The 55,203-nt window shown below is 47.5% G+C and overlaps 1 protein-coding gene across 1 annotated transcript; it reads left to right on the top strand.

Moving 5' to 3' along the window:
- Positions 1-5,495: 5,495 nt before the first annotated feature.
- On the top strand, positions 5,496-47,447 carry LOC123378026 (protein eva-1 homolog C-like). Its single transcript, XM_045031478.1, has 8 exons — positions 5,496-5,624; positions 24,144-24,343; positions 35,556-35,679; positions 36,347-36,499; positions 37,338-37,481; positions 40,640-40,711; positions 43,769-43,858; positions 46,686-47,447. The coding sequence occupies exons 1-8, from the start codon at positions 5,516-5,518 to the stop codon at positions 47,072-47,074; spliced, it is 1,281 nt and encodes a 426-aa protein (XP_044887413.1). The 5' UTR covers positions 5,496-5,515; the 3' UTR covers positions 47,075-47,447.
- Positions 47,448-55,203: the final 7,756 nt, after the last annotated feature.

Genomic DNA, 55,203 nt, shown 5'->3' with positions numbered 1-55,203 from the left:
TGCCTGTTGTTTACCCAGATGGTGGATTCATCCATTCTGATACTGACACTGAATGTGATCTTGGGCTAGTCCCTTCACCTCTCCATGCCTCAGTTTCCCTATCTGTAAGATGGGTGCAAAAATCCCTTTCTAAAGTGCTCTGAGATAATAAGTGTCACGAAAGTGTTAAGCATACTGAGGATTAGCACACAGCCCCTGCTTCCTATCTTGAATGAGTCACCCCAGAGTCGCAGAGAGAGTTCAGAGATTTCTGAAAATGAGCATGCCCCTGGTCAGAAAATAGCTATTGCAAGGACATTTTGGTGACCAATGTTGTCTGCTGCAGCAGAGCACATGGGAAGCATTTCTGCTGGGAGCTCCTGCTTTTATAGCATGGAGCCATAAGACACAGCCACTGGTGAGGAGCATATCATCACCTGCTTGGTGATACCCTGCAGCTCTGAAGTTGTCCTCTGCTGTTCACCTCCTGCCCAAGGACAGGAAGAAAGAGACACTCTTTGAGGTATCTCACCAACCCACCTCCTGGGGCTGGTCTTGCAATAGTCTAGACACAGGAGATGCTCTTATTGTATATCAGGAGTATTACTTAAACCAACTGTAATGCTGCCCACTCCGAAAGGGAGCCTGTGCGTAGGGCACTGAGTTTGTTTCCTTTAGAGCTGACAGCCTAAAGGAAACAAACTCAGCCTGCCTGCAGTGGAGCTGGGGTAGCAATGAACTCAGGTAAAACAGATGCAGGACAGCATCTGTATCCTGAGGTATGATGGCTATGGGAGACATGAGTTCCCTGGTGTGTAATTTTAACAAGTACACTGATAGGCCCCAAGCAACATTTCACTGGGCCCAGGGCAAACTCCTAACACAGGCCCCCATCCCATCCCACACAGACACATTAGTTAATGAAAGAAAAAATACTCTTTTATTTCTGAAATGGCAGAGATAGGCCTCGTCACGTTACAACTTGCCTTTTCTGGCCTTTTTTGTGGCAAAATCACAAACAACCTCACTAAGGTCAAGTTTTCTTGCAAGTTCACACTCAATAGACAAAACAGCAAGGTGACCTAAGCCTTCCTCCGTCCTAGTAGATCGGCTGCAGTTTCTGATGTGTGCTGGCTTGCTGAAACGTCTTTCAGCTTCTGCCACAGTCACTGGCAATGTGCAAAAAATTCATAGGGCTATGCACACCTCACTGAAAATTAGTTGTTGTTTTGTGCTGTCAATCTCATTAAGTAAGATATGTGGTGGCAGCTCAAGTTCTTTTCCAAAAATAGACTTGAAACCAGTCTTTTCTCTGTTGTAGGAAGTCCTGCATTTGAGAAGAAATTCAGGGAAAACTATGGCCGTCAGTATCTTTTGGTATTCTCTGAAATTAGGTGCACGAAACAGAATAGGCTTTTGAATAACAGAATCTGTAATGTATTTAGGCCACAATCCTGGAGCTTTTAAAAAACATGAATCAGTATGGACTGCGACCCTATTCTCTCCTGTTTCTTGAAAACCTTTCTCTGAGACTGGTGGTGCTGGTGGCAATATTACTTGACTATCTTCAGAAGTCATTAGATTGGAATCACATGATTCATCTGGCTGCTTGTCTTCATCACTTTCCACAGTCTCTATATTGAAATCCATTTCACCTTGCTAGTTCTTTCATCCTGTTCCCCAGTTTGTGCAATGCTCAAGCTAGACTGTTCACAGGTCTTGTTTGTCTGGAAAAACTGGCAGCTTGATTGGAGACCTTTCGCTTCTCCTCCCCCCCACCCCCCTTTCTTTATGCTCCTGACATTCCTGGCTTTCTGATTTGTATTGATAGCCAGACATGGCAGTATGGCACATATATTAATGATATGCCAATGACAAATGCTCTCTAGGCACCCTGGAGGTACTGTTCCCTGTCCCTGGGATCTTGTCTCAGCCCTTCTAGGCACCCTGGAGGACCAGCTCCCTGTTTGGAATATTGCTTCTGTTAAGTAGCTCTGGTAAATCTCAGCAGATCTTGCTAGATCTGGACACCGCATGGATACAAACAGACTCACCGGGATGATATAAATAACATATAAATAACATTTAGTCATTTCGTAACATATAAACATATTTACTAACATACAAATAACATTTAGTCAAATGCAATTTAGCCCGAATTTTTTTTCTCATGGAGACAGGTTTGTGGCCCTCTAGCCAGGCCCCTTGTTGGACCAGGCCCTGGTAGAGTACCCATTTTCCTGCCTTTACTTGGGCCTGCCCACAGAGGTATAACAAAGAGGGGAGCACAGTACATTTGGGGTGAACTAGGAATCAGTACATTGAAAGACAGCCTGGACAGGAACTCGCATAAACTGACACAGAATAGCAGCAGGGTCTCACAATGTGATGGAGCAATGGGTGTGCTGTGGGCAACAGTACACAGTGGTCTGAAGTAGGAGTGGTGAGGACTAGCTGTCTAGTAGAAAAGGGAAGTGCACTAATCCTGGGCTGTTTATCTGGAACTTGAGTCATGGGAAGGGTGACCACCCATCCAGAATTGGGTGTGACAGTTCTGAAATGCAGAGTTCAAGTCCCGGTCCCGGGCTGAATGACTCTGGGACAACATTTGTGCTGGATTCCCTGTGGCACTGCTCCGTGCCTGCCTGAGGCACAGGGGTGGCACCAGCCTCTTCCCATTGTGGGGAGGGGCTGAAGTGGGCCTTAGTCCCCCTTCACCATGAGGCCCCACTCCTCCTCTTTCCCCTGATGTCCTGCTCCCTGGCCAGGCCAGAAGCCAGAGCCAGGCTGTGGTAAAAGCTGCCCAGGGAGCATGGGCTGCTGTGTGGAGCCACAGACCCTCCACATACTCGTAGGGTTCAGGGCTTCCCATGGAGGCCAGTTCTTACCATGGCCTACTTCTGGCCTGGCCAAGGGGTGGGATGTCAGGGAAAGAGGAGGGGCAGATGGTGGGGCCGCAGAGGGGGGCAGAGCTCCGGCATGTGTCCAGCTTTTGCCTTTTGAAAAGGTGGTCACTCGAGCCACAGGGGTGGAAATAACCAATTAATATTTGTAAAGTGCTATAGAAGGGGTCGGCAACCTTTCAGAAGTGGTGTGCCAAGTCTTCATTTATTCACTCTAATTTAAGGGTTCGCATGCCAGTCATACATTTTAACGTTTTTAGAAGGTCTCTTTCTATAAGTCTATAATATATAACCAAACTATTGTTGTATGTAAAGTAAATAACGTTTTTAAAATGTTTAAGAAGCTTCGTTTAAAATTAAATTAAAATGCAGAGCCCCCCAGACCCGTGGCCAGGACCCGGGCAGTGTGAGTGCCATAGGTTGCCTACCCCTTTGCTATAGCTTCCAAGGTGAAATGCATTAGAGAAGGCAAAGCGTTATTATTCAATGACATTGATGTTCACAGGACAGGGCAAGAGATGGGAAAGAGCAGTCAGGGACTATTGATCTTAAGGCTGTTAAATTAATACTGGTGGATTTTCAAAGAGCAATATTAAAACATAAACCAACCTTTAATTAATGTGAGTTAGGAAGAAACTTTCCCTATGGGCAGGCTATAAATAAATGCCTTTTGCAGGGATGTTTTCACCTTCCTCTGAAGCATCTGGGACAGAAACAGGATTCTGGGCTAGATGGACCAATGGCCTGAGCTAGTCTGGCAATTCTTTAAAAAAAGGCAAAGAACTGTCTCCTTCAACCAAGACCACTGGAGGAAGGGAAGGGGAAACATTTAGCATGAAGGGCAACTTCTTGTACAGCTGTTAAATAAATACCATAGCTAGAGATAGGGCAGTGCTGCAGATATTTGTTTGAATTTGGAAACAAAAATTCACCTTGTGCTTGTGCCCCTTTTGTGGGTGCATTTTGCAAATATTCCAGCCAACAAATTCACTGGCAGGAACACAAACACTGCAGAATGTTCCCATTTGGTATCTGTAATCAGGGTATCCACAAGGGGAAAACCCAATTTTAAGAGTTATGCTTGTCCAGTAGGGGAACAGAAACAAAACAATGTGACCAATCAAAAGAGCACAGCTATTGAATACTCCAACAAACTGCTCCAAAGGAGGTGCTGACCCAAATTATTTGACAAACAATTTAGAGTCATAAATAAATCTAAGGACATTGCAGTCAGTTCTTGAGTAGTCCATGAACAAGAAAAGGCAATTTTATGTAATGTATACTGGGCAATAACATGAGAAGGCTCCTGATTTCTAAAACTAACCTGGCTCTTTCTTAAGAGACCTATTTACAGAGATGCTGCAGCTGCAGTTAGCATGCCAACCATGTGCACACAAACTGACTTGCTTCTCCAGACTCTTCCCTCCTGCCCCTGTGCTCCCCTCTTCAAGTTCCTTCCAGGTTGCTGCAAGTGACGTTTTCCAGGTAAATTGTTTGATACCATGGAGTCACAGATTTTTAACAACCCTTTGAGAGCTCTTTAAAGAGTTGTGCCAGTGCCCGTGTCCTTGGCACTGTTGTCTTGTCTTTCTGGTGCTGACCTCAGATTCTAAGCAGCTGGGTCTCTGGACTTTGGAGGAGGGAATCATTTGCTTTGGGCTTATCAAAGTTCTGAAGTAACAGCCCATGTTGTAACCCTTTCAGACTGCCAGGCACAACAACGTGTTGAAGATTTTCCCCAACTTGTGAAAGTGCTGTGTGTCCTGATTGCCCCCAAAAAGTAAATTCAATGCCTCAACCAAATTACTGATTTCTCAGCAGGGGAGGATGAGGAGAGTAGCTGTGGATGGATAGAGGCAGCTTGAATTGCATATGGAGTGGTAGAAGCTATGGGGCTTTACCGCTGTCAGGGAGAACCAGCCCACTCGCTCTCCCTGAGTGAATTTTCATGCAAGGGATCATTTCATGAGCATTTGTGAGGTTGGTGCAGGGTGCACATTTCCTCTGGAAAATGCCTCTTTGTGTGGCAGGCAGCTGCCTGGCACCATTCCATTCAATGCAAAATCAAGACTAACCAAACATTTGCTGAGATGGAGATTATATATATTTAATATCTTTATTCATTGTTTAAACAGGGAAAATGGCTTTTTTTTTTTAGAAACTAGAGGTGTAAGCTAGAAATCTGGCAAATACATGAAACCTTGATTTGTGGAGAGATGTTGTCTGTGTTTGGTTTGTTTTTGCCAGTTTCACTGGCAGTGAAAACTCTGTGCACCCTGCTCCATGGTACAATTCCCCACCAGGTCTTGCTGCAGAATTCCAGTGAACCTTTGTTGTGGATTATTCCTCCTTTTAAAGTGTGTGTGGTGGGGGGGAAGATATCCCAGCTCTGGGAATGAGACTTTACTGGTTAATTAATGAGTAATTTTCTCAGTGAAGGGAGAGAGAGAGAGACACACACACACACACACACACACGAGTTCCTAGTAATTCTGGCAATGCAAAGAACCAACCCATTGTTAATGGACAATAGGAGCCTCTGAGCTACAGCACCAACGAAAGATGAGATCCCACCCAGACTGTAGTCACGGTGGCTCTGGGACCCAGGCAACAGGGAATCTGGGACAAGCTATATGATGACTGTGTCTCAGTGGCTGCTTGGGGCTCGGGTCTCATGTTTGGGGGCAGTGTTGGGCTTCCTTTGCTTCTCAACGGTGCTGAAGGCAGCCCCTGAGTTCTCAGGTGAGTTTGTGAGATGGCATAGTGGAGGGTGAGGGTTGGTTGGAGGAAGGAGAATCTTCTTAAGTCTTAGCCCTGTTATCGCTACCACTTCTTAGCAGACAGTGAATGAGGATGGGGTGGGGTGGAGATGGGAGGATAATTTCCTCTAACTGTATACCCAAGAGATCAGATTCTCAGAACTATCCAGGGAGAGGTTCCCACCAGTGAAGATGCAGGGGTAGAGCAGGGTTATATTTGTCAGAGGTGTGGGGGTGGCACAGTCTGTATTTAGTTCTGTGAGTCAGGGAATGAGTGACAAAACAAATACACCCTGTTTGAGTTCAAGCCGGCTGTGATTCACCAGCAAGACTATTCTCCATTTGGCCCAGATCAGACCCCGAAGCAAACAATGCCTTCCTTGACCTGTGGCCATTCTGTGTTTGCTACGAATGGTCTAGGAGCAGGGTCCTGCCTGCCACTGATGCTGCAGGCCAAGTTAGAAGGATGAAGTCACAAAGCAGAAAATGAATTCTAGGAAGATCCCTTATGTGAGATGAGAATCAATGAGGCTTTAACCCCGGTGACATTTCCTCCCTGCCCCGTGGAGGTTTGGGCATAGAATGAGTGAGCTGTGAGGCACAGAGACAAAGCCCAGCAGCCTTTAGAACCCATGTGTCATAGTGTGACAGGGACCTTGAAAAGGGAGTTGGGTCCAATGCACCTGTGACTGGCCAGTTGCTTCCCAGTTGGGCTTAAGGGAAGGGACCTGGGGCTGTGGGGGAGGAAGACAGGAAGGGGCAGGAGAGAGCTTCCTCAGAACACAGACAGAAGGAGCAGAGACTAGCCCCTGAGAGAGAGTTATAGGAAGCCTGGATGAGGGCAGTAACTATGGCTGCTGGGGTGAGTTCTGTGGAAAGCCATGGGCAGGACTTGCTAGAGCTGGAGAACCCTGCCAAGTTGTGGGAAAGTTAGTGCAGAGGCCCCTGAGAATGAGGGGAAGAATCAGCTTGGTCAGTGTGTGTTGGGCATAGGGGTTCTGGAGGGAGGTTCCCCTGAGCGAAGTGGGGCACACAGGTGAGGAGCCCTGGGGCAGTGGAACCCTGAGGGGGGCCCTCTCACAGGAGACATGACTTGGGGCTACAGGAGAAGGCTGAGCCCCAAGTCTTCAAGGGAGAGAGCAAGGCTTCATGGCTTCAAGGCTCATGAGAGAGCAGCAGGTCTGGGAACTCTCAGGTGGAGGAGCGTGAGGCCCTGGGGCAAGGGAATGGAACTGGGACTGAGTGGTTAATGTCTCGGGTGGGCGATCTGGGAACAGAGACCTTTGTATGGGATTGAAAAGCTGGTGCATTGTGAGTGGATTTTACTTTGGGGTTTTGTTTTACCATGAAGGATCCACAGACTGTTGCCCTATCTATGACTAAAAGAGTTTGCATTTGCCACAGAGGGAGAGAATATTCCTTTGTGTGGGTGACACTCTGGGGAAACTGAGGCAGGCACAGCCTGACCCTGGAGGGCACCCCAGTGGGGGCAACCCAGTGATGCCATATGTATTTAGGACCCTCATCTGAGCAGTGTTTTGCTTCTGTGAAATGAACAGGATGAAATGAGGGGTCAGGTAGAGCATAGCCACAAATGGAGTCTCTGGCTGGGATGAGAGAGCTGGAATTTTTCATTGTGCAGGGGTTCAGATGGGCGGTGATTTGGAGTCTAATGCCTGGATCTGAACCAGCACCCTTGCATTGCAGGTAGTCCTTGGGGGCTGTTTACACCTGCTTCAAGGTCCTTTCATGGTGCTGGAGTAGCAGATAGGGGTTTCTTAGAGCAATTAAATGTCTGGCCCTAGAATTTATGAGCCCAGCTAAATGTACCATCTCTGGGCCCAATAGTGCTGAGCACCCAAACTCCTGTGACTTCAGTGGATCCACATCTGTTTATGCAAGTAGAGAAACTGGCCCTACTATGTGACCATTACAGCATGTGACATTTCTCCAACTAAGCTCAATCAAACCCCAACTCAGCCTCTAGAGATTTGTGCCTAGCCAGAAAGAGCAAAATGTTTTCCCCCACCTTTGTCTGAAGACTCCTGGACCAAAAAGGGTTTGAGCGAAACTCAGCCACTTCCCATTTTGTGGTAAACTGAAACCTGCTGTGTCTTTTTGGGTTTCACAATAAACAGCCCTGAGCTAGTAGGATAATAAACTGAACCCCCGCCTTTCATTAAACCTAAGCATGTTGTAGAAGCACTAATGCATATCAAGATGTTACTTAGAATAACAGATGGGGCTGCAGTAAGATCAAAGGAAATGACTTCATGAGGCAGGGTTATGTTAAATTCATAACCACGAGAAGAGGGACTGAGTCACTGGAACCTCGAGGCAGGAACAATTCCCTGCAAGCCCTGTTCCTTAAAACAAATGTATGGACTGAAGTCTGTTTAATTCTAACACTCCTAAAACAATGTACCCCAATCCGCCCGCATTTCTGGAAGCAGAGGCTGGATTCTGGTATTATGCAACATATCATGTACCCACGTTCCACCAGTGCCCTCACCAGCTTTGGCCTCGTTTCAGATTTCATTTTAAAATAAAAGTTTTTAGTCATAATGGTTGTAAAGAAAATTGCTGAACTGTCAGGACAATCATTGCTGGGAGGTGCCAGCTACAAGAGAGAGTGGGAGTCGGGAGCACACTGCTGTATTGGATTATTTTTGAATGCTTGGTGTCAGGCACCTGAAACTCCTAAAACCAGCTTAAAAATCATGAGACTAAAGAAAAGCCCAATACATTTTTATATATATTTGGATTATTAGATGCCTATTGAGTTTTCAGCATTTAGGATGCCCTCAGGTCATATTTTCAAGCTTTTCTCCATGACCATCAGGGATAGAAACTTACTTTAAAAAAAAAAAGCTGAGAGTTTCATATAGTCACTTGACTCCAGGAATTGGAGCTTTAAGAAAGCCATCAAAATTCATGAAGCTCATGATAAAATCATGAGAGTCGGCAACAATTAAGTTGTCATTGTAAGCTCAGTTGGCCATTCAATATACATAGGAGTTTAAAGAACAGGTCAGCACTATGTATGGCAGGCTATCAAGGAATGAAATCTCTCTTGTTTGGGCCACATTTGGAAGTGGTGTGGGCTGCCAAAAGTATGACAAGCCCCCCCGCCCTGGACCTGTGAGACCATTTGAACTACAGTTCCCAGAATGCTCCTGTTCTAAGGAACCTAGGAATTCCAGACTGGATCAAATATGTAGTTCATCTAGTCCAGTGTCCTCTCCAACAATGGCTGATGCCAAATGCTTCGGAGCAGAATAGATAAAAATCAATGATTTAAAAATTTTTTTTAAAAATGGATTTTTTTGATAAAATGCTTTTTGAGGAAAAAAACCTATCTAAAGATAGTTTTAATTAAGATAGATATCTCATCATGGAATAGGGATTATAAATTCTAATTCTATAGTATGAGAGAATATATTCATGTAATATTTAAGAAAAGTTTGTAAATGAGTTCCAATAGTTCATGGATTAGGGACCCAATTTTATGGGGTTCCAGGGGCTTCTGTATAGATTATTTAGGTTAATCTTTCTGTCTAACCAATAGGACTCAGTGCTCAGTCTAGAAGATACCATCTAGAGATGCTTAGTTTTGCAGTTCTCAAACTGTGGATTTGTGTCTCCAGAGATAACATGCTTGTTAACAGCAAAAATGTTTTAAAATAAATAAATAATATATAGAGATGAGAAATAACAGACCTCAACCCTATTGTCCCTCTGCAAATTTGTGTACACAGAGACAATCTCTTACCTCTCTCTAAAAGTGAAAAGTTTCAAAAAGTTCAATGAATAGAAGATTGTTGGGGGCGGAATAGATCTGGACAAGGAGAAGAAGTCTGGAGATAAATGTGAGAAGGAAGGGACAGGCAGTAAAAACAAAAGTGAAACTGTTTGAGCAGCATATTCCAGAAGTCTTGAGGTCTTTGAGTGTAGCCTTCATTGATTTGAGATCTACCATACCATTCTCTCACTAGAAGGGAAAACCTATCATGGCAGCAGGCAGTAAAAGTTTGGGAATAAGAACCTGTGACGGAGTAGGGAGTGGGGCAGATTGACCTGGGAATGTTGTGTGGGAATTTTATTGGGACTGTCTGCATTTGTGATGGGATACCAGGGTGTGAACTCACTTGAGGGATGATACCTGAGCATGTAACCTGAGCCCAGGAGGGGATTGGAGCCAGGTGACACCTTTTGCCCAGGAAACTGGACAAAGGCTGGAGGAGGAGCTGGAGGGAGGCGGGGGGAGACTGCTGGAGGGGGTTTTTCAGTCCGGAGCTGGCTGGGAAAATGGAGGGAGCCCCAAAGCTGGGGTCTAAGCTCCCTGCCCCCCACCCTTGGGACTTGATTGTGGGGTCCTGGTTGTACCTATAAGCTCTGTTTGGGACTGTGTTCCTGTCGTCCAATAAACCTTCTGTTTAACTGGCTGGCTGAGCGTCACGGTGAATCACAGGAATTGGGGGTGCAGGGCCCTGACTCCCCCGACACTCCATGACAGAACCATTCAAGAAATATATGTTTGCTGATGTTTTAAAGAAAGTCACACCAGTGAACTGGTGGAAGTCACTTAAGCACTTGGATTCAGAGACCATTGAAGTGATAATCTCACTTTTAACAGCAGTAGCTTCTTCTCCCGGTGTAGAAAGAATATTTTCTTCCTTTGGACTAATTCATGCCATATCGAGAAATCATTTGGGACCTGGAAAAGCAGGAAAGCTTGTTTTTCTTTTCCAGATTATAAACAAACAGGAAAATGAAGGTGAAGATGACGGAGTTAGCTGCAGAAGCCAATATTTTAAGTTTCTCGTATTTCCTGGCTGTCATCGTTGATTTAATTTTTGTTTTTTTTTTTAAATATTTCATTTAAGTATTTTAGTTAAAAACAATTTAAACAAAAACAAACCTGAATGTTAAGCTAAATTCAAAAATTCATATTCTTGTTTTGTTAAAATATTATATGTTTGCTGTTGAAGAAAAAAATCCAGAATACATAATGTCATTGTTTTAGTTAAATAAAACAATTTAAATGTCTGTCTGGTGATGTTCTCCTCCTAATACAGCATAGCAAGAAAATCCTCCAAATATTAATGATTAACCTGCTGAATTGGGGATAGTTCACCTCACAGTGACTTCATAAATATCTGCTTCAATTACCTTTGGTAAATGAAATAACCAAACAATCATTCATTTTCTGATATAGCTGTAAAACTAATCTGAAAAGTTTTCAAAATAAATCACTTAAAAATGTATAGTGTACCTTCTAAAAATGAAACCTTTATCTATTCTGAGTTGTGAAGAATATGTATTAAGGTTATAACAACCAACAAGAATGCACTTTTATGTAGAAATCCATGATTAAATCGAGTCTTCCTGACTAGTGATTTAAATCATGATTTAAATCAAATCCACCCTGCTTCAGAGGATGGTGCAAGAAACTCTGCAGTAGGTGGTTGGGTGATAATCTGTCCCCCACGGAGATCTCTTCCTGATCCCTAATAGTTAGTTAGAGATTGTCTTAAGTCCTGAAGCAGGAAGTTTTATACCCCTTACAATACTCTAGTTCTTATAATTAATTCTGATGTTTGCATAGACTTTTTATATGTATAAATGTCCAATCCCTCTTTGAATCTTGCCGTTTAAGGGTTTTTTAAAAATAACTTATGGTTCTAGTTCCTGAATAACTTATTACAGCAAATATAATCATAATATGTGCTCACTGGGCCAATCTTGCTAATGTAGGTACTCCAACAGCTGGAGATGGGACACTAGATGGGGAGGACTCTGAGTTACTAGAGATAAATTTTTCCCAGGTGTCTGGTTGGTGGGTCTTGTTGGCAGAAGTCCACCTCCCTCCTCCCTCTCAGTTCCCAGATGCAGTTTGCTGGAAAATAACAGTCCAGAGTCCAGTCTGCAGGCAATTCGATGGGTTTATTGGGGCTAAGCAAGCAAGCATACTCTGAAGCCCTTCACACCAGTTGGGCTATCTCTATACGCCAATAGTTTTTTCCTCTTCCTCTCCCCCAACTACAGTTCTATATGCTGAGAGAACCCCCTTCTTCTCCTAACTCCTAGCTTTGCACGCCAACAGAGCTCCCTCTCCCGCCCCCACCTTCTTAGCAAAATTAATTACATTTGTAGTGCCCCTCCCTTGGTACCACTCCTTCCAATATATGGTTGAGTCTAGGGGTGTTGAGACTACCTCTTTTGTATCTGATGGGAGGGTGTCATAAATATAAAGGGAAGGATAACAACCTTTATGTACACAGTAATATAAAATACCTCTTGGCCAAAGGTGCAGAATCACTTACCTGTAAGGGGTTAATCAGTTCAATTAACCTAGTTGGCACCTAATCAGAAGGACCAATGGGGAAAGAAGATACTTTCAAATGTGGGGGGAAGGCTTTGTTTGTTCTCTTGTGTGTGTGTTCGCTCTTGAGACAGAGAGAGGGACCAGGGCAGAAAAAAAAATCTCCTAAAAAGATCCTGAAATGATACATCTAAAATCACAAAAATTGTAAGTAATAGCAAGGAAATGCATTAGATTATCTTTTGGTTTAGCTTGTGAATTTTCCCTATACTAAAGGGTAATTTTATTCCTGTTTTGTAATTGGGAAGCAGAATCAGAAGGGAATCCTCTGGGTTTTAAATCTTTTTATTTACTCTGTAAAGTTATCTTCCATACTGAGTTTGCAGGTGTGATTCTTTTACTTTTTTTAAAATAAAATTCTTTTTTTAAAAACCTGATTGATTTTCAGTGTCCTAAAAACCAGGGATTTGCTATGTGCTCACTTTGTTAATCTATTGGTTGGCATATTATTCTCAAGCCTCCCCAGGAAAGGGAGTGAAGGGGCTTGGGGGGATATTTTGGGGGATATGGGGCTCCAAATGGCCCCTCTCTGAATGTTTGTTTAAATCACTTGATGATGGCAGCAATACCATCCAAGGACAAGGAAAGGATTTTGTGCCTTGTGAAAGTTTTTAACCTAAGCTGGTGGAATATAAGATTAGGGTGTCTTTTATGCAGGTCCCCACATCTGTACCCCAGAGTTCAGAATGGGGAGGGAACCCTGACAGAGGGGTAAGAAGCAGGGTTTTTTCTGGCCACGGTCACTTTCTTGCAGACTTTGTGTCTCCTCCTTATACCCTCCCGCTGCTCGATTAGCCTCTTATCATCTCTTGTTATTGAAAGGCAAGGCTACCCGCTTGGGGTGGGGGTGGGGGTGCAGCCTTGTGCTTTCACTTACAGTCTCTTGCTTGCTTATTCAGCCTGTTTAAACTAAAAGCAAGGCCAGAAGCAAGATTATTCTTGTTTAGTCTCTACCCTATTTATTTCACATTCTCCGAACAGGTCTCACCTATATGCCCAGGGTCTAACAGGTTGCTGTATTTAGGGTCAGGAAGGAATTTTCCCCCGGGTCAAATTGGGAGAAACCATGGTGGGTTTTTGCTTCCTCTGCAGCATGGGGTCCAGGTCATTTGCTGGTTTGAACCAAAGTAAATGGTGGATTCTCTGTAAATTGAAGTCTTTAAACCAAGATTTGGCCATCACAAAGCTGCATTTTTTTTGGTGAATTTACTATTCGACCAAAACATTTCTCCCAGTTCTAGTGCAGCCACACTGAAGTTGATGGTCCCAAAGGGCCAAATTCTGTGTTCAGTTACACCAGTGTAAATCCCTTGTAACCTGTTGGCTTCAGGATTTGGCTCATAGGCCAAGTACATTGGTGCATTCTTACACCTGGGCTGAATTTGGCCTGGTATGTTTAAAGTGCCCCAAAATTATTGAGCTTGATAGAGTTGACTTACATAGTTGGGAAAAATAAGTCCATCCACTACAGGAATCAGTGGATGAATGTCTATGACCAGGATTATGCAGGAGGCCAGGTTCACTGGTTCCAAGGTCCAAAGGACCATTATGATTATCTAGTCTAACCTCCTGTATAACACAGGTCAGAGACCTGCCCCAAAATAATTCCTAGAGCAGATCTCTTAGAAAAAACATCCAACCTTGATTTTAAAAGGGTCAGCGATGCAGAATCCACAATGACATTTGATAAATTACTCCAAGGATTAATTACTCTCACTGTTAAAATTTACACCTTATTTCCAGTCTGAATTTGTCTAGCTTAAATTTCTAGCCATTGAATTGTGTTAGACCAGGGATCGGCAACCTTTGGCATGTGGCTTACCAGGGTAAGCACCCTGGCGGGCCAGGACGATTTGTTTACCTGCCATGTCCACAGGTTCAGACAATCGCAGCTCCCACTGGCCGCGGTTCACCGCTCCAGGCTAATCGGGGCTGCAGGAAGCGGCGCGGGCCGAGGGATGTGCTGGCTGCCGCTTCCCACCGCCCCCATTGGCCTGGAGCGGCGAACTGCGGCCAGTAGGAGCTGCGATTGCCTGAACCTGTGGACGTGGCAGGTAAACAAATTGTCCTGGCCCACCAGGGTGCTTACCCTGCCGGGCCACGTGCCAAAGGCTGACGATCCCTGTGTTAGACCTTTCTCTGCTAGACTGAAGAGCCCATTATTAAATATCTCTATCCCAGATAGATACTTGTAGACTGTGGTCCAGTCACCCTTTCACCTTTTCTTTGTCAAACTAAAAAGATTGAGCTCTTTGAGTCTATCACTATGAGGCAGGTTTTTTGATCCTTTAATTGTTCTCGTGGCTCTTCTCTGAACCCTCTGCATTTTATCAACATCCTTCTTTAATTGTGGGCTCCAGAACTGGACACAGGATTCCAGCAGTGGTTGTACCAATGCCAAAAAGAGAGGTAAAATAACCTCTCTAATCCTACTCTAGATTCCCCTGTTTAATGCATTCCAGGATTACATTAGCTCTTTTGGCCACAGCATCACATTGAGTGCTCCTGTTCAGCTGATTATCCACCACAGTCCCCAAGTCTTTTTCAGAGTCACTGATTCCCAGGATAGAGTCCCCGAGCCTGTAAGTGTGGCCTGCATTCTTTGTTCCTAGATGTATACATCTACATTTAGCTGTGTTAAAATGCACATTGTTTGCTCGCATCTAGTTTACTTAGTGATCCCACTCTCTCTGAAGCAGTGACCTGTCCTTGTTGTTGTTTATTGCTCTCCCAATTTTTGTCTCATCTGCAAACTTTATCAGTGATGATTTTGTTTTCTTCCAAGTAGGGCTATCGTGTGATTTAAAAAAAATTAATTGCGCGTTAAAAACATTAATTGCGTGATTAATCGTGCTGTTAAACAATAATAGAATACCACTTACATATTTTTGATGTTTTCTACATTTTCAAATATATTGATTTCAATTACAACACAGGATACAAAGGGTACAGTGCTCACTTTTTATTTTATTTTTTTTACAAACATTTCCAATGTAAAAATGATAAAATAAATAGTATTTTTTTCAATTCTCCCATTAGAAGTACTGTAGTGTAACCTCTATATCATGAAAGTTGAACTTACAAATGAAGAATTGTGTATAAAAAATAATGACTTTGTTTTTTAATGCAATGTAAAACTGTAGAGCCTACAAGTCCACTCAGTCCTACTTCTTGTTCAGCCAATCACTCAGACAAACAAGTTTGTTCACATTTGTGGGAGATAATGCTGCCCGCTTCTTTTTTACAATGTCATCTGAAAGTCAGAACAGGCATTCACATGGCACTGTTGTAGCCGGCATCGCAAGATATTTATGTACCAGATATGCAGCATTATCTCCCACAAATGTAAACAAACTTGTTTGTCTTAGCGATTGGCTGACCAAGAACTAGGACTGAGTGGGCTTGTATATGCTAAAGTTTTATATTGTTTTGGTTTTGAGTGCAGTTATGTAACAAAAAAAAATCTACATTTGTAAGTTGTACTTTCATGATAAAGAGAATGCACTACAGTACTTGTATGAGGTAAATTGAAAAATACTATTTCTTTTATCATTTTTACAATGCAAGTATTTTTAATAAAAATAATATAAAATGAGCACTGTACACTTTGTATTCTATGTTGTAATTGAAATCAAAATAATTGAAAATGTAGAAGAACATTCAAAATATTTAATAAATTTCAATTGGTATTCTATTGTTTATCAGTGTGATTAAAGCTGCGATTAATTCTGATTAAATAGTGATTATATTTTTGTAGTTAATTGCGTTAGTTAACTGCGATTAATCAACAGCCCTACTTCCAAGTCATTGATAAAAATGTATCTTCTGATTTTAAAATCTATTAATGTAATGGTAGTTCTAATCCTAGTACTTTTTAGCATCGGCAATGCTGTTTGGACTATACTACCTAGAATCTGCAACAAGAAGTAATAATTATTAACGTTATCATTTATAACCTATAGAATCATAGATGTGCTTGACACTTTACAATATAGATAAAGATTGAGTCTCTGTCCCAAAGACCTTACAATCTAAGCTGGTCATCCTGCAAAATCATAAGCTCATAAGTAGTCCCAATGGCTTCAATGGACTGCTCATGTGCATTAAGTTAAGCAGATGCATACATTTTTGTACAATTGGACCTTTGTGCAGATGAGACAACAGTGAGAAAGTGAATTAAGAGGAAGGAAGCATGTGGGTGAAGACCATGTGATTATGAGTATATGTGCTTATCTAGAAGGGAATATGACATGCTTACAACTGTGACTACGCATCAAGATGATGAATTTTTCTAAAAATAAGTGATATTTTGGGTTTGTCACTGTGCTCAGTGGATTTTTAGCTGTGCAGCCATGGTTAGTGTGTTTCCTTACAAAAATTAAACCCCATGGAGTGTGGTGTATTGTACATATCTTTCTTGTTATAGAATTCCAAGCACCCTGCATGTTACAGAGAAATGCCAACACTTCTTTGGATGCTGAATCCTGAGGTTTTGGCAGCTTCAGGCTTTTAGATTCACCTATCACAGTGCATTTTCCCCCTTGGTGTATCAATGACACCCTCTGCTAGGAATTATTACTGTTGCTGGTTAAGTACCTTAGCAGTAAGTTCTAACTTGGGTGGGCTATTGTTTTGTATCTCACATCAGAACCCTCCTCCACCAATCAACTTGAGCCCTTGATTCTGTCATTTGCTTGCCACCTGCACTTAAGGTGTATTTGCTGTAGTGCCCTGGAGGCACACTCTGACCTGTGATTCACTGGTCGATGGACACCTGTATTCTACTGGCTATTGATTCATTGCTTGTGACATGAACTCGTGCACTGTGTCTAGCTTTTGATGGAGAGGTGCCCACATTAATTTACAGTAATTGGGCTTTTGCAGGCAGTGGCACAGGGAGACCAACTGACTGAATGGGCTACAAAGAGTGGCCCCAATGGGGGAAATTGGCACTGCCATTGTCTGAGCCAGCCCTGTCCTTTGGCTCAGTGGAACACTTCGATCTTTGGGGCTGTCAGTCTGTCTTGTTTCACAGCACTAAATTAAATGTTAAAGCATAAGGCACCAGGCTGGGAATTAGGAACCCTGGGTTCATTTTCTGGCTTTGCCACCACCACCTTGCATGGCTTTTGGCAAGTCACTCTATCTCTCTTTGCCTCAATTTCCCCATCTGTACAATGGGAATAACTACACTTGGTTTCCCCCACCCTTTGTTTGTCTCATCTCTTCAGATCATAAGTTCTTTGGAGCAGGGGTTGTCTCTTAGCAGGTATGTGCAGTGCCTAGAACAAATCAGACCTGATCCTAACTGGGCCCTCTAGGCAACCATATTCTACACTTGAACCACTGTACTCTGTGGGGACCCTTGAAGAGCAGTACTTTTCCAGGGTATGAATGTTGCTCTGTGGCCTTGTTGATCCTGTCCACCTCTCTCTGTGGACACCAGTGCCCCAAGAGCTTCCCTCTTTTGCCCTTGTTGGGTCAGCACTGTTCTTTCCTGGAACCAGCACCCATTCCAAGGAATGCCATTTCTTCCCCTCGAGGGGAGGTGGGCTTTGCAGGGACCCCACCAAAGCTGTTGATCTGCTGCCCTCTTGGCTGCATTTCCATCCTCCTCCCTTCCATTCTTGTTTTCTTCTTTGTAGTTACATTAAGATGAATGAACCAGTTGTGAAACCCTGAGGCCCTCCAGGGACAGATTTCAGATGTTTATTCTTCTCTCACCAATGAAAAGAGAAGGAAAGAAAATGATCTGCTGCTGTGTCCAAGTGTATGATTAACCCTGTGGGGCCTGGAATGAGTCTGCATACAGGAAACCCTGCACTATCAGGAGCTCTGACTCCAGACATCAAAGGGTTAGTGTCAGCGCTGAGTACTGGGAAGGTAAAAGAGGCCATTGTACAGCAGAGCCTGGTACCAGGGTTTCTGGATGGATTCAGAGAGCAGGTGTGGATACACTCGATGTGGATGACAGCTCCTTCCCCAGATAGCCCAGCTGGAGGGATGGGGGATAGCTGGATGTACACAGCCCTGCCACCCGGCTCTCCAGATTCTTCACCAGCTGTGAATTCAGAGCTTCTCAGACCAGTGATTGAAAAATAATCTGGTCAATTGACTCCTTTACTCAGAGTCATAAACTAGGCCAAGGGTTTCTGAGATTTTGACTCTTTCTTGTAAATAGAGCCAGCTCCAGGAACCAGCTAAGGAAGCAGGTGCTTGGGGCGGCCAATACAAAGGGGCGGCACGTCCAGGTTTTCAGTGGGAATTCGGCGGCAGGTCGCTCAGTCACTCTCTTCCTCTTTGAGCTGCCGCTGAAGTGCTGCTGAAGAGGAAGAGAGGGAGTGACGGACCCGTTGCCGAACTGCCACCAAAGAATGGAGTGGCCCGATTGAGCTGCCGCCTATTGGCTTTATTTTTCCCCCCGCTTGGAGTGGCAGAAAACCTGGAGCCAGCCCTGCCTGTAAAACTGCAGTGCTGCGGGTTTGTGGCTCTCTAAGGCCTTGTCTACAAATGCCTAGTGTAGCCAGTCTGGTGAGATCTGCACTGGTGTAAATAGTGCAGACTCCTGTAGACACAGATGCAGCTACATCAGGGGTTGAAATTCCAGTGTAGACAAGGCCTAAAACCTAGAAGGGATGCTGGCATTAGGTTGACCAATTCACTACCCACCCTGGCTATTAAATCCCCAAGCTCAGGCATGTGCTGTAAGTATGTAAAGGATCTCTCAGGGATGAAGCATAATCCTCCACCATCCTTCCCTGGGGCAGCACAGTACTGTCAGGGGAGGATTTCGGGGAGCTGGTGTGAGATCAGTCTTCAAAGAAGGAGATAAGGGTGTGGTGGGGTCTGATACGTCAGGAGTTTCATACAACCTCAGCAATTAATGGCCAGTCCTGGTATTGGAGGGCATGGTTCCTTCTCTCAGCAAGCATCAGAGATGGGGAAGCTCCCTGCTAATCACAAGCAACGGGGGAAGGCAACTCACAGCCAGATTTCCTCCCCCTCAACCTGGCTATGAATTTTGATGGGGGCAATATGATCAAATCTAGTCAAAAGCCCAGTACGATGTACCTTGGGCGGGTAGAGGGTAAGTCACTCATGGTCAGGGCGCTATGTATTCCATGATTCTTCAGCTGCAGCACTGGTCAGTGTCCATGCCTTGCCAGAGAAATGCACTAGAGATTGTAACTTTCATTATAAATAACCAACCCCACCCCAAATGGTTGCAAAGAAAACCTGCCAGAATAAAACTGAGTGTAAGCGGATGCAGTCTTGCCTTAGACAGTCTGACAGTTTTAAACAAGAGAGCTGAGCTGCAGTGTTAACTCTGAAACCCACTGAAGACTACTTAAATAGGTTGCTATTTCACTGCTGACCCTTTTAGCACGGACATCCAGCTAATGTGCTCATCTCACAATCCCACTCTGCCTCTATCATCTTCCATGCAGCCAAAAGCCCCAACTGCCTCCTCCTCAGCTGCCACACCTCCCTCTTCTCCACTGCTGAGGTCTACATGGCAGTATCTACCACACACTGAGAACTGATCTTCAGGGGCTGAGTGAAATTAACGGCATGAAATAACCTGGTGCCCAGACTGGATTATATTCATTGTCATATTTAATGACATAAGGAGCTCCTGTTTTTGTAATTCACCTCCAGCTGTTGTGGAGTTTTCAGTCTGACACCCCAGGTTGTCATAGAAACCAAGAGACTTTTATACTGGATGTAGACCCAATGCCTGCACAGTATACCAGGCCTTGCCCACGATGGCTGCAAAAAGCACAGTGTTGAGGAGCATTGGCGCGCCATTGAACGTGGAACAGTGCTGACCCTTGGAATGGAGCATATAGGTGTCTGTCTAAATACGTAAAAGCAGCAGACAGTCCTGTGGCACCTTATAGACTAACAGACGTATTGGAGCACAAGCTTTCGTGGGTGAATACCCACTTCGTCGGATGCATGTAGTGGAAATTTCCAGGGGTGAGTATATATATATATGCAAGCATGAAGCAGGCTAGAGATAACGAGGTTAGTTCAATCAGGGAAGATGAGGCCCTCTTCTAGCAGTTGAGGTGTGAAAACCAAGGGAGGAGAAACTGCTTTTTTAGTTGGCTAGCCATTCACAGTCTTTGTTTAATCTTGAGCTGATGGTGTCGAATTTGCAGATGAACTGAAGCTCAGCAGTTTCTCTTTGAAGTCTGGTCCTGAAGTTTTTTTGCTGCAGGATGCCTACCTTTAAATCTGCTATTGTGTGCCCAGGGAGATTGAAGTGTTCTCCTACAGGTTTTTGTATATTGCCATTCCTAATATCTGATTTGTGTCCATTTATCCTTTTCCGTAGGGACTGTCCAGTTTGGCCTATGTACATAGCAGAGGGGCATTGCTGGCATATGATGGCATATATTACATTGGTGGACATGCAGGTGAATGAATCGGTGATCATGTGGCTGATCTGGTTAGGTCCTGTGATGGTGTCGCTGGTGTAGATATGTGGGCAGAGTTGGCATCGAGGTTTGTTGCATGGATTGGTTCCTGAGTTAGTTACTATGGTGCAGTGTGCAGTTACTGGTGAGAATATGCTTCAGGTTGGCAGGTTGTCTGTGGGTGAGGACTGGCCTGCCACCCAAGGCCTGTAAAAGTGAGGGATCATTGTCCAGGATGGGTTGTAGATTCCTGATGATGCATTGGAGGGGTTTTAGCTGGGGACTGTATACGATGGCCAGTGGAGTTCTGTTGGTTTCTTTCTTGGGTTTGTCTTGCAGTAGGAGGCTTCTGGGTACACGTCTGGCTCTGTTGTTCTGTTTCCTTATTTCCTCATGCGGGTATTGTAGTTTTGAGAATGCTTGGTGAAGATTTTGTAGGTGTTGGTCTCTGTCTGAGGGGTTGGAGCAGATGTGGTTGTACCTCAGTGCTTGGCTGTAGACAATGGATCGTGTGGTGTGCCCGGGATGGGAGCTGGAGGCATGAAGGTAGGCATAGCGGTCGGTAGGTTTTCGGTATAGGGTGGTGTTAACGTGACCATCACTTATTTTCACTATGGTGTCTAGGAAGTGGACCTCCCGTGTAGATTGGTCCAGGCTGAGGTTGATTGTGGGGTGGAAGCTGTTGAAATCGTGGTGGAATTTTTCCAGAGTCTCCTTCCCATGGGTCCAGATGATGAAGAGGTCATCAATGTAGTGTAGGTAGAGAAGGGGCGTGAGTGGACGAGAGCTGAGGAAGCGTTGTTCCAGGTCAGCCATAAAAATGTTGGCATATTGTGGGGCCATGCGGGTGCCCATAGCGGTGCCACTGATCTGGAGGTATATATTGTCATAAAATTTGAAATAGTTGTGTGTGTGAGGATAAAGGCACAGAGCTCAGCAACCAGTTGTGCTGTGGCATCATCACGGATACTGTTCCTGACAGCTTGTATTCCATCTGTGTGTGGGATGTTTGTGTAGAGAGCCTCTACATCCATGGTGGCTAGGGTGGTGTTTTCTGGAAGGTCACCAATGCATAGTAGTTTTCTCAGGAAATCAGTGGTGTCACAGAGATAGCTGGGAGTGATGGTGGCATAGGGTCTGAGTAGAGAGTCCACATATCCAGACAGTCCTTCAGTGAGAGTGCCAATGCCCGAGATGATGGGGCGTCCAGGATTTCCGGGTTTGTGGATCTTGGGTAGTAGATAGAATAACCCTGGTCGGGGCTCTAAGGGTATGTTGATTTGTTCCTGTGTTAGTGTAGGGAGTGTCCTGAGTAGATGGTGCAGTTTCTTAGTGTAGTCCTCAGTGGGATCTGAGGGAAGTGGCCTGTAGAATTGGGTATTGGAGAGTTGTCTAAATATGGGGTCATGAGACATGAAGTAGGGAGGTTCCCTAGGGGCCTTTTCTTCAGCCTGAGTCTGGCTGCACTTGTGAGTGTTAGGATATACTAAGGCTGAAGTGTGCATGGTAAGGGGAACTGAAAGTGGCCCTCAATGCTGTGCTGTGGCCTTGGCTGGCTTTAAGCCCTGTAGCTCTTGCTGCTTTGGTGCCCTCTGAAGGTCAGATCCTGTTCCTGTACAGCTCACTGCCAATGATCCCCTTGACTTCAGTGGCACAGGATCACATTAACGAGGTCAGGGATCTACATGGGGAGAGCTACATGGGGGAACCTCTCCACATGGTCCTTCACTTGGTAGATCTATGTCATTAAATTAATCATTGCAAATGGCACAGAGAACTGGGAGGGAGGTAATTGTAACTTACTCTGGTTTTATTTCCCTGTGTAGCTGAGGGGGGCCCAATGAGGGAGATATAATATGAGTAGTGGAACTGAAGAGAGAAGATCAGGGTGAGGAACGACCCGTGTGAGACTTGAAAATCTCAATAACTAAAACCGAGCTTTCATGGTTTCTGAACTTTGCCTCCTTGCTGCTTCTCTTGTTCCCAATGAAACCACCGCTGCTCCGTTGGCTGATAAGGAAAAGCTCCCTGACACAAGCCAGGTACTTCAGACACAGGGCTGGAGCTTCAGTCATAGGGAAATGCTTCTGTAGAAGCTTTCATGTCAGACTGAGCTCATGTCATTCCCTGCTATAAAGAGCTGAATAACAGGATGAGGGAAAGGGGGAGAACTTAAAAAGTGAAGGGCTTAATTCTCCCCTTACACTACTGTATAATTCTGTCAACTTTGGTGGAGTTTTTCCTGATTTACTCCTGTGTAAATGAGGCCAGAACCAGGCCCAAAGTTTTCATGGACAGAGTCACTTTCCTGTGATAGTCTCCTCAGGATAAGGCCTGGCTTACATTTTTTTAATGTAGAAGTGACCTTGGAGCGGTCTTAATGCAGATCCTTCCAGAGCAAACTTGATGTCTCCTCAGTGCCCCAAGCCCTCTGCTCAGCTGGGGAGCCTGAGAACAATGTGAGGAACTGGCTGTGGAAGAGCTGGTGATCTGAACTCTGATTCCCCGAGTGCCAGTGCATTGTGTCTCTAGAGGCAACTAAATATTGGTCTATAAGTACTTGCACATAATATATCTGATACTACAGGGCACTTTAATCTGGCAGGCAAAGGTATAACAAGATCCAATGGCTGGAAGTTCAAGTTAGAAAAATTGAAGGGAAATAAGGTGTAACTTTTGAACAGTGAAAATAATTAACCATCACAACAGCTCACCAAGGGATGTGGGGCATTTTCCTTCACTTGGCATCGTTAAATCAAGACTGGATGTTTTTCTTAAAGATAAGCACTAGTTTAACCACACGTGATTGGGCTTCAGGCAGGTGCTACTGGTGAATTTCTGTGGTCTGTTATGAAAAATATTGGATTATGGCCTTAGAAGCAATGAATCTATGAACCATCTTGGTCTGTTTCTACAGTAAGTTTGTTATGTCACCAAAAACCTAGAAACCCCCCAATTGGTTCTTTTAGCTTAAAGACGGGTTAAAAAAAAACAGATTTTGTCTCCAACTCTTGCTTATTCTTTCCAAGTGGCTGAGCTGGTTTTTGTTACTTTTATCCCACTTTGGACAACCCTTAGTGTAGACTAGGGGCTCTCAAACTTCACTGCACTGCGACCCCCTTCTGACAACAAAAATTACTACACAACCCCAGGAGTGGGGACCGAAGCTTGAGCCTGCCCAAGGTGGGGAGAATCAAAGCCGAAGCCCAAGGCTCACTGGCCCAGGTGGGGGAGCCAAAGCCCAAGGGCTTCAGCCCTAGGCCCCTGCCACCCAGGGTGGAAGCCCTCAGGCTTTGGCCCTGGGTGGTGGGGCTCAGACTTTGGCCCTGGGCCCCAGCAAGTTTAATGCCAGCCCTGGCAACCCCACTATGGGGTCCTGACCCATAGTTTGAGAACTGCTGGTGTAGACCTTGGTACAATATTCCCCTTCCCCTGCCTGGCAGAAAAGTGCATTCCCCTCCCTGCCACAGCATCTCCCTCCCTCCTTGAGTTTGCATTTGCCTGGGATACTGCTCCAGTTCAGGGCCATCCCCTTCCTCCCCCTCCGCCCTCCTCCCCGCATGCTGTGTTCTCATTCCCTGAGGCTCCAGCACTTCCCAGCTCTAATGACTCTCTATGTTTTATAGAGACAAGGTGGGACTAGCATGGCTACAACAACACTGCATACAACATCTGTGTGTTTTACTCCTCTCAGGTTACCTTCAAAAGGTGCTGAAGAACCACACAGCCCACGCCTGTGATGGGGAGCAACTGGGAGTCATTTGTCCCCACAAGACCTCCATTAGCATCCTATCTGCATTTTATGGGCGTCGAGTGCCCAGCCTGAACCTCTGCCCGAGCACTGGCAATATCTCTGGTGAGAGCACCATGTGTGTGTCTGCCACAGCCCACCAGGTAAAAGCAAAAACATCCTTGAAATTCACAAGTAACAACATTCTAAGGGACTGCAGGAAACCAGGGCAGTACCATGCATGGGGGTGTTCAGGGTGACATGGGATACTTTTGGGTTCAGGCAAGGGAGATTAGATTGTCTGATTGGGGGCCCCCAAAGTGCCCCCACATCTGCCAACTGGCCCTCAAACATTGTAGCCTCAGGTCTCATCTCAAAAAATGGTGGGTGGTTTGGGACCTTGTAGTGAACTCCCACCCCTTACCTATACATGTAGAAGGAATCCAGGATGCTATTTTACCAGTGAAGTGATGAAAGGTACTGATGCAATGGGACCTTCTGTGATGGATTGGGTGGGATTCACCTCCTGGAACTGCATTTGAGGATATAAACCTAGAAAGAGGTGTTACTGATTCATTTTAACCAAGATGAATTTTGGAATAGGCATACAAAAAATTAATTGTGAGAAATTTGTCCATGTTAGGGCTTAACCCAGAGATGAAGGATGGTCCAGTTGCGATTTTGAGATTTTGGGATGCCGCTATAATACTCTACCCCCATTAAACTGTCCTTCCTGAGATATAAGTTTCCAGGATTGTTAAGGAAACGCTAAAGGACACGGATATAACCTTCAGATAAAGAAATTGGCAAAGACAGTATTGTTTTCCAAAACAAAGTCACTAATAATCCCTAATACACTGTATCCTAAAAATTCTAAACAAAACACAAAATCCCCAAGACACAAGTCCCTTGTTGCAAGTTTAAAGAGCATTTAAACCACAATAGTATATAGTTTATGATTCTAAGCAAAGTGGCTAGTTTGTAACAAATCGCTGATAGTAGTTCTTTAAATCAGTGATTCTCAACCTTTCTAGACTACTGTACCCTTTTTAGGTGTCTGATTTGTCTTCTGTACCCCAAGTTTCACCTCACTTAAAAACTACTTGCTTACAAAATCAGACATAAAAATACTAAAGTGTCACAGCACACTTACTGAAAAATTGCTGACTCTCATTTTTACCATATCATTATAAAATAAATCAATTGGAATATAAATATTGTACTTACATTTCAGTGTGATACTGGAGCCTGTTTTTCACTTGTGAGCCTTGTCTGAAGCCCAAGCCCTGCTGCCCAGGGCTGAAGCCCTGCTTGCCACCTGCTGATTTCGGCTCTGCACTTGCAAGCCCATCCCATGACCCCCCTGGAGGCTTCAAACCCCAGGTTGAGAAACATTGATCTAGATGAGTTGAGTACCCCCTGGAAGACCTTTGAGTACCCCCAGGGGTACATGGACCCCTGGTTGAGAACCACTGCTTTAAATTTCACATAAGTAAAATACAATTAAAAGACACACACTTTTAGCATATACAGGTTAAACACTACACTAAAAATTATATTAAAACTGGCAAGCTTACTTTATAAATCCATTGGTATCCCTTTATATCACTACTGCTGCTGTGATAAATCTTTTAATATTCTTCTTTAATCGCTGTTCAGCTCTTGGTCAGTCAGCTCTGCTCTGCTCATTTTCTTTTCTCTGTCTCTCTGTCTCTCTCTGCAGCAGCTTTTCTGACTTCTTTCCTTTGGCATCTCTTGCTGGTTTCCAGTTCCTCCGTCTGCTCCCGACTGAATTCCCCTCTCTCTGAGTCGGACTCCAAAACTACCTGCTGGCAGCTGGCCTTTTATGGTGCACTGTGGCTCTCTCCTAATATGTCTTTCTATTCTTAGAAGCAATTACCTCACTTGCACATGCCCAGTATCAACCATTAGTTTAGGAAATGTAAATTTCAGAGATTTAAATACAGAAAGATCATGATTTTTAATTTACTGGGGCTAATATAGAACCAAAGGAAATCATTGTTTTCCTTTGACTCCGGGTACTCAAGCCATGTGTGGTGGAGGTGAATGCCAAAGTCATTATTCTTTTCACCCAAGAGATTCTTTGAGAGGTGCTTTTATTGTGTAGAGTCCAATGGCAAAAGAATTTTTAAACCTGGTTAAATACTTCCTTAACATTGCACTTTGCTGGGAAGAGATCTGCCTTCATGTGGGCTTATGAAGGAAAGAGATTGTGTGCCGAAGAGTCAGAAAGCCAGATAGAGGCACAGGGTCTTTGACATTAGCAGCAGCTAACTTTTCATTCTGGGTGTCGCCATTTTAAGGAGGGGTGTCTGGATAAGAAACTAGGAGATATGTTGAGTTTTTAAAGCAACTGAACCTCCCTCACCCCACTAGGTTCTGACAACTACTGAGAAAATTATTTGAGGTGGGTGGCATCTCTGACAGTCTGGAACAGGCAGTGACTTTTCTGACACCAGTTAGATCCTCATCACAATCACAGTGGAACATTATTATTTAGTGACAGGCCATTTATCACCATTTAGTGCAAGCTGATCTTCATCCTCTTCATTTAGTAGAAAGATTCTTGGCTGTCCCAGCTGACATATCAGGGAGTCAAAATGAGGCGATGAGCCTAGACTGATCCTGGGTCTCTGATCTCATGAGCCAGGGGACTTGTGAAATTTTATTGCCTCCTGTTGGCTTATCTTGGGGATAGGATGCAGCTGGATTTTGCTATTGAATTGAGAGCTATGACTTGTTTTGTAGCTGAGCCTACAGTAACACCACTAAACTCCTTTTTACTCACCAACATCTCCTTGTTCTAGATTCACCAGGACAGTGGAAATCCTTGTCTGTGTGCCTTTGGCTGCCAAAGGCAGCTGGACTTAAGGAGAATATTAGATCAAGAGGTGTGCAGAGCAGCGCAGGAGAACTAAGAGCTGATCGGAACCTTCCTTATAACCTCAGACTGAACCTTTCATAGTACACGTCTCACTAATAAGAGCAACCCTCCATAGGCAGTTAGGAGTGCCCTGGATGTCATGTTCCCTGAGTCATGAATAGAATAAAGAATGAGGCAGACTGGAGATAGAAGTGTTACCATCTCCCCATAGCTCAGAGTTATCATAGTTATCCATCCAGAGTTATTCATCACCACTCTTAACATGGGTGACCGTTGGAGCAATCCCCTCACCCCTCAGAATCAACTAACTTTCCTGACTGTCTGGAAACCAACCTGATTTCAATGAAAATAATGGTGCTGATAATGAGCATAAATTACACAACTCTTTCAAAGATTCCCCAGCCCAGCAGCTCTAGTTCTTTCTCTGCCATTTCACTTTTGACTTAATAAACACACCGAAGGCTTTTCACCCACGGGTTGGGTTTTCCATTTGCAACTTTTGTTCCCCATCAAACGTCTCACATCAGCCTGAGCTGCCCTTGTGTTGTGCCTCTCTTTAGTTACAACACTCTGGCCCATCAACCCAGCTAGAGAAGGGTATGGGTAACTCCCTGGTTCCCCCCAGGGACTGAATCTCCCTGACCAGTCCAAGTATGTAAACTAGGAAATATCATCTGGTCCAGCCACTGATCATTTTAATCATGGATAAGCCTGTGATTCTGTCACAGAGGTCATGGAAGTCACGGATTCCATGACTTTCTGTGACCTCTGGGACTTCCAGAACAGCTGGTACGGCCGACTCCAGGGCCACCCGAACAGATGGCCCCAGGACCAGCTGCTCCAGTGCCCCATGGCCAGCCGCACCGCGGCTGCTGGAACGGCCCTGAGGCCAGCTGCTCAGGCTGTCCCCAGGGCCAGCCACATCAGCCACTGCTTGGGCGTCCCCAGGCAGCTGGCTCGAGGGAGCGCCCATGCACCGGCCACTGTAGCTGAATCCGGGGAGCACCTGAGCATCGATCCCAGGGGCAGGGCCCCCCTGAAGCAGAGCTTCAGTCATGGGTATTTATAGTAAAAGTCATGGACAGGTCATAGGCTGTGAATTTTTATTTCTTGCCCGTGACCTGTCCATGACTTTTACCAAAAATACCTGTGATTAAATTGTAGCTTTAATCATGGATCGAGAGGCATAGTATTCACCAACTGACTCCTGCATGGGAACTGAAATGGCTCAGTTGTTTGATCAGCAAATTTTACTGGCTTATTTTAGTTGGTCCTTCTGAAGCCCCACCCCCATACTCTGCATAGCCAATGGGGACAGGTAGGGTGACCAGATGTCCTGATTTTATAGGAACAGTCCCGATATTTGGGGCTTTGTCTTATATAGGTGCCTATTACCCTCCACTCCCTGTCCCAATTTTTCACACTTGCTGTCTGGTCACCCTAGGAACAGGATCCCTGTGCTTATCCACTCCTGGGTATTTTTTTTCTATGAACACTGAGGACGAGCTGTGACATATTGTATGTATTATGTTTATTGATTGCAGGGCCCATTGACTTAAGGTACTGAGGCTTAGGAGTGGAGTGGGTCAAAGTTGTTTTCCATTTGAGTCATTACAGATACAGTGTAGAGGAAACCAGTCACCAGGTTTGGAGGCTTATTGAGTTATTTGTCTTTAAGTAGCCATCAGTCCCCTATTCCTGCCACTTGTGGGGCCCACTGACTTTCCCTTACTCACCACAACCAGCATGCAGGGCATTTCTTAGGAGGCTTTCTAAAACAAGTGCTCTGGGGTATGGGCCCTTTCCCCCCAACTGCCTCTCACGAGGTCAGAAGGCTGCCGGCCCTTTAAGGGAAGTCCTATGCTGGACCCATGAAGTCATTCAAGCCTCCAGTGATCTCATTGTACCCAAAGTTGCTAGGATTAGAACCAAAGAAATGGTATGTAAATAAGAGGTCTGGTGTGACACTCCACCAAGGGTCACCCTAGGGCTAAGTACAATGAATAAGAGACACCTCACAATTTTAGAGAGCACTTTCTCACCCCCCCTAGAGGCCTCAGAGCTACAACTCTGTGGATTTCAGCTCAGCCCAGCACACATATACATTCCAGGTTCCTATCTGGTCCCACCATGGGAATCAGTAATGCACTTATCCCAGCAGCCCTCTGTGAGACAGGGCAGGGCAATGTATCTCATTTTACAAGGTGGGGAATTAAGGCTCAGAGAGATTAAGGAGTTTGTCCACAGTAACATGTGGCAGAGGAGGGAATCAAACCCAGGTTTCCCCTAGCCCAGACAAATGCTCTAATCACCAAACCATCCTTCCTCTCTGCAGTGTGCCTGGCTTGTCTACTGGGGTCTAGCCCTGAACTGATCCAGGATAGTCTCCAGGGCTAAAGTCCGATTTAAAGGCCTGATGCCTAGTGGCTGCAGTAAAAGAAACAGGTCGGGAGAGCCCTGAGCCACAGAGTGTGGAATGGTGCAGGATCTCTTCTTATCTTAGGGCTTGGCTACACTGCAGAGTTGCAGCGCTGGTGGTGGCTTTACAGTGCTGCAACTCACTCACCGTCCACACTTGCAAGGCACATACAGCGCTGTATCTCCCTGGCTACAGCGCTGCATGTACTCTACCTTGGCCTGGGGAATAATGACTGCAGCACTGGTGATGCAGCGCTGCTCCACCAGTGTGGCCACCAAAAGCGCTGTTATTGGCCTCCAGAGGTATTCAGAGGTATCCCAGAATGCCTGTTCAGCCACTCTGCTCATCAGTTCGAACTCTACTGCCCTGGCCTCAGGTGACCCACCCTTTAAATGCCCCAGGAATTTTAAAAATCCCCTTCCTGTTTGCTCAGCCAGGTGTGGAGTGCAATCAGTGAATCTTTCCAGGTGACCATGCCTCCACGCACCAAACGAGCCCCAGCATGGAGCAATGGTGAGTTGCTGGACCTCATCGGTGTTTGGGGGGAGGAAGCTGTGCAGTCCCAGCTGCACTTCAGCTGTAGGGGCCATGACCGGGATGCGCTGCAGTGCATGGTTGAAGTGAAGGAGCTGCGGAGTGCCTATTGCAAAGCCCGCGAGGGAAACCGCCGCTCCGGCGCTGCCCCCATGACCTGCCATTTTTACAAAGAGCTGGACGCGATACTTGGGGGTGACCCCACCGCCAATCCGAGGACCACGATGGACACTTCAGAGTGAGGGGGAGGAGGAGGAAACCGAGAGTGAGGGGACTGGGGTGGCGGGAGACAACCCGGAGTCCCTGGAGGCATGCAGCCAGGAGCTCTTCTCAAGCCAGGAGGAAGGTAGCCAGCCGCAGCAGCCGGTACTTGGTGGAGGACAAACAGAGGAGCGGGTTCCCAGTAAGTGGCTTTTTATTTTCAGGATGGAAATTTTTCGGGAGAGGAGGGAGGGTTCTGCATGCATGCATGCATGCCTAGATGTGGAATAGTGCACTGATGTGGTCTATCACGTCACGGTAATCGGCCTCGGTAATCTCTTCAAAAGTTTCAGTCAGAGCGTGGGCAATGCGCTTGCGCAAATTTACTGGGAGAGCCACCGTGGTCCTTGTCCCAGTCAGGCTAACGCATCCGCGCCACTGTGGCGTGAGGGGTGGGGGGACCATTGCTGCACACAGGCAAGCTGCATAGGGGCCAGGGCGGAATCTGCATTGCTGTAGAAGACCCTCCCGCTCTTCCCAGGTGACCCGCAGCAGCGAGATATCTTCCAGGATCAACTCCTGTGGAAAATGTTGGGAGAGTGTTCAGTGTAGGTGCCCCCTGCAGCTGTTTGCTTCCCCCAATGCACAGAAACCCCAGTACAGCCCTGAAGCAATCAGTCCCCCTTACTCACCATTTTGGGGCTCCTGTGGGTTATGTGTGCTCTGTTTGGTATGGGAAAATTATGCTATTGTGAAGAATGTTACTCCTTCACTGTGTGGGAATAACTGTCTGAGATATAAACAATGCTGCCTCTGTTAAGTGTTGCCTTTTTTGTCTTTCCACAAGCAACCTTGAGTTCTGGGCTGCCCGTGTTATCAACAGCTCAAAGACTCCAAAACCTCCGGAAGAAGCCGCGAAAAAGCAAAGAAGACCTGCTGCAAGCAGTTATGGATCACTCTGCCAGATAAAATCAAAAAGTGCAGGACTGGAGGGAAAGGGAAAGCAGGATCCGCTAGAAAAACACAGCGGCCAGGAAGAAAAGCACAAAGCAGCTGATAAGCATCCTGGCGTGCCAAGCGGACTCTATCCAGGCACTCATAGCCATGCAGGCAGAGCACTACCGCGCCAGCCCCCCCATCCCAAAGCTCTGTCCCTTGTGCCCCAATGTCAGCTCAAAACCCCCTTCCCCAGCATCCAGGTTCTTACCACCACCAGCTGCCTCCAACACCTGTACGTTCACCAACCAGCCCTGAGAACTACGACCCTTACCCTCTGCACTCAACCCCCATCACCATGCAGTATAGGCACCCTGAAGTGCAGCAGTCATTGCTCAGCACTCCAGACAGGACATATTCAAACCTGTGACTGCACAGTTCCCCACCCCACCCCTCTGCCCTTTTAGGTTCCCAAAATGATGTGTGCCTGTAGTTGAACTGGTCCTTGCTCCTGTCAAGCTTCCCTGTATATGGTTTCATGAGCCACGGCATTAACGGGCAAGCGGGGTCTCCAAGGATCACAATGGGCATATTTCTGAGTACGTTAATCGGAAGGGGTATTTCTCTATGGTTCTCCAGGCGCTTGTGGATCACCGTGGGCATTTCATTGACATTAACACAGGCTGGCCTGGAAAGGTGTATGATGCATGCATCTTTCGGAACCCTGGCCTGTTCAGGAAGCTGCAGACAGGGACTTTTTTCCCAGACCAGAAGATCACGATGAAATGCCCATTGTGATCCTTGGAGACCCCGCTTGCCCGTTAATGCCGTCAGGGCAGCTCTCAATCTCGTGTCCTTGCGCCGCAGGGTGGGGGCAAGCTCAGCACACAGTCCCATGAAAGTGGCTTTTCTCATCCGAAAGTTCTGCAGCCACTGCTCGTCATCCCAGACTTCCATGACGATGTGATCCCACCACTCAGTGCTTGTTTCCCAAGCCCAAAAGTGGCTTTCCACGGTGCTGAGCATTTCCGTGAATGCCAGAAGCAATTTAGTGTCATACGCGTCAGGCGGCTCGCTATCATCGTCGGACTCCTCATCACTTTGGATCTTAAGGAATAGCTCAACTGCTAAACGTGATGTGCTGGCGAGATTCGTCAGCATACTCCTCAGCAGTTCGGGCTCCATTTCCCACAGAAATCGCAATGCACAGAAACCATTGAGAGAGTCAAGATGGCACCAAATGTGGACGGAAAAACAGGGATTGCTGGGATGTGAAGCGATGCATCACGGGGCGTTGGGACAGGAAGCAGAATGACCCGCATCCTCCGCCCCCTTCCCACAACCCACGGTGCCAAAATGGGACGAGGTGCTCTGTGGGATAGCTGCCCATAATGCACCACTCCCAACACCGCTGCAAATGCTGCAAATGTGGCCACACTGGAGCGCTGGTAGCTGTCAGTGTGGCCACACTCCAGCGCTTTCCCTACACAGCTGTACGAAGACAGCTTTAACTCCCAGTGCTGCACACCTGCAAGTGTAGCCAAACCCTTAGTCCCTTTGGTCTGTCTGCTGATGAGTTAAGTTTCCAACAGTGTTCAGTATGTCTGAATGCCTTTACCTGGGAAGCTAAGGAGATTAATATACAACTATAATGTCCAGCAACACTGTGGTCCTGTTTTCCTAATTCTCCATCTTTTGCAATATGAAGCACTTGAATTGTTTGAAGAAATCTATCCTTGGTTGGGACTTGAACTAGCCATCTTATTATACAAAGTGGTAGCTCTGTCCACCTCTTGAAACACACACAAATTGATTCTATAGGCATAACATTGCTATCATTTTTTATTCTTACTTTTATTGTAAATGGTATTTACGGTATAGTAAAAATGTTTGACTTTGAAGAAGGCATCGCCAACCTGAAAAGTGTTGAGAAAACTGGCCTAGAAGTTGGAATAAATGCCATGGTTAATGGAACCGGCAGATGGTTTTAACTTGAGATGAGCTATTGTAGGGATATTAAAGAAGGTACTAACAGTGATTCCCCCAAGTGACAGTGCCCCCCCATAATTTGTCCCCCACACTTTAGAAATCCAACAGTTTCACCAAGTACAAAAATCTTTTCGTTCTTCTGTTAAAACTTGTAAGCTACTGTCTGTAGAAACCATTGATTGTATCTGTCCTGTGAAAGATACTCTATTACTATGTAAAACTTACAAACAAGTTAATTGACTTTGTTCTTGAAGTGAACACTATGCTACCACCCATGCTGTGAGCCTTAAGCTGTAATTGATACAATGTAAACAAATGCTATAAGCCCTTAAGTGACTTTCACTTCATTGGAACAGCAACGGCTCCTAGGAACAGACCCCCACCCTCTGTGATTAAAGGGCAGGGAGTCTCAAATGAATTAGCACACACTCCGAAAGTGGTGGAGACAGTAAATTAAAATATGGTTAAGATATGGAATGTATGTTGATGAATGCTTGATGTACATGAATGGTTGGGGAGGTGCCAGCCTAGAAAGGGAGTATCCATCGTCCGAAGAATGTGTCAAGTGGACCACCAGACAACCCCCGGAAGGTAAACTGGGATCCACCCCAACACCTGGAAGGATGAGAAACACAAACTTTAGACAGTGTGGAGCCACCAGGAATGTGCCATCTGCTGATTGAGTCAGCAACAGCAGGATGAAACAGCTCCCATAGGCTAACATAGGAATTAATTCCTATAGGAATGGACTCTAAAGACTGAGGACTTTGAGTCTCTGGTTCTGCTGCCAACTTCCAGGAGCATCAGGTGCATCTGACACAGACTCGGCTCCATCCTCATGACCAAGATACCTGGCCAGTAACTTGGCATGAGCAACTTCTAGGCTGGTAACTATAACATCTATACAGAACTTAAATGAATGATTGTGTGAATTAATATATATGTGTGTGTATAAGGAATAAGTAATAATAGGAATAAGTAGTCAAACAACATTGTTTACTTTTATCTTTTGCTTTATTATTATATTTACAATAAATGTGGCATCTTTGCCTTATCCCTCTTAAAAAGATCCTGCTGGTTTTTATTCTATTGGTATAACATTTTGGTGGAGAATTGCAAAAGGGGGAATATTGGTAAAGAAGCCTCAGGTATTGTAAACATTGGTGTGCACACAGCCGGCTCTATAGAGAGCAGTTCTATTTTTGGTTAACCAAAGCCTACTGACCTCCGGAGGGTAGAGGATATTGGTATAACACTGTGAATGTGAGGGCAGAGAAATAGTCCGAAAGGGCTGGATCAATGAAGCAGGACTGGAAGGGAGCTCCTGGGTCACCACACCCTGTCCCTTGCTGTTGCTGGTAACCCCAACCATATAATCCAGCCATAAATTTATCAAAATCCTTCTTAATCCCAGTTTGGTTGTTGCCCTCACTGCTCCTGTTGGGAGGCTCTTCCAGAACCTCCTTCCTGTGATGGTTAGAAGCCTTCTTCCAATTTCCAACCTAGATTTATTCATGGCTAGTTTATCCCCATTTGTCCTTGGCCCACCATTGTCCTTTCGCTTCTATAGCTCTCCTCCCTTGCTGGTGTTTTGCTTGTGATGGGTTTCATAGAGCACAGCCAGCTCCCCATGTTGGTTTAGTACAGCTCTTCCAGCCTCCTTGCATGAAATCGGCCCTTCCTTCCCCTGATCATCCTTGTAGTTCTTCTCGGCACTGGTTCCAGTTTGAAGGCATCTTTCCTGAATCATAGAATATCAGGATTAGAAGGGACCTCAGGTAGCCATCTAGTCCAACCCCCTGACAGACTTTTATCCCCAATCCTTAAATGGCCCCCTCAAGGATTGAGCTCACAACCTTGGGTTTAGCAAGCCAATGCTCAAACCACTGAGCTATCCCTCTAGGGGTGATTAGAAGTGTATGCAGTATTCCAGGTGAGACCTTGTGCAATGATATGGCTGTACATCCTGAGATGAAGTGAAGACAGAGAAAAGTCAGGCTGGCCTATTTCAAATGTGGCAGCCACCAGGACAATATATTTAACAGCCCAAAAATGGAGGGGAATCAGTGGGAGCAATTGAACTAGAGTGATATTTCATTGTAAGGTTTTCCCTTAATAGATTCAAGCTTGGCAGTTTTTAAAATGGTTTGAAAGGTTCTTATGGAGAAAATGGTCAGCTACAGAAGTCAGCACTTGCATGGTTGTTGCAGTCTGATGCTTTGCTAGCAACCTAGAGCTTGGGGGTAGCAGCAGCAGGTCACTGTTAACAGGGCTACCTGCACTTTGCCTGGCTCTGTTATTATAGAGGTGTTTGAGGGGATGCCAATGTGACCTCAGGATTTCTAATGTTAAATTCATATCTGTTTCCCCTTCTGCCCCCACCCCTCCACAGAAACTTCTGGATGAGTGCCAGGACCAGCGCTGGTGCCAGTTCTCTGTGCATAGCCCAGTGTTTGGGTCGGACCCATGTCCCGGGACACACAAGTACCTGATAGTTTCATACAAGTGCAGACCAGGTGAGCTCTGCAAATGGCTTTAAAGTGCAAAGGAGGGTGTTGCTTAGCATCCTCTCTGTTTTTTTCCATAGACTATTGGTGCAGTCAGCACTATAAGTGTACCAGAGGCAAAAAGGCAATTCATTGTCTTTGTCAATCCATTGTCAATTAACCCCACCTGTGTCCTGGACAGATCATCCTTCTCCTGGAGAGACAGGGAGATCATAATTTTTTTGCTTGTCTTGCAGTAGCATTCCAAGGCCTCAGTCCAGATCAGGCCCTATTGGACAATGTGCTGTGCAATCACACAGGAAGACAATGGTCTCTATTAAGGAGCCTAAACTATGCCATGTGATTTAGGTGACACAGATAAATAGTCAAAGCAAACAGTTTCCAAAATCCCATAGGATGAAAAATATCTGCCAAATCATTTAAGCAAATGCTAACAAATAGCTAGTGCATTCACCAGCTGGTTGCAGAGAGAACAGTGAAGGGAATTGCTCAGTCTCTTGGTTTCTTCTTGCTAGGTGTTTTATGAACTTATTGGGAAGGGATGCTTTTAGGCCAAATGGGAGGAGCTCAGAGCTGCCACTTCGGAGAGGGCTGCATCAAATTTGCTTTCTGACTTTCGGAATGGTAAAGGCCTAGCTGTTAATGATGCAACAGAATACTGTGTAATGTTTCCCAGCTAACCACCGCATTAAGACCGTGTGTGAGAATGACAACCTGAGGCTGCAGTGCAGGGCTAAATCCGTCCTAGCAATTTACTCCGCAAGCTATGGCAGATCCATGCGGGGCAAACCAGAGTGTGACTCTGCGAACAGGACTGGACTCAATGTAGGTATGTTGGCAAGGTGTGAACTAGAAATCTGACGGGGCCCCTTTCACATTGAAGAATCTGGAACTCATTGCCAGGGGATGTTGTGGAGGCTAAAAGTGTAATTGGGTTAAAAGAAGAACTAGATAAGTTCCTGGAGGATAGGTCCATCAATAGCTATTAGCCAAGATGGTCAGGGATGCAACCCCATGTTTTGGGTATCCCCAGGCTTTGATTGGAAGCTGGGCATGGACAGGGGATGGATCACTCGCTAACTGCCCTGTTCTGTTAATTCCCTATGAAGCACGTGGCATTGTCCACTGTTGGAAGACAGGATACTGGACCATTGGTCTGACCTAGTATGGCCGTTCATATGTTCTTAATAAGTCATTACGCTGTCAGAGACTTTACATTGGGCACAGCCATATCACTGCTGTGTGGGCATCAAGACATACACGCTCCCAGTCAAGACCCCAGATTGCTGGGGATAGGTGACTGCCACCCAGGCACAGCACTGTACTCACACACAGCCAGCTCACTGCTGCATGGGCGCTGGCGTATGCAGTCTCTCAGCCAGCTCACTGCCATATGGGCTGAGGGAGTGTGCATATAATCAGCCACATGGACACAATATATATAAACCCTTCCTTCACAGCCAGCTCCCGGCTCAGTGGGCAGGGAGACATGTGATCCTGATAAGGTCACTGCTATGGGCTCATTCATATACACTCCTATGTGTGCATTTGAATGGGATATTACAGACCAAGTATGGCTTTGGGCTACATGGTTTCCAGAAGCTTTTCTCCCTGCTACTGAGAATGCAGGGGCCACAGCCTGGTGACCACCTGGTCTATATTTCCAGAGTGCTTAGCTCCTGATGCCTTGAGGAGAGTCTCTCGGAAGTGTCACAGGAAGAAGAACTGCACCATCTTGGCTAACAAGGCCACCTTTGGTGACCCCTGCTTCCCTGGCGTGAAGAAACAGCTGAGGGTCTCCTATACATGTGGTAAGAGTCCCCAGTCACCCTGACACTGCACTGGGGAGGGGCTGGAAGAACTCCAGCAAGTGCTTTATGATGTACAACATGGATCCTGGAGAGCGGGGGCATTTTGAGGACTAAGGGCACCTGTTGGCCTAGCAAGCCAATAGCATAGCTGTTGAGGCTGCCGGGTCAGTTTAGATGAGAGTGGTGCCATGTGTCTCCCTGAGAGATGCTTGTACATTCCGTCAGCAGCAGGCTGAGAACTATAGAAACGGCTACAAAGCTGAGGCCCCGAGAAACAGGACAGATGCTGAGCAGCTGTTGCTCTGTGTCCTCCTCTTGTGGCATGGATCTTTAACCACGTGCATGCGAGTGGGGAGTGGGGAGATGGGAAGCTTCAGGGTGCACAGATACAGACAGAAGGTGAATCCGCAAAGCTCCCCATTAGATGAAATATTTTGTCTTTCTCTTTAATTAGCAAATTGTAAGGATCTGAGGGTCCATGAAAGCAAGATTAACATCCAGCCAGCCAGGGCATGGGTAGGTTCTATGCAAGCTGCCTCTCCCCCCATGGCTCCAGGGCTAGTGCAACCACTAGGCGAACTAGGCAGTTGCCTAGGGTACCAAGATTTGGGGGCACCAAAAAGCAGTGCCCCCCAATATTTTTTACAGCATTTCAGCCTTCTGCCCCTCCACCCCCGGTGTTTCCCCTGAGTGTCCTCTGGCACCCTGAAGTATCCCTGCCTCTCTCCCGCAGCTCCACACTGCCTCGGTTCTGCTCTGCTCCCAGCATCAACTGCTGCCGCAGGGTCCTAGTGACCCTCAACCACTAGTGGCAGCCCTTCCCCCTCAGACACTTCCCTTTTCTGGTGGGACCCTCCACCAGCACAGCCCCGCCACCTCTCCACCTGCAGTCACCGCTCCTGCCCCACACTGGGCAAGGGTCACCCTCAGTAAGGCTACAGTGAGGGGCAGCAGCAGGGGAGGAGGTGCACATGTGATGGCAGCCCCCCTCCCCCCCCCGCGGCACCCACCACCGGGGAGGTGAGGGGGCTTCCTGGACCTGAGAGGGGTGCAAGGAACATGTGCAGTGACAGTGGTGCAAGGTGAGTGTGCTACCGGGGTTGGGGGGAAAGTGAGGGGCCCCTCCCCCAGAACTCACTGCTGCTAGCAGAGAGAGGGCTGGGGGAGTCCTCATCCCCCCACACCCTAATCCTCTGCCCAGCCCTGAGCCTCCTCCCACACCTGAAACCCTTCATCCTCAGCCCCACCCCACAGTCCTCACCCCTCCACCCCCTTCCCACACACCTTCTCTGCCCCCAACCTTCCTCCCAGAGCCTGAATCCCTCACCCCCTCCTGCACCCCCACCCATTGTCCCAGCCCAGAGCCTACACCCAAACTGCCTCCCAGAGCCTGCACCCCCAGACCCCCTCCCCCACCCAAACTCCCTCCCAGAGCCTGCACCCCAATCTCCTGCCCCAACCCAGAGCCTGCATGCCAGACCTCCTCCCCACATCCAAACTCCCTCCCAGAGCCTTAGGCAGGTCGGGGGCAGAGTTTGGGGGGGGCAGGTTCTAGGCACCACCAACATTTCTACAAACCTGCCACCCCTGCCAGTATCTGGGTTTTAAGCCCTGTTATGCCTGCAACAGGCCTGAGAGCCTGTGAGTGACCCCCATAGCAGCTGCTTGAAGTGCTTGGGGGAATCAAACATGAAAGACAAGTGTTGGTTTTGTAAAAACTTTCGTCCGAGAATGCAGGAGAGTGATATTCATTTGAGGGCTCTCCTCATGGAGGCTGCGCTCCGCCCGGCGCAGGACTGCAGTCTCAGCAGGACTCTAGGTCCAGCACCTTGGTCTCGGTTTGTAGTGCACCCCTGGCACCGGGCTCAGTCTGGCACCACTACCCCTCACCAGTGCCCAAGAAGCAGTCAAAAAAGTGGGACTCCCTGGCACCAAGCAAAAAGGGTCAAGGGACATCGGACAAACGACCTAGTTCAGGCCACCTGCCCACCCCAGAGCCACATGGGGGTTTCTCTCCGATTGGATCCACTAGTCTCCCCAGGAATCCACCGCTGACTCCTGGGAGTGGCATGGGATCCAAACTCACTATTGTGCGAATATGCATGTGTAGGTTGTTGAAATTTGTCATATGGATATTGTCAGTTGTTGCTGTATGACGGAGTAGCCACCATTCTAATTTTATACATTTTATTAATAACAATAATTGGATATTCTAAAGGTGGAATAAAATGTAGTCGATTTTGATTGAAAGAATGAAGGAAGGAAATATACGTGACTAAAAAGGGTGTATATTTTAAAGTATTTTGAACTTTTATAATAAGCGATGGCCTGGGGGGAGGGGAGGGAGAAGGGAGGAGCAAGGTGGAAGTTTCTCCTAGGGCGCTAAATATCCTTGTACCGGCCCTGCATGGCTCTACCACATACTGGCCTCCTGACTTGCAGCACCCTCTGGGACCTTTGTACAACTCTACCAATGCACCTCCATCCTGCCAGTAGCCCCCCTGCTATTCCAGCCTGGGGTTTGCTCTCTGCCCACTACAGACAAGGATGACACATTGCTCACTGAACTCATGTCTTTGGTGGCAGGGGCGGCTCTAGCAATTTCGCTGCCCCAAGCACGGCGGCACGCCGCGGGGGGCGCTCTGGCTGTCGCCGGTCCCGCGGCTCCAGTGGACCTCCTGCAGATGTGCCTGCGGAGGGTCCGCTGGTCCCACGGCTCTGGTGGAGCATCTGCAGGCACGCCTGCGGGAGGTCCACCAGAGCCGCCTGCCGCCCTCCCGGCGACAGGCAGAGCGCCCCCCTCAGCATGCCGCCCCAAACGCGTGCTTGGTGCACTGGGGTCTGGAGCCGGGCCTGTTTGGTGGTCAAGGCCAAGGACATTATTTACCCAACCTGGCCCCTCCCTCCTTGACCCACAGAATTCCCCTGGACAGATTGAGGCTGGCGCCTGTGCCGTCTCCTCACCCACTGCTTTGACATAGGGAAATATTTTGTGTGTAAATTTCTGGCAGTAATGGGTTGGTCCTGCTCTGTCCATACACCCCTCACCTGAGGTACCTGTGCAGCCTTCATGTCTCCTCTCCATCCCTGGCTGCTACCCCCATCCCAGGGGTTCTTCATGAGCTGCCCTTTCAGTGCAGTCTCCTTTCTCATTTCAGTGCCAAGGCAGCTGTTTGAGGAGGTGGGCCAGGATTCCCCAGACCCCTTCTCGCTCTCCGACTACACACATGGTAAACACTTGCTGTTCCCTTGGGGTTGTGCTGTGTGGGCTAAGGAAGGCTCTGGTTTGAGTGTCAGGTTGGGGTTTCCTGGCTGGCTAGGGACCTCATGTGTGTGATGTGCCAGGCCGCTCCTCTCACACAGGCTGTGCGCTGGAAGGTTTGCCCAAAATCTGGCTCCTGCATCGCAGTGAAGAGGGGAAGTCCCTGAGCCAGGCACTTCTACCCTCCATGAGGAATGCAGTCCGAGTCCAGAGAAAGGGAAGCAGAAATCTAAATCAGGGCCTTTTACCTCCATGGACCAGGCTGATGGTCACAGGGCTCACAGTTCATGTGCCTATTCTAGATGTGCTGACAGAAGGAGGGCTCTATTCCCTTATTTACACACACAGCCTCTGTGTCTCCTGTGTGTGGGAAATTACTTTGAGCTCCCCAGCCTGGTTATGCAGGTAGTTCAGTGCAGTGCTGTTCACTAGTATGGCTCATTCAGTCTTTGATTTCTTAATGCTGCTCCATCAATGCTCTCACTAGACCCCAGCTCTGCCCTGTAGCGGCTCCTCTCCACTGGAAATTCATTCACCATGTTTGATCTCTCCTGGGTGTCACACACTCTCCCAATGGACCCCAGCTCTTCCTGGGGACTCCACCTTCTCCTTTACTAAGTGCAGGTTTCAGTCTCCATAGTTATCTGGGTGTGGGCTAGGATCCCAGCCCAATGCTGCAGGGTACATTTTGCCAGTGGTGAAAGGGAAGTGGAGTTGCTCTGTGATCAGGGCTGGCTCTAGTTTTTTGCCGCCCCAAGCAAAAAAAATGTTGGCTGCCCCCACCCCAGCCCTGGGCTCCCCGCCCCGTACCCCGCTGCTGCCCATGCCCTGGGCTCTCCCCCCCACCTGCACCCCCTGCAACCCCAGCTCTGGGCCTCCCCACAACCCGCACCCCCCCTGCCGTCCCAGCCCTGGGCTCTCCCCCCACACCCCCCCCGTGCTGCCGCAGGTCTGGGCATCCCCTTCCCCTCTCCAGTGCCCCCCCCCACACACACACACCCTGCCGCCCCAGCCCTGGGCTCTGCCCCCTCCAACCGCCCCCCCTGCCGCCCCAGCCCTGGGCTCTCCCCCTCCCCCCCCGTGCACCCTCCTTCTGCCCCAGCCCTGGGTCACTGGTAACTTGCTCCCAGGGTGGGTCATTCAGCAGGAATTTTGGATGTGCACAAAACACAGACAGGATTGGTTCCCATATGGTTACAGGACTGCAGTAAAGTGGAACAATTTTCAGCTTGTGTGATTGGAGGATATCTGGATGCATATTATAAGACTGTCCTACATAAATGAAGAAAAGTTGAGGTGCCTTTATTATTCTTTTGTTCTACTCTTTGTTTCTATGGGGAATTTGCCAATGCAATATCACTGTCTTCCTTTTAAACAAATAAAACTAAAAAAAAAAAAAAAGACAATGGCTGTTGAAAATAGCAATTCCAGTCCTAAAAACTACTGGGAAGCATTTCTTGCTCAATTTTATCCTACTTTTTCTACAGCAAATTACAGTGGATCAGTATATTTGATTTGGGAGAAATGAAGTAACAGCTGCCCAAGTTGAGCTTGAGCACTCCTGAATTTTGAGGTGTTCAAATCTGGAAGGCAGGTGCTAGATTCCCTTTCTGAATATTAGCTAAATCTGGAAAGGAAACATCAATTTCTACTTCTATGGCTCAGAAGTGGAAATCCTCCTACCTGCCTGGTACTGTATCTAAAGCTGCCCAGGTCCAGAGCCTCCCTTCTCTTACTTTTCATTTTAAATCCTAGTGGGATCCACATACCTCCCTTGCTAGGCTTCAGATAGAGAGGGGCACTGTCCATTTAGTCCACCCAATTCCTTCTTTCGGGGCTGCAAGGTGAGGTCACACCGGTATCCCTAATCCAGTCTGGGGATGTCTTCTGAAGGGGATATCTGAGCCAAAGCCTTCTACTCCTTGGGCACACTTGTTCCCCATTCATAGTGCCACCCCGCTCTAGCAGTGAGCTCTCCATTCACAGAAAGCTGCAGCATGAGGTTTCAGCTACCATACTCCCTCCCCCTCCTTTTCCTGTTGATAGTGGCCAAGGGAATGCTGGGAAATGTAGTTCTTTCCCTGCTCCGGGCTGGCTCTATAGGCAGGGAGCTAAGCAAGGAACTACAGCTCCCAGGTCCCCCTGTTGGTTCTCAGCTCCCAGGCTGGATCCCTGCCGGCTGCCGCCCCTGCAGATGGGCTGCCCCAAGCACCAGCTTGCTTTGCTGGTGCCTAGAACGGCCCCTCTTTGTGAGGCCTGTCTCTTCGGAGGATTTGTAGCACCCTGCGTGGTAGCAGTGGTAGTGAGGTTGCACTTGGAGTTCATGCCATGGCAGATGAATTAGAGAAAAGGCAGCAGGTAGAAGGCTAGCAAGAACTGGGAAGAGACCTCCTCCCCACCACCGCCTCCACACACACTTAGCTTTGTAACATTTTTTCATGAGGAAAACCAAGGTTGCAAAACCAGGAGTGAGATCTAGAGGATGTGGCCAAATGGTCTGGCAATAACATGGGGATCTCTAGAGGGGAGATGACAGATGGGCACAGACCAGCCAGGGAAGTGAGCAGAGTGACAGATAGGAGAAGCACTGATGTCCGCAGAGGAGGGGGTGCCTCAGAACATAGCAAAGGGGAGTGGACTATGGAAGAGTTAGGGAAGAACAGATCCGAGGAGGAGAGAAGTGGCCAGGAGCAACAGAAGACTAGGAGAAGCTAGAGGAGAAGATTTGGAACATGGCATGGAGGAGAGAGAGATGGTAGGGGGAGAGCAAAGAGTGGGAGCGCAGACAATGGGAGGAGCTGAGAGTGGATGGGAAGAACTTAGGGATGGGATGGCGAGGATCATGGAAGAGAGACATGCTGAGTGCCTGGGAGGAGCAGAGCCGAGGAGGGAGGGGTGGGAGTGAAAGTTGGCAGATGTGTTGGTGGTAGGTGAAGATTCTAGTCCACAGAGTGGATGAGGGCATTGAGAAGCACCTCATCCCTGTACCCTAGCCAGTAAGACCATGTCCCCTTGTTCACTGCAGGTGGCTGGTACCATGGGCCGACGCTGTCCAGGCTCCGTGAAGATCTGATGATTTTTACTAGCTCTCTGAAAATGTTTGCCCACCTCTGGGGTACGTGAACACAGTGCTGAGCACGTGCACAGTGCTCTGTGGAGAGGGTGCAGGCAGAGAGTCACATTCCACTCTGTCTCTCTTGCTTTAGCGTGCTGGGAGACACGGGCATGTTAGGGGGCACTTGGCGAAGAGCCTGCAGCACCGTGCACTCCCTTTATGCCCATCAATCCCCCTCTGGTGTAGACTGGTCATTGAAGGCATATCCAAGATACATCCGCAGGGGTGGAGCAATGTCATGGAGACTCAAGGACTGAATGACCCCAGGACTGAATTCTCTCTCCCTCAGGCAAGAGACAGTACTAAGTCTAGCTGAGAGAGGACATTAATGAATGTGATGCCTGCTGAATTCCTCACTCACTCTAGGGAGAAGCAAAGATGCCAGTCTGGTTGGCCACTTGTTGGAACTCTGGGGCGACGCCTTTCCTGGCCCCCTTCTCTTAGCGTGTGTGAACACTGCAATCAGGGACGCAGCTGCAGCATATGTAGACAGACCCAAGCTGATTCTGATCCAGCACAGGGGTAGGCAACCTATGGCACACATGCCAAAGGCAGCATGCGAGCTGATTTTCAGTGGCACTCACACTGCCCGGGTCCTGGCCACCAGTCTGGGGGGCTCTGCATTTTAATTTAATTTTAAATGAAGCTTCTTAAACATTTTTAAAACCTTATTTACTTTACATACAACAATAGTTTAGTTATATATTATAGACTTATAGAAAGAGACCTTCTAAAAATGTTAACATGTATTACTGGCATGCAAAACCTTAAATTAGAGTGAATAAATGAAGACTCGGCACATCGCTTCTGAAAGGTTGCCTACCCCTGATCTAGCGAGTTCTAACAGCAATAGCAGTGAAGGTGCATCACTGCAGGTTATCCATTTAAGTAACATACCCAGGGTCCTGGGTGGAGTTGTACAGCCCATGCTGCTGCCCATGCCACTGTGGATTCCTTGCTATTGTTACTGGAGCTAGCTAGATCAGGGCTTGCTTGGGTCTGTCTACACGTGCTGCAGTCACACCTCTGATTGCAGTGTAGCCAGACCCTCAGCCTTTTGCAGGATATTGTTTTGCATCCGTTTCTGTAGAGAGAGAAGACAGTACCTCACAGTATTTATAGCTCAGACCCCCGAACTCAGTGTGAGCTGTACCATTTGGCGAACTAGCCCTCCATTCTGGAAAGTTACTAGTGTAAATGAGTTAAAAAATAACTCCTGGAGTTACCAGTCCACTCGCTGTGAGCCTTGCCCCCACCCTACCAGGAGTCAACCCATCTTTGATTGTGCTAGTCAGAGAAACACAAAATTTATCCTGCTGGAATAAAGCAGTATCTCCCAGCCCAGCACCCTGTCTCCTACTGGGACCAGTGACAGATGCTTCTGAGGAAGGTGTAACACCCTATACTGTCTGTGACGGGATCCTTGGGGTGCAGCCTGGGACCATGGGACTGCTGTGCCCCCTTAACTCTCTCCCAGCCTGGGCTGTCTCTCACAATGCCTTGCTAGTGACAAGCAGCAAACCCCTCTAGGTGCTATCATCACTCGGAACAACTGCATATGGAGCCCCACACCCAGCTATATTACATGAATGCTCCCAGAGCTACTCATGAATCACACAGGGAAAGCATCAGCCCAATCGCCCCAGCTCCCAGACTTGCACTTCAGGAAATATACCATCTTGCTCTGCTCAAGACGAGCAATGCAGATTTAATAATTGATTCACCACTTCATCAATGGAAAGTGGATATACACCAGTCTTTGCAAAACCTGAGCAGATTTGCCATACAAACTAACTGGCAAAGATAAACAGTAAAACAAATTTGTTGATTACAAAAGATAGATTTTAAGTGATATTAAGTGATAGGCAAAAAGTCAGAGTTAGTTACCAAAATAAAATAAAATAAAATATAACCATGCAATCTAAACTCTCAACCCTATTAGACTGGGCAACATCTAGATTAAGCAGTTTTTCTCACCCCACTGGATATTGCAGTCCTTAATATACAGATTTGTCCCTTAAATTTGGGCCAGTCTCTTCTGTTGGAGTCTTCAGTCTTCTTGTCAGTGTCTTTGTTGCTTGCAGCATAGGTCGGGGCAGAGAGAGGCCCAGCAGCATGGGCCTGCTATGTTTTGTTTTATACCCTTAGTCCCATGTGCTTAAGGAACACACAAGTCCAGGCATGTCTGGGGGCATTGCTGAGTCTCTAGGCAAGGTTGAGCAATTCCCCTGGTGTGGACTCATGCAGGTAAGTCACTGAATTGTAGTTCCCTTGCTGTACAATGGCCGTTGATGAGTTGTTTTACACTCTACCTGGGCGTTGGTTACTTTCCTTGCTGTTGCCTCTGGGGAGCCAATATCTGTCTGATTCCCCAACTCACAGCATGATTTAGTGACAACCATACCACACAATTCTCATAACTTCATATGTATTAATGATATACATATATGGATAGAGAAATGACTTTCAGCAAATCATACCCTTTCCCCTGATACCTTACAAGGCATGCTTTATATGTAAGATTATGATTATATAAAAATGAGGAATATGGGGGTTACAAGACACTTCCCCAAGGTATAGAATGTCACACTGTCCTAATTCCATGATATGTTATCATGGGGGACCAGGGCAGTTCCTTCATGACCCCTATACTGTGAAGAATGAGGATTGAGGGCCCTTATTCTTTTACATCCCTTCTTCCCCCTTGCTCTCGTGCTTGTTCAATAGGGCTATGATACTGGACGCTCACTGCAAGGGGAAATGACTCCTGTTGCTCTTTAGGAGTAATTCATATTCTCTTCTGAAGTGTTTCCACTTCTCTCCTTAGGTGTCCCCGAGAAGGTAGGCCTCTATTTTCTGTGTGGGGTCTCTGGAGGCCTGGTGTTCCTGCTTTGTATCTTCAGCCCCAAAATGGCTTTCATACAGGACATGAAGGAGGTCTTAAAAGACTCGAAACTGGGGCACAGCTCAGAGCTGAGCCGGGCCAAGTTACGGGATGACCATGACGAGGACAACCACAACGACGACAGCTCCTCAGACTCCTCATTCCGCCGCCTCACCCGCACCTACCGTGCATCCAACAACATCTTCAGCCCAGAGCTGACCGCAGCCCTGGAGGGTGCTGCTGAGCACAGGGCCCAAGAGGGAGAGGAGATCTGGATGCTCAAAGATTCCAGCCCCTATGCTATTCACAAACTCAAATCTGCTACCAAATGAGAATGAGGCGCAGGGGCCACGGGCAGGGCAATGAGCCATCTCCATAATTCCACATCAGCAAGCAGCTCTTCCTAGTTACAGATCCAAATAATGGAGTGGGGTCACGGTGGGAAGGGAGACAATTTTAATCTCTGGGGACCCAAACTCATAACAGGCTTAGGTCACTTGCAATGAGTATGTTGATAACAGTCTGATCCCTGATAGAGATTTGTCATGACTCAAACAAAGCTAGGCAAACTAATATACATTCTGTGAACGCCATGTAATAACTTTCCTGCTATAGAAACCATAGATTCCATAATCGGTATTGATATCACACACAACAAAAGCACATTTGTTACAATTGGCAGTCTCTGTTCAAGAGACGATCTGGTTGGAGAAATGTAGACATAACCATATTCCATCAGAATATACAGTTCTGTTGAAAGCAAAATGTTTAGCAAACTTGGGTTAAATTCTGCCTGAACTTTGTTTAGGAAGAAATGCATGGGGGAAAGGGGATTCCAACAATGTTGAAATGACCCGTACCAACATGTTCAGAATTAAACTTTTTTGATTTTTTGTTTTTGTTTTGAAACAACTATTAGTTTCAATTTTTTTGCATTTTGTAGTAAAATATATTTATAATACAAAATGAAAAAAGTCAAAATTGAAACAATACGTTTCAGATGACCCCAAACAAAATATTTTTTGGAACATTCCTTTGCAGAAAACTTTGAGATCTTCAGTTTAGGAAAAAAACAAATTTTGAAATCTCAAAATCCTTCTGTCCTCCCTGAGATCCTGGTCTAAAACAGCAGGGAGTGCTGCAGGGCAGGATTGAATGGGATTGTCTGTCATTTCAGCTGAAAGTTCTGACTGGGAGTTACCCTGGTTTGGTTACCAAGAAGAATTCAGAAGTTTAAACCTTGCATTGTCATTACAGTTGGGTGTTTGTAGGGACAGTGAACCAACCAGTTATGAAATGTTATCTCAACAATATCAAGCAAGGAATCAGACTGGTACATTACGTGGCGTTTTGTCTGATTTCTTCGGGTATGTCTATATGGCAGGTAGTGTTTGATATATCGGGGATCGATTTATCGTGTCTCATCTAGACGCGATAAATCAATCCCTAAATCGACGCCTGTACTCCACCTCGGCAGGAGGAGTAAGCGGAGTTGACGGGGGAGCCACAGTGGTCGACTCACTGCCGTGAGGACGGCCAGGTAAGTCGAACTAAGATACTTTGACTTCAGCTACGCGAATAGCGTAGCTGAAGTCGAAGTATCTTAGTTCGAACCGCCCCCACCCCCCAAGTGTAGCCCAGGCCTTAGTGACGTGACTAATTTTAGCCAATTAATGATGCAGTTCATACTGAATGCTTTGCTTAATCATGGTTGTGTTGCACTAAATTGCTAACACTCAATTACTGTTATTTCTTGTCTATAGGCCTATTTATAAGGCCCCTTTATCCTCCTTTTCACTGATTCCTAACTGTCTTCTGTTTTTTATTCCAGTTATGTCAATTTACATTACAATTCATGATCAATGTTCCTTAATGATATGTGATAACATTGTGTGGATAGAGAGCCAAGGAGATCAGAGTCTGGGTTTTGATGTGTATGGGAAAATCATTACAGATGCACAGGGGCAGCTCTAGGAATTGCGCCACCCCAAGCAGGGCAGCACGCCGCGGGGGGCACTCGGGCGGTCGCCGGTCCCGCGGCTCCGGTGGACCTCCTGCAGACGTGCCTGCGGAGGGTCCGCTGGTCCCGCGGCTCCGGTGGACCTCCCGCAGGCATGCCTGCGGATGCTCCACCGAAGCTGCGGGACCAGCGGACCCTCCGCAGGCATGCCTGCGGGAGGTCCACCGGAGCTGCCTGCCGCCCTCCCGCGGCACGCCGCCCCAAGCGCGCGCTTGGCGCGCTGGGGTCTAGAGCCGGCCCTGCAGATGCATATGCCAAGTAAAAATGAGGGGAGGGGGGAGGAATGAGTAAGACAGACGGAGTTGTGTGAGACACTGGACTAGAACGGAGATGGGTGCAGGAGGTCAGAGCTGTGCAAGATCCAGTGCTTGAATTAGCAATGCTCCAGGCAAGGTTGAGCTCATTAGGAACAAACAGGGGTCAGCACAACCATGTTGCACGACAGACATTTGACAAAATTACCGGACATAGTGACTGACATTGGTGGGGGGGTTATGTCATTCAGTCATTCAACCTGTAAAATAGCACACATAATTTTCCACACTGAAAAATACCAGTAACCTAGTATGGGAATGGGTTTTGAAGCAGCAGTGTAACGTTACTGGCCTTTGTTCTAATCTTCGGGGGGTTGATCCAGAGCCGCCTGCAAGGCCTGGGAATGGGAACTAGGCAGTGCAATGGGGGCTCCCCTTGGTTTGGGGGATGTGAGTACCTAAAGGGACAATGCCCCCAGTTGATTGCCTTAATTCACAGCAATTCACATGCAGATAAACTGGAGCAGCCCAGTTCTCATTTCAAAGTGCTTCTTCAAAGGGGCAGCCAGCCCCTCGCTACTCCCCAGGGAAGTGGAGATTGACACAGTCTCAACACCTCTGAGAACTGCCTGAAATATTTAGCTGGTGCTATTTAATGCAGAGGGGGATGTTAATGAAAACAGGGCCTGGCCCGGTATAAGAAGAGACCTCTCTGTGAGATCAGCTCCGGGCACTGCCGTGAGATCTCAGGCCAGCCCGCAGGAGTGTGGCCCCCAAGGGAGAGCATTGGAGAAGGCTATCTCTAGGCACAGCCAAGAGGCTCCCTCCCCTCCCCATGTTCCCAACCCCCTGGTCCGCCAGGAAAGGGCAGGGCTCTGCAGGGCGGCGTTAGGCACAGGCACTGCTGCTGCCCCCTGTTCTCGCTGACTCTGGGTAGCTACAGGGCATGCACCTAAAACCCCTGCAACCCACCTGGGCAATTTAAAAGGGCCTGGGGCTCACAGCTGCCACCAGTGCCACTACTGTCAATAGGCTGGGAGCCACAGAGTCAGCACTCAGGGAGTGAGGACAGAGGCAGCCTGCAGACCCACCTGGTCATGCCTCCGCCAGCAACAGCATGGATGGAGAGCCACTTGTGGGGAGCCTCCCAAGGTGAGTGCCCCCACGGATCTCAACATTTTTACCATGGACACTTGTGTACAGCCACATTACCAACCCCTGGGAACAAACTAGCAGCTCAAGTTTTGCCTTCTTCTGTCTGCAGTTGTTGTTTTCTGTCCCTCAGTTTCAGGAAGATCAGCTATTGCCCTGAAAGAAAAATCATGCCCCAAAATACCAATAATGTGCTATGCATTTGTAACGTATCAAACAGGTTTTCTTTCCATAGCTCGAGGTAAATGAATTATTCCTTCATGGTGCTTGCATAACTGCTCCAAAGGTAAGGAGGCACATAACTCTCACTAAAAGCTTTGTGAAATTCTTTTGCTACATTTCAGCTTTAATACCTCCGTGAGTCCTTTATCACTGTTTTTATTATTCTAGTTTGGCTAGCGCCACTCAGTTTCTAGGTAACAGGCTAACTGGCGTGGTCCTTTTTCAGCAAATAAACAAATACTAAAAATTTCATTAAACTTGGGCTGCTGCCAATCACACGGGCATGTGGAGAGCCTTTTTTCACTGAAAAATGCAGCTTCAGATTGTTTGAAACATCAGGCAAATTTAGGTCTAATTTGCTGAATTGTTTTGATGAGAAAAAATATTCTGAAAACAGCTAAACTTTTCAATATTTCAATTCAAAATGACTTTTTCTTTCAAATCTTATTTCAATTTTGTTTTTAAAAGGTTAAAAACTCTCAAAACCAAAACAAAACGTTTCATTTTGCGTCGAACAGTACGTTTTGTTCTACCCAAACCAATTTTTTTTAAACTTTTTCAGTTTGAGAAAATTCAAAAAATTTTCATTTTGAGTCGACCCCAAATGATTTGTTCTCCCTGATTTTTGGTTCACCCATCCAACCAAAAAATCAGTTGTTGGCCTGGACAGGTTCACATCAGACATTGATGTTACTGTTGGAAACACACACACGTGTCAAATGTGTGCTGTTCTTTTAGCAGTGGGCTGCCATATCACTGTGAGCTGGGAGAACAGCCCTGTCCTTTGACGAGGGGAGGGCTGGAACTGGGGGTGCCAATGTGTTTCGTGTCCTGGTTACATTCCGTGTGTGAAGGGTCACTTGTCTATAGTGAATCACCTGTATCTACAGCAAATATCCTACACTGATTTGCCTCCCTTAGCTCCGTAGAATCTGAGGAGAAATAAATGTAGCACAGCCATCCTGGCTTGGTGGAGCACCCGCTGGTGTCAGCTACAGCCTTCTCTGGGGGCAGGCTCAGCCAGGAGACAAGGAGTGACTTGTTCCCTCTTAGCAATGCACCCTGAGGCCTGGCAGTGAGGCCCTTTGACAGGGCAGCATGGGGCAAAGCCGCTGCTGCCTGGGGATAGACAGAGGGCTTCTGTCTCCTCTTAATGCATCTGATGCCAACACATGCCTCCCACCTGCAGACCCTATGGTGTATTAGACATGCATGCATGCCATTTGTGTCATAGACTGTTACATGTGTGTATGTAACACCAGATCCACACATTTCGTTTTAGAATTTTCCATGTCTCATGACCCCCTCTCTCGCCCCTCACCTTGTCTTTTGTGACCCTCTCAGGGGCAGGACCCTGTGACGATGCGGTTCAGGCGGGGCCCAACTGAGAGTGCCAGTTCAGGACCAATTGCTTAAACAGGGCAGTTACAGCCCAAGGCTAGGGTTTTTCCATCTCTAAGGCAAACCAAACCAGCCAGACAAAGAGGACTTTGGTTTCACCCCACTGGCTAACCACAAGTCACACAAGCAATTTCCTTAGACACTCCAGTCTCCCAGAATCACCACCAGTCCCACTCGTCCTGGGGATGAATGGTTATGAAAACCAACACCCCAAGGAAAACGGTTCTCTCGATCCCAAAGAATCAAGCCCCAGACCCAGGTCAATATACAAATCAGATCTTACCCACAAATCACGCTGTTGCCAATCCTTTAGAATCTAAAATCTAAAGGTTTATTCATAAAAGGAAAAGGATAGAGATGAGAGCTAGAATTGGTTAAATGGAATCAATTACATACAGTAATGGCAAAGTTCTTAGTTCAGGCTTGTAGCAGTGATGGAGTAAACTGCAGGTTTAAATTAAGTCTCTGGAGTACATCCCCCGCTGGGATGGGTCATTCAGTCCTTTGTTCAGAGCTTCAGTTTGTAGCAAAGTTCCTCCAGAAGTAAGAAGCAGGATTGAAGACAAGATGGAGATGAGGCATCAGCCTTTTATAGGCTTTTCCAGGTGTAAGAACACTTCTTTGTTCTTACTGTGGAAAATTAGAGCAAAATGGAGTCTGGAGTCACATGGGCAAGTTCCTGCATACTTTGCTGAGTTACAAGGCGTATCTGCCTTCTCTTAATGGGTCAATTGTGTAGCTGAGGGTCCTTAATGGGTCATCAAGCAGGCTAGGCAGAGCTAACACCAACTTGTCTGGGGTGTCACCCAGAAGCACAGCACAAATTTGAAATATATAGTATAGAGCCAATACTCATAACTTCAACTACAAAATGATACATGCATACAGACAGCATAAGGGCTTCCCGAGACCCCCCCCACTCCTTGGGGGAGGGGGAGGAGGAGCCCAGTGACTACCGAGGGCACCGTGACCCCCCCGGCCAGCAGGGGATCCTCCCGGCGAAGCTCACCCCCCAGCAGGGGATCATCCCGGCGACGCTCGGCCTCCATGGAGCGCAAGCGGCTGGAATGGGATGGGGACCTGCTCTCTCTCACCGGCTGGGTCTGCGGCCGCAGCCTCTCTGAGCCGTGTCCCTGGGCGTTCCCTCCCCACCAGGTTAGGGTCCTGCGCCTCAGGCAGAGTACCTTTCCCGTTGTCAGGGCGCAGTGCCCTGCGCCGACTCTGACTACGGGTCACGACCAGGGCACCCCGGGCATTGCCTGGCCAGGCCTCGAGGTCCCCCCCCATTAACACCTCTGTGGGCAAATGGGGGTGTACCCCCACATCCTTGGGGCCCTCCTTGGGGCCCATTCAAGGTGCCTGTGGCGAGGGTGCACCTGAAGTGGGGGGCCAAGGAGGGCCCCAAGGATGTGGGGGTACACCCCCATTTGCCCACAGAGGTGTTAATGGGGGGGGACCTCGAGGCCTGGCCAGGCAATGCCCGGGGTGCCCTGGTCGTGACCCGTAGTCAGAGTCGGCGCAGGGCACTGCGCCCTGTCAACGGGGAAGGTACTCTGCCCGAGGCGCAGGACCCTAACCTGGTGGGGAGGGAACGCCCAGGGACACGGCTCAGAGAGGCTGCGGCCACAGACCCAGCCAGTGAGAGAGAGCAGCAGCAAGCCAGTAAAACAGAAGGTTTATTGGACAACAGGAACACAGGATACAGGAGGGCTCGTGTTCAGCGCCAGGACCCCTCACTCTGGCCTTTCTGGGGGTTCAGGGTGTCTGGATTCCAGCATAGGTTCCCCTGAAAACCCACCACCCAGCTCCCAAACCGAAAACTGACCCAACCCTCTCCACTCAGCTCCTTTCCTTTGTCTAGCTCCTGGGCAGAGGTGTCACCTCCCCTCCCCCAGGCCTAGCTCATGTTACAGGCTGAATACCTGTCTCTCACCTATCTCGACAGCCCCTACTCCACCACACCTCTCCCCCCTTCGAGACTGAACTGAACGGGGTCACTCTGCCCAGTGACCCAGGGAAGTTCGGGGCCCCCTCTCCGGGACAGCGCGTCCGCTATCAGGTTGGCACTTCCCTTCACATGGACCATGTCCATGTCATAGTCCTGCAGGAGCAGGCTCCACCTCAGGAGCTTGGCGTTGGCTCCTTTCATCTGGTGCAGCCAGGTCAGGGGAGAGTGGTCGGTGTACACGGTGAAGTGGCGCCCAAAGAGATAGGGCTCCAGTTTCTTAAGGGCCCACACCATGGCCAGACATTCCTTCTCGATGGCCGCGTAGTTCTGCTCCCGGGGTAGCAACTTCTTGCTCAGGTACACGATGGGGTGTCTCTCCCCCTTTTCATCCTCCTGCATCAACACCGCCCCCAGCCCCGTGTCTGAGGCGTCGGTGAACACCATAAAGGGCTTGTCAAAGTCTGGGTTTGCCAGAACTGGGCCTCTGAGCAGAGCCTCCTTCAGCGCCCGGAGAGCCTGCTGGCACTGCTCGTTCCAGACCACCTTGTCTGGCTTCCCCTTCTTGCACAGCTCAGTGATGTGGGCGGCTATGGCGCTAAAGTGGGGCACGAACCTTCGATAAAACCCTGCCTTACCAATAAAGGCCTGGACCTGCTTTTTGGTCTGGGGAGCGGGCCAGTCTCTGATCACCTCCACCTTGGCTGGTTCCGGCTTTAGGCAGCCGCTCCCCACCCGATGGCCCAGGTAAGATACTTCTGCCATCCCCACCTTGCATTTCTCAGCCTTTACGGTTAACCCAGGCTCTCGGAGTCGGTCCAGCACTTGTTTAACCTGGGACACGTGGTCCTCCCAGGTCTGGCTGAAGACGCAGATGTCGTCAATATACGCCACAGCAAAACTCTCCATCCCCCTCAGTAGCTGATCCACCAGATGCTGGAAGGTGGCTGGCGCTCCCTTGAGGCCGAAGGGCAGGGTCAGAAACTCGTAGAGCCCCAGAGGGGTGATAAAGGCCGATTTCAACCTGGCATCTGCGTCCAGCGGCATTTGCCAGTAGCCCTTTGTAAGATCCATGGTGGTGAGGTACCGAGCGCCTCCCAGCTTGTCCAGGAGCTCGTCAGGCCTGGGCATGGGGTAGGCATCAGATACAGTGATGGCATTGAGCTTTCGATAGTCCACACAGAACTGGATCGACCCGTCCTTCTTGCGGACCAGCACCACTGGTGAGGCCCAAGGGCTGGAAGATGGCTGGATCACCCCCAAGGCCAGCATGTCTCTGACCTCTCTTTCTAGCTCCTGGGCAGTTTTCCTGGTGACCCGAAAAGGGGAGCATCTTATAGGGGGGTGTGACCCGGTCTCCACCCGGTGGACAGTCAAATTAGTGCGCCCAGGCTGGTTGGAAAACAGTTGTCGGTATAGATGCAACACCCCTCTGATCTCAGCATGCTGGGCCTGGGTCAGCTGATC

This window comes from Mauremys mutica, chromosome 9, assembly GCF_020497125.1.
Source record: "Mauremys mutica isolate MM-2020 ecotype Southern chromosome 9, ASM2049712v1, whole genome shotgun sequence".
Taxonomy (NCBI): Eukaryota; Metazoa; Chordata; order Testudines; family Geoemydidae; genus Mauremys; species Mauremys mutica.
This window is presented reverse-complemented; position numbering and strand designations above follow the sequence as displayed.

Excerpts from the sequence above, each read along its gene's own strand:
- LOC123378026 (XM_045031478.1), top strand. The coding sequence starts at position 5,516 with ATGATGACTGTGTCTCAGTGGCTGCTTGGGGCTCGGGTCTCATGTTTG. Across the intron at positions 24,344-35,555 it reads TGTCTGCCACAGCCCACCAG|AAACTTCTGGATGAGTGCCA; the intron begins GTAAAAGCAAAA and ends ACCCCTCCACAG. Across the intron at positions 35,680-36,346 it reads TTCATACAAGTGCAGACCAG|CTAACCACCGCATTAAGACC; the intron begins GTGAGCTCTGCA and ends AATGTTTCCCAG.